The sequence below is a fragment of the Dipteris shenzhenensis genome, chromosome 21, assembly GCF_047967505.1.
Source record: "Dipteris shenzhenensis isolate YYH24624 ecotype China chromosome 21, Dip_SZ_1.0, whole genome shotgun sequence".
Classification (NCBI taxonomy): domain Eukaryota; kingdom Viridiplantae; phylum Streptophyta; class Polypodiopsida; order Gleicheniales; family Dipteridaceae; genus Dipteris; species Dipteris shenzhenensis.
The window spans coordinates 41763389-41835477 of record NC_141616.1 but is presented as its reverse complement, the minus strand read 5'-3'; the positions used below and the strand labels follow the sequence as shown (position 1 = coordinate 41835477).

General features: G+C 40.2%; 3 protein-coding genes across 4 annotated transcripts; 1 reads left to right on the top strand and 2 right to left on the bottom strand.

Annotated features, from left to right (window-relative positions):
- Window positions 1–36700: 36700 nt before the first annotated feature.
- On the bottom strand, window positions 36701–37888 carry LOC147888867 (uncharacterized). Its single transcript, XM_087392182.1, has 3 exons — window positions 37487–37888; window positions 36921–37381; window positions 36701–36827 (listed from the first exon to the last, which is right to left on the bottom strand). The coding sequence occupies exons 1-3, from the start codon at window positions 37841–37843 to the stop codon at window positions 36701–36703; spliced, it is 945 nt and encodes a 314-aa protein (XP_087248308.1). The 5' UTR covers window positions 37844–37888.
- Window positions 37889–38657: 769 nt separating this feature from the next.
- Window positions 38658–39221, bottom strand: LOC147888866 (uncharacterized). The gene is made up of 2 exons (XM_087392382.1): window positions 39213–39221; window positions 38658–39137 (listed from the first exon to the last, which is right to left on the bottom strand). The coding sequence occupies exons 1-2, from the start codon at window positions 39219–39221 to the stop codon at window positions 38658–38660; spliced, it is 489 nt and encodes a 162-aa protein (XP_087248508.1).
- A 21018-nt stretch (window positions 39222–60239) lies between these two features.
- Window positions 60240–63169, top strand: LOC147888865 (tubulin beta chain-like). 2 transcript variants are annotated; one of them, XM_087392893.1, is made up of 4 exons: window positions 60240–60325; window positions 61211–61625; window positions 61715–61984; window positions 62082–63169. In XM_087392893.1, the coding sequence occupies exons 2-4, from the start codon at window positions 61232–61234 to the stop codon at window positions 62747–62749; spliced, it is 1332 nt and encodes a 443-aa protein (XP_087249019.1). In that variant the 5' UTR covers window positions 60240–60325; window positions 61211–61231; the 3' UTR covers window positions 62750–63169. The 2 variants fall into 2 exon arrangements, with proteins under 2 accessions (XP_087249019.1, XP_087249020.1); XM_087392894.1 differs by lacking the exon at window positions 60240–60325 and adding an exon at window positions 60357–60603.
- The last annotated feature ends 8920 nt before the right edge of the window (window positions 63170–72089 follow it).

Genomic DNA, 72089 nt, shown 5'->3' with positions numbered 1-72089 from the left:
CTAATATTTTAGAGTTTGTGCAGATTCACTCAGATTTGCCCGATTGTAGATCATACGACAAAGAATGGCATCCGCGGATGAGGTATATCTCATATCATCATTAAAAAAGTCGGGGTCTCATTCACACAAATGTTAATTCACTATTATATTCATTGCTACATATAATTCTTCTTCCTTCATTCTACCTTAAATTCTTTGTGTGCAGATTTTCAATCAATTTAAAAACAAAGCTCAATTGGCTCAACAAGATCACAAGAAATCAGCAAAAAGAAGAAAGGGGCAAAGTTACTTCTTGTATACAGCTCAGATGCGACTCGCAAACATGGTAGGAAAAGAGCCACATGAGTACATTTACGGATGGAGCACACTACAAGAGCTCAGGGATTTCATGGACGACAACCAACAGGACATACAGCAACAACATGTACCAAAGTGATCAAGCAGAGAAGGGAAAGGAGTTGCCGATTACAATAGAACGTGTGACTGCCGTTGTAGATTTCAATTTCGCAAACCAAGCATACAGCAAAAATTTTGAATTCTTCTCGAGTCCACCAAAGGCCGACGTAACACCACCGCGTATAAGTACATTCTTCACTACAAATCTTACGACACACGCTATCTTCATTCTCATGTAATCATAAAGTAACTCATAGCTCTTGAATGTTGTATTACACATAGGAAAGCACGATGAAGACAAAGAAGAAGGCAAAGAGGGCACTTATTACGTATACTGTATTCAATGTATTCTTACAACAAAATGATATAATAGACAAACTAGTGATCTTTACAAACGGCTTGCACGACACAAAACTAACCCTCCTTTGAAAATGAAACCTGATGTCAATAGGTACAAACCGTTCCACAAGAATTTCAAAGCAAAAGTCCTAGTGACAACGGACAAAAAAAGCAAGGCAGATACACTGGAAGAAAAATTCATAAAAGATTTCAACACAACTGACTCGACAAGTGGCTACAACAATCTCTGTGGAAATCCGTCATCTACAAAGAAATACTACTTCCCCAAAAATAGGGGCATAGTCTAGAGTACTTGCATGGAAGTCCATTTTTGATACATGGACAAGACTTCAGATTTTGAACTACTATTAAGTCATACTCTTGCAAGAGTGTTGAATTTTGTGTTCATTAAAGCAAGAACTCTTCTTTTTGCATATCCATGAAACTTTTAACAAATTTTGATGCGTTATAATATTATTACTATTAAACTCCACTTCAAAGTGCATTAAGTATTTTTGCTACTATTGTTAGCCTGAGGCGAATGAAAGGCTTCATGTCCATTTTTGGAATATCAAACCAAGAACCCTTCAAATCCATAACAGCTGCCTGCCCGGATCTAGTTCTACTTGTCATGACATTGTTGTCTCTCAATGTGTCTGAAGTAGCATTCTCTGCAACGACTTGGACTCAAGGATACACACCCGCAACTGTTTCCACAAATTTGCAAAATGGACCGGGCATGCGAACGTGAAAGGAGGCAAACTTATGGCCAGAAGCTGAAGACGTTAACTCCTTGGAGTCGAAGAGCCAAGGATTGGACATTGCAGGATTTCCTCAAGTTGCTTCGACAAGGCGATCAGTTCGAAACTCAAGGCGACAAGGCTTCGACAGTCGGACTTCTTGTGTGGTTGATTTGAGAAGAACAAAAGATTTGATTGGAGCTCAACCAATTTATGCCTCGTTTCCTAGTACGGCATCGCAGAGAGAGCTATTGCCACTTTGCTACCTTTGGCAACCGAGGCCCACGCTGCAGCCTGGGTGTGCACTCTAGGTTGCTCAGACTTGGATTCCTTGTGGAATTTTGGCATGGGGCTGGATGAATTGAGTGGCGGGGGAGCAATGCGGGTGTTTTACTTGATTGAAAAAGCAGGGCTCGATGCCCTAATTTTTGAGTGAGCCTCAGTAATGGATTCGAGGACCTTATCCCCAGACGGAGTCAAGCTCATGGAGCCGTGACTTGCCCGAAATTGCAGGAGAGAAGAGGTGCTCTGCCTAGACGAGGTGCAGGAGAGAAGTGGTTATCTTTGACCTCAATCCAGCGGAGAGTGACGGTGATGTTATCCTTGCTAGCAAGCAATGTTGAAATCCCTCGAGGACGGAGCTTTCACTCTGAACTAGCTTAGCTGCGAGTATGCTAAGGGGAGGGTAGTAGAATCAAGGCAATGTTTCGTTGTGTCTGCGAGAAACGAAAGCAAAGGATCAGACTAAGCGACATTGTGAGGCAGTCCCGAAGCAAAAGCCAGAAATGGGACAAGGACATGGATATGCTAAGCAGAGGGGAAGAAGAAAGCAAAAGCAAAGAATGGACAAACCAGCTTAGAGCGTGTTCTTGGGGTATGCAGTCACACAGTGTGGAGCAGCTATGGCGAAAGAACATTTAGATAGGAAGGAAACCCCAATGCAAGGTAGCTTGTGAGACGTAGCTTTGACGTCCCCGTTCAGAAAAGTTACCGTTTCCTGCCTTTATTCTCCTTTTCTTTCACTCTGCCTACTGCTTCCATCCCGTAGCTTGCTCAGCAGGAGAGACGGCACTCTCTCTCAGCGTCCTGCATTTTTTTTTTTGCTGGTGTCTTGCTCCTTTTCTTTAATCCCTAAACTTTTGTATCAATCGTTGGTTTCCTTCAATCCCCTGGATACTCTTTGCAATCGTCCCGCTTTGTGATGCCTCAGTAGGACATTCCAAAAAAGGTATGTAGCCATACATTCCTGGAAAGATCTGTAGCCATACACTCCTAAATAGAGGGCTCGGCACCAAACCCTGGTTTTTTGAACAGCCCTTACTCCAATTGCAAACTAACTAGTTGTTTGCAGAAGGATATCCAAGCTCTCCTCGGCATTCACGTTGCTTCGAGATGTTAGGCACAGGAATGGCCTATCTGAAGAGTCATCAATAACAGAGTTGAAGCGCAGCACACATAGCCGCGGCCTCGCCACTCTCTTTGTTATTTAACAGTCCACCATGTGCTCAACACGTGAATATAGACTCAGAGAATTGGATGCTAAGATTCTATGTTTTACCTCGTTATATCTATGTTTTCAGTTCATCCTTTGTTATATAGTTTCTTCGAGCAATGCAGGTTCTTTTGGGACTACTAGTTGCACAACTTCAATTGCATGTATCGAGCTAATCTATATATCTTTGTTTTATGCAACTACATGGTTGTAGAAGAAGCTACATGCTTGTGGAATCTTCTACCAATGGTGATACATTTTTAGGTATTTTAATGTTTTCATTACCATTCACTTTACATGACAGTTTTTAATTATAGTGAGAAGGCTGATTGTTATCTATTTTATATTTATCAGATAATGGTATTGGCAAGATCCAGTGCAAAAAACACATCAATTGAGCTATGTGGGTTATATTATAAGCCTTGTTCATCAACTAACAAAGGGGTGCAAATGATTGAAAAAGAGATGACGACTAAGATAAGTCATGATGATTGTGAATCAAGTGAGGATATAGATGTTGGTGATCACTCTAAAGAAACATCTTTGAAAACAAAGGTGAAGGCAAATTCGAATCAAATTGAGGAACAAGAGAAAGGTGATGGACTTATTGTTCCATAAGAGATTCTTTAGAGCACATTGGGGAGAATTAGACTTGTTAGGAGAACTCTTCCTCTTAAGATTCCCTTGTGTCGTATTAAATTAAATCAAAAATTAAGAACTGTGGTGAGTAAACAATCAAAGGAGATGGGGTTCACATTGAGAAAGGATGGATAATAGAATTGTTGCATTTCACGATAGCTTTGTGGCAATTGGTGTAACAACAAGTCCATGTGGAATTTATTTAAGACTTTCATCAAGGGTTTTTACAATTTACGCATGCTAATGCAAATATGCAAATTGCCATCATTTATTGCAGTAAAGTGGTGAAAAGTATTTCAATGATGCAACACTTAAATTTCAAAACGTGATTATATTTAACAGATGCAGTTAAAATGTTAAACCTTAGTTTTATTTTTAGCACATGCACCATGGTAAACACAGAAAAAAACTTGTTAAGTCTCTATAAAAAAACTCATTGTTTATAGCAACACTCTAGCAACATATAGTTGAGTATTTGAAGCTATTGGTAGATATCTCATATAGGGAGGACATGCAAAAATGACAAGGAAGCTAAACACCAATAATGTCCCTAATCCTTAAGAGAGAGGGAGAGAATATCAGACTCATCATTCATAACATCTTCTGTTTAGAGTAGAGACTCACTTATGTGAGTGTAAAGTCTATGTAGGTAGCATTTTTCATTGAGTGATAATGGAACCCATTGAAGTTGCCTTCACCACAGCAAAAAGTGTTGCATAGACCTGCATGCCCTTAAGTTTGGTAAGGTAAAGAATCCATGTCTATCTATAGATCCTTGCAAACAATAGAACCAATCCTCTATTTAAGGGACTCTAAAGAGAAAGTCGAAGCACATAAAGAGAAGTGCTAAAAAGATGATAGAGAAGTGGGAAAAAGTGTTGACTAGTGGAAGAAAGTGCTAAAAACTATTAATATCTGGCAAATTTTCTAAGTTCTAAGGAGAAGACCATTTTCTAGGATTCCAATACTTGAAATTACCAAAAAGTCGTAGGCAAGGCAATCATATTTACATTATCAATCCTTAGATGTTAGCATCCTCAATACACACCACTATAAGATAGACTATATAACCTTATTCTCTTTGAAATATTGTCGATATCATGAGATAATACCAAACTAGCGAAATAAGGGTGTATGTGATTGGAATGCATCTATAGTTTTGTCCAACTAAAAATAAGACATCATAATTATATAAACACAATCTCAAAAGTGAATATTCTTAACTTGAGACATAAATTTTAGATCTCATCATTCTTGTTATACAATGCTATTGATAGAATGTATTATGTCATTCTCCATGAATGTTTCTTGTAGAGAGATGAGATGCTCTATGATATTTTGTATAGTACCAAACTAGGGACATCACTCAAAAGGTGATGAAATATTGTTCTTTGTTAAGAGAGGGTTGAAAGAAGGATAGACTTTCATGCATTAGCATGTGCGATGCTTAATCCATTATCATTTTTTATTTTCTAAAGAGGTCTCGTCCAACTAGTCCTTCCAAGCTACAGGCATTGTACATCATTTTTTACAACAAACAAAGATGAAAATCCTCAAAGAACTTTGCCAACATTTCAAAATGGAGAGGGAATTTAGAAGAAAAAGGTCCAAATATGGGTTTTTCTAGATTGACCCACTTGGACATGTTCTTAAGAGAGGATGACTCGAGATAGCACACTATAGTATGGTGTAGGGGTGTGGCTTAGTAAGCTCATAATTGAGTTAGGAAAAGCATTTGAATGCTTGTTTAGACCATTGAGTGCCAAATTTATTTGTACAATTTGTAAAACTAACATTGGGTGAACTCATTAATCTGCATAAGGCTCTCCCACATAATAGATTCTATCAATCCTAGGCTTTCTAATGTGCTAGCAAGATGTAACATATGGTTAGCCTACTCACGAGCTTTTTTTAAAAACAAAACAATGTAATTTGAGTACAATGGACTCTTGAAGCAAACCTAGAAAGAGAAACACTTCTTTAACCACAATTGAATTGTCATTGTTTCAAAGGAAAATAGAAGAAAAATGGAAATTTTCATAATTGAAAGGCCTTTTCAAAGAGGATAAGAGAATGAGATGTAACAACAAGGGGACAAGGTATAGTGTGACAAGGTAAAGGTATGAAACAAGAAGGCAACACGGTATAGTGCTTGGGATGTGGGGGACTGGGGTGGGGGGTGGAGGGCATTAAAATATTAAATTTGTATATACCCTACTCATCTCTTATATTTGCATGATTTTGCCATTATGTTACAATTGGATGCTCTAATAAATATGTGAGTACTGCAAGGGACCCATTTCTTGGAAAAGAATGGTCTTGCATGACTTTAACGTTACTTCTCATTTTCATATCCATTGCTATAAACATCAGTGCATTGTTTGTATATGCAACTTTAGGTACACTTTGTATGTATACATTGTTTGTATATGCAACTTTAAGTACACTTTGTAGGTATACACGTAGGCCCCATCAGACATTGGGGCCTAAAGAGAGGAGAATAAAGCAATTAGTGCTAGGTTTGTATATGAAACTTTAAGTACACTTTAAAGAGGAGAATAAAGGAATTATTCCTATTGGGGTAATAAAGAAATGTTTGAGCTGTCACCTTGGCCTCATGAGAAGGTGCTTAACTCTTTCAATGGCTAGAAGTGAAAGTAGCTTCCTTTGGGGACTCGTTTTTCCTTCATTGTTTTTCTCGTTGTTACTCATCACCTACGCCTCCACTTCGACTTCTCACGTTTCTTCCTCTCAAGGTACCTGCACTTTTCATCACTGCAAGCCATCTTCGTTGATTTCGATCCACAGATTCATGTTTTTCCCACACCCTTGTAGCTAGCCTCTCAATTGCTCTTCCATACTTGTGCTATTATGTTGTTGTATCTATGAAATATCCCAGGAAGTCGGGATGAGCACAACATGTCCTTGTCATCGGCAGTAGGCAAGTCCAAGAGTTGGGAATTCGTGTCTAGATAATTCTAACAATAACTTCAATAATTCCAGCAAGAACTTCACTTCGAAAGCTAGTGTAGATCGAAAGTGGGATTTTGGCATGACACTGGCGATACTAGTCCTTGAAACGTTGCTGTGCTCGTGAATCATCCGGAGACTTGAGCTCAGATTGCACTAGGAAGTTTGGTTGTAATGTTGCAGCAATTTTGTTTTTGTTGTGTATGTTGTAGCTGATGGTATGTACAAAGCTGTTGTGTGAAAGGTGTGCCAGTGTTCGCACATCTCAATTTCCACACTCTCCTTCCTTGTGCTCTCTTGACATTTCTCTCCCTTCTCATCCTGACAAATTTCCTATTGGAAGGCAAGATTGTAAACTTTAAACCATCTTGCTCCTTCTACGCTCACTGTGGTTTCCCTGCATTTCATTTTGTTTTTCCACTTTCATCCATCAAGCACAATAGTTCTTAGGACCTTTTCCCACTAGTAGGTTATGTTAGTGAGCTTAACATAACTAGTTCTGTTTAAGTTAAAGATAACCTTAAAATCAAAATTACATTCCCATTCGTAACCCATTATGTTATGCACTAAGTGGTCTTAAATAAAACTTTTGGGGTATTTTTTATACAAAATGCTTTATCTCATCGATCCAAAGTTAGTTCTTTAAAGTTAAGGTCGCAATGGATTCTTCTTTTCAAACCCCTGGAGAAGATATAGCAAATAGATACAACACACCTACGTGGAAATCCGACAATACCATACCGTAAGGTGGTAATCGAAAGGTGTAACAGCCCAAGCAACCAAACTTCACATAGATGTGATTACCAGAACCATTATAAAAAGAAAGAAATTAGCACTTGAAGGTGAAATGGGTTCCTTTAGAATTAATTTCAAACCATCCGCTAAAGGTTGTAACAACCCAAATAATCCCACTACATTAGGACCCCTTGGCGCGAACGAATAGGGCTGGCGTGTGCTTTCCAAGATGGGATGGTGGAGTGAGGAATTATGGTGGGATGCTGAGGTCTACTGCCGGTTTTTCCACTGAGCCCACAGGAAAACAGCACCCAACCCGTAAGCACAATGACCCACTTGCAAGGGCGGCGCTCTACCAACTAAGCTATATCCCCTGTTCCCGGGCCTGCTTGTAGGCCCTTGTTAGCCAACATAGTAACTTTCACCACCACGATGAAGGCCATGGACCGATACGAACCGAAAACCTATCAACGAGTGAGAGCACATCCCTACTAATTCCCAAAAAACATGAATTTGTATTGGATTGGGACTGAAGACTAATCCTGACATGGAGGCGATGGAGAAGCTTAAATAGACGAGAAACCTTAGGTATCCCTAGTCGTGACGCATATTACTATCACTATAAATCATAACCAAGACACCTATGGTGGTGACTGACATCGACGTAATGGAAATACGAGTACCCATGTTGTATAGTTCTGAGTTGATCTTGACCATGAAATTTTCTTAACAAGAATCTTGCTTTAAGTATCATTCTCACTACTCACCCTTAAGTTAACCATATTAAAATTTCACATTCCAACTTCTTTCTCTTCTTAAAATTCCTTAAAGTACCTATTTTGAAGGGGTTAAATTTAAAAACATTTTTAACCGACAGTTAGGAGATTTAACTTTACATTCTAAAAATGCTAATGGGAATGCACACTAATGTGGACACTCTGTTAAGAGCCTTAACTAGTGCTCCCTAACTACTAGTAATGGGACTAGGCCCTTAGAAACTCCCATACCCAGCACGGATCGGCTATTTAATAACAAGAATGGGAGGTTCATCTTTATATCTATTGAGTGACATAATGTGCTTTCAAAACTCCAAACTTGATCATTATTAAAAATTGATGGCGCAAAAAAATATTCCCAAACATATTTGGTTTAGCAAGACCAAAAGGGACAGAAAAAAAATAAGAAAGAATAAATCACGTTTCTTTTTTCCCATCCTTGGATGTTGACATTTTCAAAGCTAGTGTATTTTCAAGGATTCTAGCCTCCAAAGCTCTGAGTACCTTAAATACGCTCTCCTATTCTTTTCCTCTTTTCCCCTATGTCATTAAACCCTACAATCGAGAAGTAAAAAAGGCATGAAATGCTTTTTTAACATGGTAATAGCTTCATATACAAAAAGAGAAGGCAATGGCAGAAATAGTTATCTTGCTTTTGGTTGTTTATTTGTGCTAGGATCATCTTCGTTCATTGTCTCTACACATTTGGAATGATAAAAGGTGTACAGAATCCCATCCCAACCCATCTAATCAAAGGAAGGAGAGTAAAAGACTAGCTCTACCTCATCGTTGCTAGTTACATGGTTATTGTCAAAGAAGAGTTATAAAGGATGATCTTCATTATCTTGGGTCCTTGTTTTAACATTGCTTTCTATTAGTTTTGTTTTATTTGTTAAAATTGATATGCGACATGATGAAAACAAGATTTGTCTATTGAGTGAATTTAAAAATTAAAATCTTTATATCATTAACTAAGATGGGCTAAGAATATTTATGGAGACGTGTAACAAATGTTCTACCACTCTTTGTTAGTGTTTTGTTTTTTGTTTCAACTATTTTTCTTGTGTTCTATTTTTCCCTTCTGCTTTCACTTTGCTACTACTGCATTTTGTTGACTTATATCTTCGGTTGGAAATTTTATTGAATAATAAAGGCATATATTTAGACAAGTAGGTTGAATTGAGGCAACCATGGCTATGCTCTGTACCCACTGATAATTCCATGGTGGGGTGTTGCTCCTGAATTATGTCGTTCCCAACAAGAGAAGGACAAAAACAAGGGCTAAAGGAAAAAGGACAGGGAAAGACATGGAACAAAATTCACAACAAAGTTCTAGATTCAACACCCCTATCTCATCTCAATACATTGATCATTCCTGCTATATAGTTCTCAACCATTGCTTCAAATTTTTCTAACTTTATCAAATGCTTTAAGCTTCTCTTTGATAAAATAGAGGTTACAATATTAACGAGTAAACCGTTAATACTTTTGGTCTAAATATAGTATAGAGTAAACCATTAATACTTTTGGTATAAATATAATATAGTGTAAACCATTAATATTTTTGGGCTGAATGTGAACTATAGAGATTAAACCATTTATACTTTTGGTCTCAAAATAACCCCAAGCATTAGTGTAATACTCAGAGGAACTCCTTTTGATCTTGTTGTACTTATTCGGCTTGGGTACCTTTGCTTTAAAAAAATGTTTCACATACATTTCCAAGAGTTCTAAGTCTTGGAATACCACATGCCATATTTTGATTTTTGAACTATGTCAAATTCTTGAAGTTCACAAGACCTAAGCTATCATTGTATGTATATTAAACTTGGTGCTTTCTTTTTGAAAAGTTTTTCCTTCTCCATTAGTTGACACATCCTATTGAAAGTATCTAATCTTGCATTCATCTCCATCAAAGATGACACTGTAGTCCTTCTCTATCATTGGTTGAGATAATAGGTGTTCTTTGTTGGCTATCAATTTTGCCCAACGTTTTGTTTCCTTTCCATAAAAAATGCATTCTGATTATCTATGTTTTGCCTATGAAGAAAGTATACCTATTTCATAATAGCCTAACAAAAATGATTGCTCATCTTAGGATGGATTCAGTGTGCCCTCAAACCCCTTTGAAGATTGCATGTTTGCAAAGAAGATACGAAAATGATGTGTGCAAATTTATACATTATTGCACAGTGCATACATTGCAAATCAGCTTATTTGGAATTAGAGAAGAAAAGTACTTCTTTAATTGTTCATTCATTTTGTGGGATGTGGCATAAGTTGCATTATCACAATCAATACACCCATTCATTTCGACTCTCCTTACACACACATCTATATTATTTCCACACTTCCTCATGAAAACACATTATGATCCATATGAATACTACTTGGGGTGGTCAATCTATAAACATGGACCATTTATGGATAGGAGAGGGGTTTTTTTAAATAGTGATCTAATACAACTATAATATGTACATGTAGATTTGGTACTTTCAAATTCACAATTACAACATCTATAGGTCCAAAAGAGAGGTAAAAAATTATGAAAAAAATAAAAATTTTAAATATAAGGGTATTTCAAATGTGTGCTTGGTGGCATGTGTTGAAGGTTTTTAAAATAGGGACTACCTTGGGGAATGCCATTAATATTGTAAACACTCTCACACTGATTTGCAACAACTATTGGTGCTACATAACTAACATGCCTATCCTTTGTAATTTCATTTTGCCTCTCCTTTCTACTGACTATGGACTCCTTAAGTACTCTCCCTTTATCACACTTTGTGTATTCTCCACACCTGGTATATTGTCACTAATGTAGACAACATTACTGGTAGAAGATTCCACCAAGACTAGTAGCAAATCTCTTCATGACGTTTGACCACCCACCTCTATGGTTTCTTTGTGCACCTATATCATCAACTCTCTCAATCTAGAGGCTTATTGTAGCTTGGTCAATTTAGCTCAAACTTTGTTCGACATTTCATTTAATCCTTCATTGCATGCTTTGCCTTGGCATGCACTTTTTGCAATTAAAGTTCATTTGGAAACACAACATTAGGTTGCTTCTACCTAATACATCTTGAAGTACTAGTCTTTTGCCACTTTGTAGTATGTGGTGCATCCATTCTCAGTCTATGGCTTCCCCATCAATGTTAAGTTCATTAAGGAACTCAACATTAGGTTGCTTCTACCTGGTACATCTTGAAGTACTGGTCTTTTGGCACTTGGTAGTATGTGGCCCACTCCCTCTTAGTCTATGGCATCCCCATCTTTGTGATTGTATGTAGGAGTATCATTTGATGCTCTGTTTATAGTTGCATCATGTGCTTGCATATAGGAGTCTCATTTGATTCTCTATTTCATATATCATATTTCCTTCACCTTTTGGATTCATATCTTTACGACTTTGTACCATGATTGCTCACTAAATACAGGCACATTAAAGGTGATGGGACACACCAACTTGCTTTATTGCATCTATGTCTTTTCTAATTAATGGGCAGCCCCAGTAGAGTCTGTTGCCTTTTGTGAGGCACGATGTTGGAATAGTAGCGTGGCCCTTTTTCTTCTATCTCATCTTTTGAGAGGTCAACTATGTAGGTCACCTTCTTTGCCTTTTGTTTGGCCACTCTTATTTACTCCATTCAAACTTTGTTGGGGTGAAGGTTAACCCCAGTCAAAGGTGTTAGAGGTAGGTTTGAGGAAGGCTAGTGAGAAGAAGAGCAAGAAGGTGGAGGGGGCAACTAGGAGGAGGAGAGGGGCCAGAGGAGATAGGGGTGGTGATGGCTTATCCTCAAGATATTGTCTATCGATGTGCTTTGCCCATTTTAGCCACCTTCACCTCGTGGGACTGATATGCAGCAAATTAGCCACTTAGTATTTGATACAACCACAACTGAGTCTTTGTTGGTCTAGTAGCAAGCAAGAAGGGGAGGGGTAGCTAGTTGCTTTGGAAGGCCGGGGTAGGCATAGGAGAGGCAAAGGGGCAAGGAAGGTCAGCAAGGCAAGGCAAAGGGATAGTGCAAGGCAACGAGGCATAAGAGAACAGGATTAATTTTCTAGGGGGAGGTCAATTAATGTAGGTTAATTCTAATTTAATGATTTGGGGACCCTTATAACTTAGCTCAATGGATTAATCTCTAAAGGCTAGGGACTAATTAATGGGATTTTTAAATAAAGTTGTGTAGGGGGACATATTAAGCGACTCGGAAGAAAAGATCAAACAAGCAACCTTAATTTTCAAGAGAATTACTATAGGTCCTACATTTCTCTCCCTTCAAACAAATATAAATGTTGTGATTGTGAATAAAAAACCCCCCTTCTACATGTATTTTGGTGAATTTATTATAATTAAAAACCCCTTATATTGATGCTTACATATATATAGCTACACCATTGGTTTTAAATTTTTAATATCAGCACTCTTCTTATGCTAGATGCAAGCATGCAAACACTTAGGGGACCCTAAGTTCAAGGTCTCAGCCACATTAGAGATGGGAATCAAGCACCAAGGGTGTTAATAGGTGCTCTAATTGAAAATAATTCAAATATTTATTAATTAGTGGGAATATTCTATGTTGAAAACTAGTGGAAATGTGCTCAAGTCTCAATTGAAAAGAATTCAAAAATGTTTTAAGTGGAAATGTGCTCAAGCCTCAATGTTGAAATTTTGAGATGATTTGTAGTGTTGAGGATGGTAAGCAAAGCGAGGATGTGCTTTTGGCGAGGACTAATAAAGCATGACTTTAAACTTCAAAACTGTCATGCCTTTCATGATGGTAAGCAAGGCTAGTAGGTACCTTTGACCATTAAATTTTTGGCATTCATGACACTAGTCAGGACTCTTGAAAAAAATAACATGAATTACATTCATGAGGCCTGCACTGGAGGTATGTTCAATGTTGTGTAAATAAGGGAATGATCAGACCATTAAATGAAATTAGTTCCTACTAGTTGTTGCTCATTGAAGTGGTTTGTCCAAATATGCTCTATATTTGAACCATTCATGGTAGTTGGTTGGTCAATTAATTGATTCATGTTGTGCTTCTGCATGAATTCACATAGTTGTTTCTTGGCTAGGTTGGTGTTGCCATAATTGATGTTGAAGTTCCCTATTATTGTTATTGTTGCAATGCGATCAATGACTTGCAGAAGAGTTTCCAATGAATGAATAAGTGTTTTAGTTGGTGTAGCTAGTGATTTGTAGACGTTGATGGTTGCTATTTTGGTTAATGATTGAAATGAGCGAAGTGTTAGTAATTATTCACATCCTTTGTCGTGGATGTACCTCTCTTCTTGCAATTGTAGCTCTTCTTTGAAGCATGTTGTAATTCCTACTCCATTATTTTTTTTCAAGCATGTGAAATTTGGTAAGGAAAGTGTGTTCAATGTGTTGTCATGGAGTTCTTGTAGACACAAGATTGTTGCACTTAGTAGACTCTTATCTTGGAGTATGTCATGTTGATGTGCTATTGCACATGTGTTGAGGGATAACAATGTTCTTAGATTAATATATTTGGTTGAGAAGTTAATTTGTTGTAGGAGCCACTATTGTTTAGTCTTCAGTCATTCAGTTTCTTTGAGAATGTTGTTGTTGACTTTGATGTGCTTCTTCTTGAGGGGATTGATGAGGAACAGGTTTTGTGGGCTATGTATTTTTGAGGGCGTCGTGTATGCTAGGCCATGTGATTTGATGGATGTTGGGTCAAAGGCAAGGCAATCCATATAGAGAACTTGTGATCGATGGATTGCTCTCGACACTGTTGGTTGTATAGGAATAGGTTGAGGCAAAGTGGGTTCAAGGTCCGAATGCTCCAACAATAGAAATGTTCAATAGGCCATTCATTCAATTGGGCCATTAGCTATGTAAGTTTGGTCCCCCACCTTCCAAAAAAGGTTAATAGAGATTTATTTACCTTTGCTCTTCATAAGGCTGTTAATTCAGAATCGAGAGGATTGTGTGTGATGTATATGAGAGGATATGGGTCATTCAGTAGTCGTGGACTTAATGGTACCATCTCCAGCCTTAATGGCAAGAAGATTAGGTTCAGGTGCATGGCGAGGAAGGAGGGGGCCACCATGGCCAGTAGAGGACGATGGCTGACATGGCGGGCTGGCCGTGTACTTGGGAGGGGCTATGTATTTGGGAGACCTAAACTTGTCAAGCTGATAGGATTTGCAAATATTTTTGTAGTTCTATACATGACCACTGCGGCAAGAGCTCTGTGCTTGACCAACAATGAAAACAAGTTGCCGATGATGGTCTTAGAGCTTTCAAACTATAATTAAGGTAACTTGGGAGGCATGTCTAGTTGCAAGTTGGCACCATTGCTTTGGTGCCTTGACGCTCTTCACCAATAGTAGCCGAGTTCACTCGTTAGCATCGAGTTCACTCTTTAACATCTCGGTTCCTCCTTTTGAAGGACCATATACCAATATGGAGCAGCTTGTGCACTCATGAATTCATGGATGTGAATTCGGGAGGAGTAGGTGGACATTTCTCATGTAGATTATCACTGGTGACATTTTCAAGCTACAGCATGCACTGACCTCGTCTCAAGCACCAACAACAAAGAATTGCAGAGATGAGGTTGCGGTGACGATTGCTCGTAAAATGGATGGGCGATGCACACAGAATCGTGGCGGATGTGGAGTAGCAGCTCCCACACAATCTACTGGTGAGATTTGCCATGAACTCAAAGCATGCAAAATGTTGGTTAAAGGATTACCACTAGGATCTCTCTCTGTGGTGAATATTGAGACATCCTTGGATGATTGAATAGTAACTTGGCATCTTGCAAGCTATGAAAATGAGAGCCCGATTGCCTCTTGCTCTATATTGATGGTAGTATGGGTCTCCAGTCATAAAAATGGGGATCGACAACACCACTACTGCGCTAGAAATCTAGAAGCCCAACGCCCATGCCCCTCAATTTTCAATGTACATGAGTATTTTGAGCACCGACACTTACCAAAGACAAATGTCCATTTGAAGTAAGTGGCTTTCTCCCTAAGTGTGTTGAATTAATAGAGATGACCTCCTTTGAGGCTTTTGTTGATTCTCACCATGGGTCTCGATTTCTCCTACTCGGATGGCTTCAACAGCTTGAAAGCTATTTCTCTCGCATTCAAGCTTTTAACAAGCCCAAACTGCCCCCTCTCAAATTTTTATACATGCAGACCTTGCTAGACCTTACTCACTTGACCTTTTCTTCATGTCAACCTTCCCCTTTCATTACCAGGGATGAGCTTATGAAGATTATGGAATGGAAGTTGACGCAAGGCAAGTGGAGTTAAGCTGACTCTGTTTGCCCATAAATTTAGAGATTTTCTTTGTAGATTATTTGTTTCATTTTTGGTTTAGAGACATAGACACTATTCATCCTCCCATGGATGAGGTATGTAGTGGAGATTTGCTTCATAGATTATCTTTCTCAATTTTGGTTTGGAAGGAACCTAAATAACAAAGAGATGGAGCAAAATTCAGGAAGAGGTGGAGCAAATTTAGGGGGCTAAGAGAGCAGGTGCACAAGGAGGGGTGGTGATGGGTTGAGGTAAGAGAGGATGTGAGTGAGTAGCCACAAGGAGAGGGGAGGTGGGGGTTGACAGATTAATTACCACGAGGGGAGGGGAGGTGTGGGAGAAGCCACAAGGAGAGTGGAGGCAAGGGGGTTAAGCAAGTAGCTTCAAGGAGAGGGGAGGGTGAGGTGGAGCAAAGGTGAGGGGGGAAAGAGAGCAACTGTTGCACAAGGAGGGAGTGAAGGACATGAAGGAGAAAGACTAGAGGGAGGGTATGAGGATGTGAAGCTATAAGGGGAATTGAGAGAGAGGTAGAGACAAGGAAATGGTGAGATAGCAAGAAAGAGATGAGAGAAAGTAGAGAGGGGGAGAGAGGAGCTTTTACAGGTGGTGATGAGCCTTAAGGTCATTAGGGATAGATACAAAGTGTATACTTGTATCATCTTTCATGAAACTAGTATCTGCGCTTTGTTGCAAAAGTAAACGACTTGGCCCACGTACTACTCCCACAATGAATTTGCAAAAAAAAAGGGATCCTCATGTGCAAAATGGACCATTCTCTCCCCTCACCACTCCCTTCCTCCCTGCCTCTCTTGCTTCCTCCTCCCCTTTCTCTGCCCTGCCTTCCTTGCTGCTTGCAATCCCTCCTCCACTAGATTGCACCCCCTCGGCTCTTCAATGGCATCATCATGGACTGGGCTCTTGGCTTTCTACCTCCTCCCCTAGCAAGGTCTTCACCCCGAATAGTCCCTCTTGTCTTCAATATCATTTTCCCCCTCCTATCCCAAGCTAATAGGTAATATAGATAGATGAAAGAATACTAGGAAAGATTATGCATGAGCCCATAGCTTTCAATTATTTTTATTAAGGAAGCATTTCCATGTGGCAAGAGGAGCTGGAGTGCATGGGGAGCTGGGAGATGTGCCACGTGTCACTAACCGGAGCAAAGAGGGTGCCCCGTGGAAGGCGAGGAGTCATCCTTCTTGTGAGTGAGTATTGAGGAGTGAATCATGGATTTTTGAAATTTTAGAGTGGTATTGATGTCCCACATGCAAGTCTTCTCCCACCTCTCTCAGCCCCTGCCTCCCTCGTTAGTCTCTCTCAGTCCCTACTTTCCTCATGAGCCTTGCCCAACATGCCCTCCCACCAACCACGATACTTTCCCAACACATCTTTTGGCCACCCATATCCAATCAAAATAAGTGAAGCACTATGAAGGATGCGTGGCAGGGATGGAAGGTGTCATAGTCAGAGCTCTGAAGCTCAAGTGAGAGAAGATGTCATAGTCAGGGAGGAAGAAAGACATGTGTTCTTAGTATGCACAATGTAGAACACTTAGTAAATTCATGTACAAAAATCCATAAGATCCTGATAACTAAAAGAACAATCAGAATAGAATCAAAGAAGAAATTGCAATGAAAGAACAACTGTACACATAATTCTTGGAGTCAAAACTATAGCTACTACTACATACAAAACTCTCTATTCAAGTTCTATAAAAAAAACTACATGAAGATCCTTCTTGAACTCTGCATGAGTCATTACAACAGTTCGATAATGGTCCGACCTGACAGTATCATTGTTGGGAGTTCCAACGTAGTGCCTTTGCTAAACTGTTATAACCGATTACTACAACAGATAATGTATCCTGATAATATATTATATCTTAGTCTTATCTCAGGATGATGACCTGGTAGAGTGGTGAAGCTACCCCTCAACAGTTGGCACTCTCGGTGGATAGAATTTTTAGAACAAAAAGATGAAGACACATGCCCTTCTATTGAAAGTATTCCTTGCTGTATTGCAAGGTGATTGTCTGGGTGCACTTAATGCCAATGTGTTCTCTGGTGCGCTCAGCAGGGTGGCATCCTCCCATTGAGAGACACCTTCATCAATGGGCCAATCTTCCATTGTCTGTGACTCCTTGGCCTCAGGGTCTATAACAATTTGCTCATCATCCTCTATTTTTTCTTTAGTATCAGTGATGGGCTTGGTAGATACATCAGGCGGCACATCTTGGATAGTAATGTCTTCTCCCGTAGCTACCTTAGCCAAAATATGGACATCAAAGTTAAAAAACTATGTTTTAGAATCAAAAAATAATTTAGGTGGTTGACCGGCTACTTCATGTCTAGGGGCCTTGTTCAAATGGGCCTGCATCTTCTCTATCTACTGGGACATGATATCGTATGCATATGCAGTCGAGGCAAAGGCTTCACAAGGTCGCTTTGCAATAGCATGAGCCAATTCTTCAAATTTGCCCAAAGACTTTGTGAGGTTTCAATTAACTACATTTTGAGTTCATCAATCTCAGTGGATGACATGAAAGTGCCATCAACTTCCTCAGTCATTTCTTTTAATGACTATTCTATAACTTTGAGTGCTTGGATCCTCTCCTTGAGGATTGTGTTTTCAATTTGCATGTCTGTGTGCTCTACTACTAGCCTCTGGAGTTACAAGAAGAATTCAAACTTCATTTCCTCCAGCCACTTGTTCACTATGGTATGCATTCCTTCTAGTTGTCCAAGAAATTTGGACACATGTTGCTCTTCTAAGTCTCTGTATAGTACTAGTACTCCTCCTATAGGTTTTTCAATTTCTATTTGCAATGTGGCAATTCTTGTTACTGCTAGTGCTGCATGTCTAGCTTTTGCTTAAAGGCATCGTTCTCTTTTTGTAGCTCTTGAATCTGCTTGGTGAGCTGGTTGAATCCTTGTTTCTCATGAAAGGATTTCAAAACATCCATAGCATAGTGAACTTCAACGACATACATGTTACCCACAATCTTTGTAGTCAAAGCTAGTTGTGGCTCTAAATTGTTTATCAAGGTTACTGATTGGCATCTTCTTCTAGATGAGCTTTGTATTTTTTGCTTTCTTTGAGTCAGATGTACTAGCCAACGAGTATCCTAGAGACTATCAGCTAAAGACTGTAAGAAAATAATATGTCTGCGCTCAACAGATAACAGTACCTCGTACGCAAGAGAGAAAACAAGATAGTATGGAGAATCAAAATTTTGATTACTGTAGAACTGATACAATAGATGGCGCTGCCTCCCAACCATGCGCTCCTATGAAAGAAGCTTCGATGGCATGTTGGAAACAATAGAAGACGGAGGTTGGATGCTAAGGAATCAGGGTTGCTGTAGCCAGTGATGAAATGGGCTTCATGGGCTTGCTCTTATATAGCCACCAGTCGTAGTCAGTTAGGCTCAATTGGGTGGCCGACCCTGTCCACCCAAAACAGTCGACTGGGGGTCAGTCCCGAAATAGGCCACCGACCATACGATAGAATCGGTGCGCAAAACAGAGCAACACCTACGGTTTTGCCCACAGCCATCCGGGATCATCTGAGGCTCGAGGCAGTCGATAGAGTGAGCGAGGAAAAGCGAGCGGGCCCAAAAAAGCGAGCGAGCTTTTCCACAATTTCCTTATCGCGGTACTCAACATAGCTTTGTGAAAACCACTATTTGGTAAGATTCTTGAAAATAAAACTTATGTTACTATGTGTAACTATACCAACATTGTGAATTATAGTCTACCTTAACTTCCAATTGGAGCCATACTCACATTATGCAACAATAGTATGTGGGTTTGAAAGAAACCCAATTTCCACTCCAAAGCGGATTCCATTATTGATACAACAATTCTTTTGCATTTGAAATAGGTCTTATTATCACAAGTCCTTCAATAATCAAAACAAATGCGTTGCTTGATATGTTGAACTTAGTAATGTAAACATCACTTCACCCATATGCGGGGAAAAAAAACTATCTGTAGGCTTCATAGCATGGGATTGCATCAACACTTATGACATTCAAAATGGTTCTTCTTATTAAAAGTGTTATCAACCATGAAAGAAGTGAATGTTTAAAAATAGTTCACCCGTATGTTGAAAAAACCCAAATGTCATTTATGACATTCAAAATTGCAACCATCTTGTAGTTCCTAGAGATTTTGCCCATACTTCCAACCCCTTCCCTTCAACCACTAAGAGGTATCTAATAGTTTTGTAGAACACTTGAGATATCATCACCTCCTAATACAAAACCATTATTACTATTTGTAGAACACTTCAGATATCATCACCTCTTAATACAAGACCATTCTTACTATTCGTAGAACACTTGAGATATCATCACTCCTTCCCTTTAGCCACTAAGAGGTACCTAATACTTTTATAGAACACTTGAACCATTCTTACTATTTGTAGAACACTTGAGATATCATCACCTCTTAATACAAGACCATTCTTACAATTTGTATAACACTTGAGATATCATCACCTCTTAATATAAGACCATTCTTAGTATATCAACCAAAAAAGGCAAAGGCATGATCAATGTATGGACATTGAATGTTCTTTAATAAGAATATTTTTTTATCAAATGAATTTATGTCTATTATGCCAAAGTAGATGAAACAAATAACAAGAAGTCTATTCATTTTGTAACGCAAGAAATCTCTTGCTAGACTATATATATTGAGTGCAATGTTTTATGCATATCCTATCAAAGATATATGCAAAACAAAAATCACTACAAACTATCAACCACATTTAAAAATGCAAGGAGTGTCCTCAAATCATATTAGATCATATTATTAAGAACACCATGATCTATACCTATCTTCTTAAACAATGTGTATCATAATTGAATTTCACATAAGAAGCTACTGAATACTATTCATCCTAAAGCATGGCAAGTGACTTCGACATAAATAATAGTAGAATTTTTATTTTATATTATAATAGATATCGCTTTAATTTGGGAAATATCACATGAGTGCATATATACATGAATCATATGGGTGTTTGAAAGACTTAATAGTAAACTCATTATCATCCTAATCAACAAGATCCAATCGAGCTCTCTTGGCACTAGCAACCTACACAAGGGGCTCCCAACACTACCCTCAATCAAAGTATTATTATCAAAAGAGAAGCATGCATCCCATTTGTCAAGCATTCTCTGATGAGAGGTACAATACCACATCCCATCTCCATTCATAGTATTATTATCAAAAGAGAAGCATGCATGCCCATTTGTCAAGAATTCTATGATGAGAGGTGCAATAACACATCCCATCTCCATTCATAGGCCACCTAGAGGATACAAAAGGATCAAATTACATTCAATGAAACTAGTGGATCCCTTGCTTTTTATTGAAAATGCATGGTGGATGATGCTACAGGTTCCTTCTATACCTCAAGCCTGATAATGAGTCCACTAGTTACTCATTTGTTGTATATTTAGCTTCTCAAAGATAAGTTCAATATATACAGTAAATATTGGAGGTGTATGGCCTAAATGCATCATAAAACCAAGTATATTTGATCTCTTGCATCATATAATGATTCAAAGGAGCTTTCTAAACAACATATCTTCTCCTTCTTATTTAGGTAAACATGTAGACTTTTATCTAGAACAACACACAATGATCCACTCCAATAATTGCATGCAAACGAAGATTCCATGTATTTTGGGACCATTTTGCACTGCATATTAATACTTGGTCTCTACCACCCCTCAATATTTATGATGAGATATGGATATGACCTTGGAATAGTGTAGATGAGCTTGAGTACCACAATTTTGGTTCTTACATCATCTCGATCAGAGGTCCGTAGAAAAAGTTATGGCTTCTACAAGCAAGATTTTGGGCCCTCTAGGACCACCATTCCGAACTGCGTATTAATATGCGGTCTCTACCAACCCTCAAGCTTAATGTTGAAATCTGAACTTCTAGAGGCGTAGATGAGCTTGATTACTACAATTTTGGTTTTTAAATCATCTCGATCGGAGGCCTGTAGCAAGAGTTATGGCCTCTGTAAGTAGACATTCCGAGCCTTGTAGGACCATCTTTGCACAATAGATTAATATGCTATCTCTACCACCCATCAAGTTCCATGTTGAAATTTGACCTTGAAGTGGTGTAGAGGATAAGGTGTACATGACTATGGATTCTAAGTAAATTTTTAAGAAATTGGATATCCTTAAAATAATACAAAATAATTCCCTTTAGTTTTTAATTTTATTTATGATGCAAAAGGCAAAGGAAAAATGTATTTTCAGAGTCATGCAAAGTGGGGTAAAAAGAGAAGAGGTTATGAGAAAAACATAAAGAATTGAGGTCTTTTGGTGCCGCTACCATTTGTTCCAAATGAGGAATAGGTGTAAAGAAATAGAGATTCCACTCCTAGAGGCAAGAGGTAATAAAGAAAGGTAGCTACAATAGGCAATAGAAGGCCAGGAGGCAAGAGAGGCGCCAACAACTTTCAATAAAGATTTTATATGTTTGAGCAAAGGAGGAGGAAAGTTAGACTTTGGTTATATTGATTGAGCTTCAATTAAATTTATGAATTGATAATGTCTCATATAATGGATGGTTTGCTCGTTTTTCATCGCTCGGTTCAATTACTTTGCTCGATTATTTCCGCTCGCTTTTTGGTAATCCTCCTGAGGCTCCAAACGGGCCCCGCAACCCGAGAGTGGGCTGCCTCGGGAAATGCTCCATCTACCCTCAGTGCGGTCAGTCAAGGGATGCCTTCCCACACTTGTGTGTAGCCTAGTTGGCAGTGTGCCAACTCTATCTGAAGCCGTCTAGCCATCAGGCCACACATGGCCCCCATCTGGTGTCCAAACCAGGACCTACCGAATAACTGAGCTACTCAAATGCCTTCTCCTCATATGGGGGGCTTACAAGTAGAGTTAGCTGGTTCCCGCATAGTTACATGAGAGTGGAGCATTGATATCTAACACCCCCCCTCAATGTCCACCCACAAGTGAACTTACTTTTTCGACCCAATGCCAAGTCGATGAAGATGCCTCTCTAGCAAGTCTCTTCCAAGAGCCTTCTTGAAGATGTCCACAGCATTCTCTGTAGTCGGACAGTACACCAAGTCGACCTCTTCCATGATGAGCTCGCGTACAAAGTGATATTGAATCTCAATGTGTTTTGTGTGAGCGTGGAACACTGGGTTCTTTGCAATCGCCATGCAACTCTAATTGTCACATGATAACTGTGTAGGCTTGTTCTGCACTGCACCCATGTCCCCCAAAATCCTCCTCAACCACACTGCCTCACAAGAAGCAAAGCATGCAGATTTGTACTCGGCCTCGGTAGAAGAAAGAGTAACTGTGGGTTGCTTCTTGCTGACCCATGACACAACTCCAGATCCAAGTGAGAAACAGTACCCTGTCACTGATCTCCTGCTGTCCACATCTCCTACCCAATCCGAGTCACAGAATTCGATCAGGATGTTGCCCTTGGTATAGGTGATGCCATAATCAAGTGTGCCTTTGATGTATTTCAGCACCTGCATCCCTGCCCTCCAATGGTTCTCCCGGGGCTTATTGGAAAACCTGCTTCGTACACCAGTCGCAAAACTGATGTCCGGCCGTGTGTTGCACAGGTAGATCAAGCTGCCCACAAGCCTTCTGTACTTCGCTTCGTCCACCAGTGGTGATGAATCCTCGTTTGAGAGCTTCGCGTCAACCTCCATAGGGGTACCAACTGTCTTGCACTCAGTCATGCCAAATGCCTTCAGTATCTCTCTAGCATACTTCAACTGTGAAATGAAGATCTGTTTAAGCTCCTGCCAAACTTCAATCCCCAAACAAAAATGCATCAGTCTGAGGTCTGTCATTTCAAACTCTCTTCCTAGCAAATGCTTCGTTTGTGAGATCTTCTCTTCATGGTTCCCTGTTATGGCAAGGTCGTCCACATAAAGAACCACGATCATACATCTACCTCCTTCTCTGAAGATATACAAATTCGCATCAGATGGGCCCTCCTGAACCCATTTTGCAAAAAGTAGGCATCAATTTGCTGGTACCACGCTCGTGGGGCCTGTTTCAGCCCGTAAAGTGCCTTCTTCAGTTTGCGGACTTTACCTTCTAAATCGGGGATCTCAAAACCTGGTGGTTGTTCCACGTATAGCTCCTCCTTGAGATCTCCATTTAGAAAGGCAGATTTCACATCCATCTGAAACACGGGCCAACTTCCCTGGGCAGCTAAAGCCAAAACACTACAAATTGTGGTTAGTCGAGCTGTGGGAGCAAAAGTATCTTGATAATTAAAACCATGTACCTGTGCAAATCCTTTTGCCATGAGCCGAGTCTTGTACTTATCCAACGTGCCGTCGAACTTGTACTTGGTCTTGTACACCCACTTGGTTCCGATTACCTTGCGTTTTGGTGGTCGATCCACAAGGTCCCAAGTGTTGTTCTTCATTATGGAGCCATACTCCAACTGCATAGCTTCCATCCACCTATCATCGCCCTATGCCTCTTCAAGACACTTGGGTTCATCAGCACGGATCACTTCTGTCATCAAAGCATAGTTGACCAAGTGTTCTTGCGCCCTTCTTTGCTCCTCTAATCTCTTGGACCGGCGGTGTTCAGATGGTTCCTCCTCAATGGTTGGAGGTTCTCTACCATCCAAAAGCTGCTTTACCCACTTTGGGAATGGCCATTGCCATTGTGGTTCTGCAGGCTCTTCTTCATCTTCTTTGTCTTGAATCCTCCCAACAACCTCCCAAGCACCGTTGGGGGAGTTTGGTCTCTTTCCGCAGAGGTCCGTGTGAATGAGCTCTAGAGGAGGCTTTGCCCTACTGGCCTCTTTAGGAAAGGGCTGTCGATGCTGCTTGCCCATCATGCAAGCTTCACATACATCGGGCAGATCTTAAATTTTTGGTAGGTCTGCAATCATTCCACTTTTATGCATCTCCTTCAAAGAACTAAGGTTTAGATGACCAAACCTCTCATGCCATAGCTTAGTGTTCTTCACATCCGTTCGAGCATTGAAAGCTGAGAGTTCGTAAATGTTGTTGCGCTGTGTACCTTTACCAATGACCTTCCCTTGAAGATTCAGGATCTGTGCACCATTCTTATCGAATTGAACTTTGAGGTCCCGATCCATGATCGCAGAAACGGACAACAAGTTCCTCTTGATATCTGGCACATAAAGAAATTGGACAACTATTTTACAACTCCATCTGACTTGAGAGAAATCGTACCTTTTCCTTTTGCTGGACATTTTGCATCATTGCCGACTGCTACCATGATGTCATTCCCTACCGGCTGTAGAGAGGTATACCAATCCTTCCGACTGGTCATGTGGCGCGATGCACCACTGTCAATGATCCAAGTTTCATCTGCAGGTACATGAACTTCCTCCGTGCAAATCTCCTCAATTGTGACAAACAGCTCTATTGGTACTGCCTGTGCGCTGTTGCTGGACTCTTTGTTCACTCTGTTCTTCTCATCTGCAATCTTCTTTCGGCACTCATTCTGCTTGTTCCCTGCCTTGTTGCAATAGAGGCACTTGATCTTCTTCTTTCTCTTTTTATCATCAGAAGAAGATGGGTTACCAGAGTCCTTACCCTTACCTTTCTTTGATCCAGTCCAGAAAGCTGAATCTTCTCCAGTCCTCATCTTTTGACGCATCTCCTCCTCTAAAAGCATCATACTGAAATCCTCAAAGTTGAGGGGCGGATTTTGGTTCTGCGTATTCAGCGCCATAAGAAGACCGTCGTACTTTGGTGGGAGAATCTGTATGCACCTTCGTGCTAGATTCTCACTGGTGATGGTGATGCTAATCGTAGTCATCTAATCGCGCAGATTCTCCACCCTGGTGATGAACTTCTCTGCCGCTTCAGACTCAGACAAATTCTCATTCACGAGTTGAGTCTCCAGATTCTGAACTCGCGTCTGATTCGTGGTCTCGTACTGATTTTTCAAGACCGTCCATGCCTCCTCCCTTGTGGTGACATGTTGAATTAATGCCATGATGGAATCACTAACACTGCAGACAATAGAACACAACGCATCTGCATTTCTTCTTGTCCACGTGAGAATCTCATCCGCAATGGTACTATCTATTGTCCTGCATTGGCTGGATCCGGTCTCGGAACCGGCCTCACGTCCACCCCAGTAGTAGTGTCCCAAAGCTCATATGCGCTTAGGATGGTCTTCATCTTGAACTTCCAGAGAGGATAGTTAGAGCCGTCCAACTTTTCGCTTTCGCCGAACGGTGGGATTCGCAGTCTTGCGGGCTGGGCCATCTCTCACAATCTGCTCGCAAACAGAAACACACTACCAAATCTTCTTGCTAGAGTCCAGGCTCTGATACCGTGTAAGAAAATAATACAACGTCTATGCTCAACAGATAACAGGATCTCGTACACAAGAGAGAAAACAAGATAGTATGGAGAATCAAAAATTTGATTACTGTAGAATTGATACAATAGATGGCGCTGCCTCCCAACCGTGTGCTCCTGTGAAAGAAGCTTCGATGGCATGCTGGAAACAGTAGAAGACGGATGCTGGATGCTAAGGAATCAGGGTTGCTGTAGCTAGTGATGAAATGGGCTTCACGGGCTTGCTCTTATATAGCCACCAGTCATAGTCAGTTAGGTTCAATTGGGTAGCCGACCTAGTCCGCCCAAAACGATCGACTGGGGGTCGGTCCCGAAATAGGCCACCGACCATATGATAGAACCGGTGCGCAAAACAGAGCAAGTGACCTACAGTTTGCGTTCGGCCCACAGCCATCCGGGATCATCTAAGGCTCCAAACGGACCCCGCAACCCGAGAGTGGGATGCCTCGAGAAATGCTCCATCTACCCTCAGTGTAGTCAGTCAAGGGATGCCTTCCCGCACTTGCATGTAGCCTAGTTGGCAGTGTGCCAACTCTATCTGTAGCCGTCTAGCCATCAGGCCACACATGGCCCCCATCTGGTGTCCAAACTAGGACCTACCAGATAACCAAGCTACTCAAATGCCTTCTCCTCATATGGGGGGCTTACAAGTAGAGTTAGCTGGTTCCCGCATAGTTACATGAGAGTGGAGCATTGATATCTAACAAATACTTGCCATAAACTAACACATTGGCCTCCTCAATGCCATAGCTGGAAGTCTTTAATGCTTCCACTTCTTGCATTTGGCTCTTTCTTCTTGTTTACCCTACTTATCCTTTGTTTGTTGTTCCATTTGTTGCAGAGTCATATCCTGAAATCTGACATTAGATTTTTTAGGAAAATCATATAATGCAAAGATGAAAGGTGCTAGCTTTGAATTTTTGTTGGTGTTGTTCAATAAGTCATTCCTTGTTACCTCACTCATTAGCTGCCGTGAGTGTAACACGTTTGCCCATGAAATTATGTTATCTTTCTCTTAGCAGCTCTGAGGATAGCATAGCTTTCCCTACTCATAGTGTTGGTCTTCACGAGGAGTGGATCCTCTCTAAATGCCACTCAAATTGCTGCCTCCGATAAGGATCTTGCATCTTGTGGATGAAGAAGTAATTCTTTGATGTCTCTGCATGTCCAAACTCCTTGTTCATATTGGCCTCGACATCTTTGTTGTGGGAGAGCTCTTCTTCTATCAATGGGAGGTTGAAGACCTAGGAAATTACTACTGGATTGACCATGTGGCCTAGTCTGATCATGCCCTCGGCTCATTGGAAGCTCTCGTACTACTACAGCGCATCCAACTAAGACTTCTAAATATTCCATGGCAGGCTAGCATAGCTGAGCAAGTCGACTTTTTTTAGCGAGTTTGTGTGTCAATTGAGATCCAATGAGAGGCGAAATTGCTTGAAGCTCATCTGAAGCATCTGTTTCTTGGCTGGGGGCATAAATCCCTCCTCATCTGATTCTTGGTCGCTCAGTAGGGCAATTGCAATTGGCTCCACATTAGTTGATGTCCTTCTTGTGTGGGCTCTTACGGAGTGGTGTATGCCCTTTCTTCTTCGCCATGGTGGCTTCATTAATGGCGGTATCATTGAGGAGGGCTAATTGCAAATTATCATCTCCCATAGTAGTCTGTGAAGGGGTGAGTGGAAGGGAGCACTTAGGTGTCATCTAGCTGTGCATGAAGATCTTGAGAGCGGAGTTTGATGTCGATGAAAAATGCAAACCACCTTGTGTGACCTGAAGTGTAGTGCACATTGGAGTTGTAGTTGGTGCTTCCCACAGGAGAACGTTGCATGCAGCTCGAAGTGGGGAATGGGGAGTGGTGCTTCCCATAGGAGAACGTTGCATGCAGCTCAGAGTGGGGAATGGGGAGTGGCAAAGTGGCGTGATGTGTGTTCCCAAGTTGCATGAGACATCTTGTTGTTCTAAAGTTTGACTTGACACTATATGATTAGTGGTGTGTGTGATGATATTGGCAATGTGTCAGCGTCCATTGAAGCCATTTGTAGAAGTCGGGTGATGTTGTTGTAGATTCCAGTCAGATGCAACGTGAATTCATTGGCGATGGGTAGATGGTGGTCAGACTCTCTTAGTCTTTTCTTGCCTAGTGAAGTTGGATCTTGGTCGGACTCCCTCTTGGCAGAATGTAGATGGATGGTGGGCCTAGTCAAAGTCGCATTGGCAGGTTGAATTGCATGTTATGGTCTGACCGTCGGCCCACTCACCTCCATTGCGGTTTTACTCACTGCAAGAGGATTACTTGATGAGTGGATCTCAACTATTGTTGCCCATTGATGTCATTCCTCCATTCTCCCTATGGACCGGTATGGTTGTGGACAGCCATTCACCCCATCTTTGCCGTGTTGTTGTGAGTCAAAATATGTTATCGAGTCTATGTTTGTGTAGCGACTATGTCATTGACTCCTTCATGCATTGTCCTTGGCGCTCCATGCACTCGATATGCTTTTCTCGGTGTGGGGTGTGTTGGAGTCCTTGGTGACGATCTTCTGTTATTGGCTTATTTCCTGTTGTAGTCAGAATGCAGCTCATCTTCGATCTCCTGAATTCAGAGTGGGATGGACCAGTGAATCTATTCATGGAGCCTATCTCGGTGTTGTTGCGCCATTCTGTGAAGCTTTGGTTGGTAGTATGTTAGAGTATGTTGGATTTTTTCATCATCCCTGAGCTCATTGACAGTGTCGATTGATTGGCAAATGTAGTTTCCACTTCCGGGTGGCAATTGGTGTCTGTATCACAGAGATTAGAATTGCATTTTGATGGCAATCAGTATAAGTTTCTACACTTACAAGATTGATCTTTAGTACTGAGGGGTCTAGCCCCACATAGGGCTTTAGTCGTTTTGCCACCCTGAGCTCTTCAACGGTGGTCTTTGCTATCTTTGTATTGGCGATGTTTTGCTTTGCCTCGTTATGTTGGGCTTTGCATCGAAAAGGCATTGTATTATGTCCAGTCACCTTCCAGCCTCAGTTTGCCATCTTTCTAAGTTTGAACATGTAGCAAGATTACCAAATGTGTTCTTAGTATGCAGAATGCAAAACACTTAGTAAATTCATGTACATAAATCCATAAGATCCTGAGAATTGAAAGAACAGTTGGAACAAAATCGAAAAAGAAATGGCAATAAAAGAACAAGTATACACATAATTCTTGGAGTCAAAACTATAGCTACTGCTACATACAAACCTCTCTATTCATGTTTTGTCTTGAAAACTACATGAAGATCCTTCTTGAACACTACACGAGTCATTAAACAATCCAATATAATAGTCTGACCTTACAGTATCATTGTTGGGACAAACTCCAATGTAGTGACTTTGTTAACTGTTATAACCGATTACTACAAAGGACAACTATCAACATAATATATATATTCTATCTTAGTCTTATCTCGAGATGATGACTTGGTAGGGTGGTGAAACTACCCCTCAACAACAAGGATGCTTTAAGGAAAGGGGATTCCACAATCAAAACAACCTATAGTGAAAGAAAGCTTTTCTACCACAGTCAAAGTTTTGGACTTTGCAAGAGGAGAGCAATATGTATTGTATAAACACAATCCAAAAAGTTTGTATTCACACATCGATGTATAAATTCAACCCAAAGCCACAACACTGTATAGATTTTATAGAAGGCTTGGTGACTAAAAATTTTGCAGCTCATCATTTTGTCAGAATCGATCCCTTCCTAATTTTTTGCTTTGGTCTCACACCTGATTCGCACTCATGTGCACAAGTGCACATATTCCACCCATGTGCATTTAGAGGTGCACATGCATATGATGCATGAACATTCATATGCATCGAGACACACACACACACACTTGCAAGGACACATGCACACACATGTAACACAAGTACACAATCATATTCAACTTCACATAAACACACATATGCATACAAGCACTTACACTTGCCCACACACAAACACACATACACTCATCCATAGTACACATACGAAGACCACACACTCCTAAGCGCTTGTACAAACATTATCATCACATACACACATTTTCAACAGACACACATTGAGCACAATAATACTGTGATCCATCTTTATTAAGACTTTAATACATGATGTTGCATGCATTCACACACAACTTCAAATTGTATTTCTTCAATTTTAGAAGTTCGCTTAAATTAAAAACTTTAATTATTGTCCAAATGTAAAAATACACACACACACGCACGCGCGCGCACACACACACACATATCAGTAAGCCCTTCCTAATTTTTTGCTTTCTGATTCTCACACTTATATGAATGGGTGCACGTGGAAGTTTAGATCTAGTGAGAGAAAGTCACTCACTATGAGTTGATGAAAAATTAATGAGAACTCTCTAACTAGGACTCCATATGAAGGTAATTTTACAAAAAGACCTTGGATTCTAACATCAAGTGCATTTTGAAGTTAAAGTGAAAATACTAGATTTAATGAGAGACTAGAGCTAGAGTGCATGGTATATCTAGCTTAAGAACTATGTAACCAAGATTCCATTTTGAAACCCTTCTGCTAGATGGAGGAGCCTTTTACATCAAGACATTGGATTTGAAGGCCAATTGTATTTTAAGGTTAGAGAGAGAAAGACTAGTTCTAATGAGAGGCGATTAGTGACTAAATATTTGTTCGAATTCATTCTACACATGAATAGACACAATGCAAACATTATTTATTTGCACATTCTAAATTTTTATCACATTAAAATTTAAGAATTATGGACAATTTTTACTAGTATTGATTAGGCTTAGTGTTAGGCTAGCTCTACGTCAGTTTGGAGATAAAAGTCCACAAAATCCAATTACATAGGTTGACAAAGACACATATGTCACAATGGTTTTCCAATGTGACAAAAGTGGTGCATCCACCTAAAATATACCATGGTTTCACATACACTCAAAGTGTTAGTTGTTTGACATCTCATTTGGGCCCCGTTTAAATCCATTTAAGACAATTTTTGACATCATTATTCATGGTGTTCATGTCAATTTAAATTCATTGTACACAATTTTTGGCATTATTATTCATGGCTATCAATGCATCTACCACTCTATTTTTAGTAGATTAGGCCATATCTTGTCATCTTGTACCATGTTTTAGTGCAAGCTTTACAACATCTTTAAGGGAAGTAGAACATCAGCCTTTTCTAGCTTTATGGTTTAAATACTTGGGGTTTTGCTTAAACTTTATCGTTAAACCAAGTCTTTTATTTGATCACTTACTTGATGATTACTCTAGAAATACTTGGATCAAGTTTCTAATGCAAAAATCAAATCTATTAGTGCATTTGAAAAGTTCAAGGATTTCTGTAGAATAACAAACTCAATGTTTAGTAGAATGGAAATATAGAGAGAAAAAATAGAGTCATGGGCAAATTTAGCTAGATGGATGCTAAGTTAGTAGTCTTATTTGCTTTTGCCCAAGACGGATGAGAAGGATGTTCCCCATATTTCTAAGTAGAAAAATTCAAATTCGTGATTTGAACATTTTGGGAAATTCGGACGAATAATTCTTTTGGGGAAAAAAAGCGAGCAAAAATTCACTGTCATGTCATGCTTTTTTCACAATTCGCCACATCATCCATCAATATTCGTACGAATAAAAAGTATTCGTCTGAATAGGTATTAGTATGAATAGCTTATTTGTACGAATAAAGCTAATAGTACAAATAATTTCTTCTATATAGGCTAAGAGTTGTTTGTACTTTGCTCATCTCACGCTTAGTTCTCTAGCTGAGCAATAGAGATCAAAGAAGGAAAAGAAAACAAGGAAGGCCTCTTAGATTGCTCAAGCAATCTCTAAGGTCTAAAATAAGAACGAATTTTTGTTTTTGTATGTGTGAGTTCTTAGGAGCTTTTATAAAGCTCTTAAGATCTCTTGTGTGAATTGTCTTTGTGTTTTTGTTTGTTGTTAGAGTTCATAGGATCTCTTCTATGATATTTTTTTGTATTTTTGTTTGTTAGAGTTTTTAGGATCTCTTTTTTGAGCTCTTAAGATCTCTTGTGTAAATTGTTTTTATGTTTTTGTTTATTAGAGTTCTTAAGATCACTTGTGTAAATTGTTTTTGTGCTTTTGTTTGTTAGAGTCCTTAGGATCTCTTGTTTTTTATTTCTTAAGATCTCTTATGTAAATTGCTTTTGTGTTTTTGTTTGTTAAATTTCTTAGAAGCTCTTGTGTAAATTTTTTTTTTGGTTTTTATTTGTTAGAGTTCTTAGGATCTCTTGTTTGAGATCTTCATCTCTTGTGTAAATTGTAAATTGTGTATTTATTTATATTAGTATAAGTTATTTGTGTGAAATGTGATTATTTATGTTCTTTCCTTTGTGAGAAAATATATAAGGAAATTGTTTGGGTTGTAATTGTAATTCTCTTATGTGAATAAATACTAGTTTATTTCTTATGTGAAAAAAGTTTACGTGTTTGTGAAATAAAGTTATTTCTTATGTGAGTAAATTAAAATTTATTCGTACGTACATAATTTTTTTATGAACAAATTCTATGAAATAAAGTTATAAACCATTAATGTCGATAACTTGGTAGTGCATCATTTGTATAAGTATATAGTAAATGGCTTAGTAAATATATTACTAAATAAATACCACAGTAATTATAATATAAAATATATTAATATAAATTCAAATATTTTGTTAAAGTAAAATAACCTCATTGAATAGATCATAAAAAGCTACACTTTTGCAGCTCCTTGATCCGAGTTGTAGATCACACGTTATGTCCATGGAGATCCCCATGGCCATAACTTGAGATCCGTAGCTTCGAATTGAGGAGCTCTAAAAAGGGAAAGTGTGGTTTTCTATTATCTATTCAATGGCCCAATATATGCTTTAAGAAAAATTACTTAATGTATTCATACGAATAAGTTATTCGTAACTTATTCGTACGAATAAATTAGGAAAAATCATTGGACTCGTTTTAAATGAGAAATTCACGTTTTTTCGAATTGAAAAAAAAAATCGAGCAAATTAATGCAAAGTAGCCATATTTTAGTGCAATCTTTACTAACATCTTTAAGGGAAGCAATAAAATCAGCCTTTTCCAACTTTGTGGTTTAGAATCACTCATATATTTGGGGTTATGCTTAAACTTTATCATTAAGCCAAGCCTTCTATTTGATCACTTCATTTAAGCTATGACTACTTAAAGGTCCTCCTATGTTTAGCAGAATGGAATTACAAAGAGGAAGAATAGAGTCATGGAAAAGTTAGCTAGATGCATGTTAAGTTAGCAGTTTTATGTGCAACTATACAATATAGATGAGAAGGATGTTCCCCATTTGTATTGAAGAGAAGTAAATAAAACTATAGATTACTTAATGAATAAAAGTTCATTTGTTGATTACACCAAAATAAGTTTTCAAAAAAGTAAAGCCTTTAGTTAGTCATTTGATTTTTGTTTGCTCTCTTCCATATGGACATATTCTAAATGAACTCCTAACAAGTCCGATATGAAATCCATCAAATCTCTCTTCACATGCTCAATGTGAAGAATCAAAGGCATATGGCCTCTTTGATTTAGTCAAAAGAAGGCTTATCGTCTGAGGAGATGTTGTTATTGATTCTCACATCATCATATTTTGATTATCCTATAATATTCTCGATATGCATCTCTAACTCAAACTTTTCAACACAATACCTTTACTTTCTGTTTAGCTCACTCAAAAAGTGTTTAGTCCACCCGCCATGATAGCTTAGAGAAAAGGCAAAATTAAAGGTCCTAGGAGTTGATATTGTAACCACCATGGTCATCATTGATATACTAGAAAGTTCCATCACCAATGCCATTAGAGCTTTTCATGATCAAATGGAATAGAAAAGATGGACCTACAAAAGCAAAATTTCATTGATGCCCTGGCCACATCCTTTCAAGAAATAGTTGAAGTTCCAAGATAGAAACAAGCAATGTTTGAAAAGTGTGATGCTCTTATTTGAGAACCAACCATCAAAAGAGAAAATTCTCATAGGTTACAAATGGATTTATAGTTTTAGCTCAAATTAGATGGACCATTGACAAGTAGAAAGACAAATTAGTTGCCAACGGACATTCTCAAGAATATGGAGTACTTTATGAAATGACCTTTGCAATGGTTGCAAAGATAACCATTGTCAGAATAGTGATTACCCTTACTTCCCTTTGATTGGACTATCCACCCATTAGATGGATGTGATATGACACAATCTATAAAGTATATTGTGAAAGGAATGGAAAAGAAAGTTTGAAAGCTACAAAAATCACTTTATGGGTTGAAACAAGCACCACATGCATGAATGCAAGAATTTCAATCATTTTCTTGCAATAGGATACAACCATTAGACTTAGATTTGAGCCTCATGTAAAAATATGACTCAAGAAAATACTCTAGTGGTTCTTTAGTTGATGATTGATCATCATGGGTTTCAATAGGCACCACCTCATTTCATAAGTTCAAGGTCAACTCACATCAAAGTTTGACATGAAGGACCTGGGACAACTTCTTTATTTTCTTAGGATAGAAATTTGGAGAGATGATATAAGTACCATGATCACATATGAAAAATATACTCAAACGTTCTTAAGTAGTTTCATATACTATTGTAAGCCACTCATAACGATGCTCATGATAGAAATCCTTATCACTATAGATAGGTTCTTGAAATATCGATTTATTTGATAATCACAAGGCTAGACATGTCCTACTTAGTTGGTGCTCTTAATTAATTTATGCATAATCCCAAAAAATCTCATCTCCTTGTAGCTAAAAGATTCCTTAGATACTTGATAGGTACATGGGGTTATGGGTTACTTTATGACAAGTTTACAGCTTTCAACTTTCTTAGAGTGTAATAGAAGATCCACTAGTGGATATAAATTCAATATTGGATTAAAACCTTTGCCTTGGCAAAAGAAGAAACAACCAACTATGACCTTATCATAATAAAAGTAGAGGATCCACCAATTCTAACTTTTATCCAAAATTGAATTCTTTCAAGAGAACCTATAGTACTCTATATAAACAATGTGAGCATCATTAAACTAGCGAATAACCTAGTGTTTCGTGCTAGGTAAATGCACATTGAAGTTCATAATCATTGTATCTGAGCCTCAATAAGGAAATACACCTTGCTCACCATCCCCAACATAAGGATGGGTAGTAGGTACATTCACAAACTTCTCATACTTTTGAGAGTAGCTTAGTCTTATCCAACTATAACTTAAGAGGTGGAAGTGTAGGCTAAATTGTGTTGATGTATAGAGTTCTGCATGGATGTAGAGAGTGGTGTATAAGAGATGATGTGGCATCTTGAAAGTATAGGTGTGAATATGCTTAAGGACATATAAAGGAGAGGTGAATGTAACCTTTTGAGGGTAGCTTGTGATGAAACCTCTCTCCCAAGTAATGAGAAAAAAGTTTTCATGAGCATTGTGGTTTTTTTGTTATCTTCCCTCTTTGCATCTTCAGTGTGGTATCAGAGCTTGGAAGTGATCTAGATTTGTGATCCATATCTTCTTGGTGGTTGTTGATGGTTTGCATTAAGGTGAGTGAGGGAATAGAGAGAGCATCAAATCTATAGGTGAAGGTATCCAACTCTTTTTGTGCAACAGTCAGATCATGGTGTTGGTATAGTATCTTCTTTTTGCTTCCAATTGACATTTGCAATAATCTTTTGGTCATGGTCTTTGAGTTGAAGAGTGTAGCATAGTAGCTTTTGAGGCAACAATGTGGAGAAGCAAAGCTTGAAGCATTTGAGAAACAATTGTAGTGGTAGAAGATTTTAAATCATTGGTGGAGCAGAAGTTTTGAAGATGCAAATATTCAATGTGTTGTGAGATTAAGGTTGTAGTGGAATTTGAAGCTCGGCTCCTATGAGTACAGTCAAGGAAAGTGTTGATAGTTTGCACATGCAATTGTGGAGAGAATGGCTGCAAACTTGGGTTTTTTAACTCTTGTTGCCAGGAATTATAAGAAGCAAGCACGAGAAGTGAGTTGCAGATTCTAGGGATCTAGATATGGTGCAAAAGTGATCCCAAGCTATCTTGAGCCATTGGAGCACTTGTATCTAGGCATTAATAAACGAGCTACGTAGCTTCGTCTTCCACTACACCGGGTACGTCTTTTCTCTAAGCGTCTTGGTCTGAGCATATTTTTCTGAGCATGGCCTATATTGTGATTTCATAGACAATTTTATCATAACATCACACACCATTTAGTCATAAAACTACCCCAAGAAGTTACTATATACATTTCTACCCCACAAAGATGCCGCTAACACACACACCCTTTAGTCATAAAACTACCCCACAAAGATGCTATATACTTTAATTACATTTATTTCCAATAGTATTTAGGGCTTATAAGATCCATTTATTCACAAAACTACTTTTCATGTCTACTTCATTTCAACACCCTCCACCTATATCATCCATCATTCATACTATCATGATAGATAGTGATTTATTGATGAAATGATTTGCAAGTCACATGGTGAAGAATTTAGGGTGCAAATTTGCATGCCTCTATGCCAAAACATTTATTAGTTGCATCAAGGATATACTTTAAGATTCAATTCACCATGATGATCATTTGTACACAACTCATAGTTTTGACATGCAAACCTTAACTAAGATATGACATGATTGTCACATCTCTAGCAAATAGAAATTTTTTTATGAAATCAACATGCTCAAAATTGAATATGCGATATTAAGATTAATATTCATGGTGGGTACTCACATGATGTACTAATAGTTCTTCAATACGATTACTACATCTCTAGCAAATGAAATAGGTGCAAGATACCACAAAAGTTATGCATGTTCAATACTAGGGCATCACAAGAAAAATGAATTGCTTGAAGGGAAAAACTCATGTCAAATCACTAGACTCAATCTTCTCTACTGATGTCATCCACATAGATATTGCGATGATGCCTTCTCTCTTTGATGGCGGCATTGAATGCAATGTCATTACACATCATCTCAGCCATAGCACCTGCATAAGAAGGTAAAAAGCTAAAATAGATCAATCAATATCAATGCCTCATTGATAATAATGTTCTCCAACAAATAGGTTTAAAAAATAAAACATGAGAGTAACATACTTACTAGTCGTCTGGAAGATTAACAACCATTTCCACATCTTTGGAATCATTTAGAGTCCCACAGTTGCTTAACACATTTCCCTTTCCTTTTTGTCCATCCAAAAATGGTTGCAATATAGAATTGCAAATGTCAGGATCATTCTCAATAGATAAGCATGCTCTCCCAGAATGCATGCATGCTTTTTGCATAGAACCAGTCCCAGCACCTAAGTCCACCAGATGTCCAGAAATTGGACACAAGAACTCCAAGAAGTACCACATCATGCATGGAGCCTTCTCTAATGCACCTCTCCATGGAATACTCTCTCCATGTTTTATAGTCTGCTCACTTGTTGGTAAATAATGATGAAACAAACTACTTCCAAAAGCAATGCCCAATTTGGTACCAACCACGGAAGCTTTTCCAAGATTACAAACACAAGACATACCAACCCGATGAAGAAGGCATAAAACCTCAACATCCACCTAAAGACAAGAAAAGAATTAAACTTATACTTAGTACAAGCCATTTCATTATACAAGAGCATAAATTCTTTCAACAGGTCATTGTAAGACAATTGTCTGAGTCACCTTATGATCAATACCACCAACTTTGATTGTACAATATGCATCCAAGCATTGCATGTACATTCGACATGCAAACTCCAATCTACTGATCCTAGCATAATGCTCAACCAAATGAAGAACATGAGGAGCACATATAACTAGGATCCAGCCAGAATCTAAAACAACCGTGGCCGCTACTAGCAAGGAGTAGCGTACATGGTCCTTTGTTAATAAATTCCAAGATGGAGATGTGGAGTCCTCTACTCCAAGAGCTTCTAGCTGTGTAGGTAGATCAAGAATGACAAAATCTGCAGCCCAAGCAACACTCTTACCATTTCTTGTTTTTCTTTCACCTCCAAGACCCACAAAGTATTTCTTCATGTCTATATAGGCTTGTGTGAGGTTTGAGATAGACAATTACTTCCCAAACTCGACATAATCATAGCACCAATCCTTGCAATGTGAAGCATCACATGTGACACTCCGATTCAAAGTTAGAGAGGTCAATGGAATGTACAAAAAGCGGACAGACCTATCTTTCCATTTACATCCTTTCAAAATGGGTGTAGACTGTAGTACCTGCACATCTGTACCCACACCACATATATAAAGACACAAAGCGATAACAACATATGTTACACAAACAAATAATAGCTTGAAAAAAGATCAAGAGAACTTACCATTATAAGTATCAGGATTTTTTGGTGGCCTACCACCCTTCTTTAGTTCCATACTTGAATCCTTGTCCTTTTTAGTCATCTTCTCAAGTCTTTTTTGAACCTCAATGATTGCATCATCCTCGTGGACTGAATTTGAGCTTGATGAACCCATCTCTCCCTTTTTATGCTGTGTGTATAGCTCTACCTCCTCCTCGATGCAACATCCTTTTTTCATATCGAGCCACCAGGGGCAGTTCTTTCTCTCCCACTCAGAGAGCACTTGCTTCCCTTCTTTTTCTATCATGTTTGGAGAGTGCATACAGAATTTTAAGTCCTGAATTTTTGTCCATACTCAACATATGGGCAACAATTTTAAGTCCTAAATTTTTGTCCATACTCGACATATGGGCAACAATTTTTCAATCTTACCAACAGCTTTTAAGGATTGCAAGAATCTACATACAATAAGAGTCTTAGTACAAAAGCGAAATACTTAAGGATGGATTTTTAATTGAAAAGGAAAAAACATGTATTGCTTACCTAAATACCAATCGTCGAGATGCCCTCGTCATCTCCATTTGTCCTGTTGCAACTGTAGCAACAGTCATTGAATCCTTTAAATCTTCATAAAGTTCAAGTCTGTTCATTGCTTGTATTTCCCCAAAATACTCTCTCAACGTAGGATCTTGAGGAAGCACAAAGCTAGCTTGTTGACTAGCAACCAAGACCTGAGAGAGTAACCTCTCAGATTCACAAAGCAACTGATCCATCCATGCCTCTTTCGCCATCCACTTTATGAATTCTCTATCAGCTTTTGGCATCCCATAACTTGTTCTCAAATTTGAATCTGACCCTAAGATTCTGAGGGTTGCTAATTGTGTCTCCTTTGAGACTTTTGCAATGGAGATGTTATACAACTTTTCCAATGTGACAATGGATGATTTATCATCAAATGGGAGGCTCCACAAGATATTAAACCAATCTTCACCATTTGTTGGTTTGACAATAGACAAAATCTACAGATAAATAATACATGCAATCGTCACACTCAACTGTATTTTTTAATCATACAATACATGCATATCCTATACCTTGATCATTTTCTAAACAAACATCATATGATCAATCTCAAAAAACACTTGAACTTTTTAAAAAATCAACTTTAGGTTAAGAATCATTTAATTAACCATACCTTGATCATTGTTCGACCATACTTGAGATTCACATCCTTTTGAATCCTTTTAAGTGCTTTCTCCATATCAGCAACACTCAAATTTGGCTGAAGTTCCTTTAGCTTTGCCTCATAATCTTGCTTGTATAATGGCTAAAATATATTCCAAAGAAATGAATGAGTACAATGAATTAGTTAGTTCTAATTCAAAAGACATCCATGACAAATGGTATGAAACTTACTGCAAATACCATTCTCCCTAGCATCAGAGATGTCAAAGGATACCAAGTACTTGATCCTTTACTGCTTTCATTTGCCCTATGCTTTTCAAGTGTCTTTTTTTCTTCCTCAGAAAAAAGTGATAAGTACTCATTCTCATCACACGAACACATTGTCTTCGTGTTGTATAAATAATCCTTGATATTTGTTTTAATAATTGATGTTTCATTAAGGCTGAAAAATAAAAAATATATAGCTTCAAACATATTAAGAATTGTTCACAAAACCCTTAAAAGCTCAAAAAAAGGTAACACATATAAGCAAGTACTCGCACTTACAGAGTGAACCTTTGAAGAGTAGCTATTAGCTTCATTTCTGTTTCTTTCTCTGGAGTAATAAAACTTGCTAAAACTCGAATATGCCATGCCTTTGATGTCTTGAATTTCTCTTCAATTAGAGACATCCATGCAATAGTACGGTGATCCCCTCCCACACAAAAAACATATTTTGAGACAAAAATGACCAATCAGCATCATCAATAATCTGTGCCTCAAATTTTGCATTTATATCCCTCCAACAAGAATCCCATGATTGTTCAATTTCATATGTCACCTCTTGTGAAACACCATCCGGAAGTGTTGTAGATAAAATAAACATTCCTGTCTGTTGAATATATTTTTCTGCCTCTAGAGCTTGCTTTAGGCTATCCATATCAGTTCGTAGGCCTCTCACTCTTGTGTTTACAACACAACCACATAATGGGATTAAGGGAGCAATCTTTCGAGGATTGATTGCAATAGATTCAATAGCATCCTTCCCCTGGCCAATATCAAGTGTAGCAGGAAACTCTTGCTCAAATTCCTCATCCAGTTGTTTATCCTCTTTCTTTCTCTTCTTAGAAGATTCCTACTTCTCTTTCTACTTGTCCTTCCACCTCTCCTGCCTCCTCATTCTCCTCTTCTACCTCTCGCCCTCCTCTCAGAAGTTCTTATTTTTACCATCCTGCCAATGTGACAAAAATGCATTTAAAAAAAGAAGTCATCACATGGCATAGAATAGACTTACAAGGTCAATTAAGTCCCAGCATTACTTCAATAGCATATAAAGAAAGCCCAAGAGGCTTCAAAATAGAAAATACATGAAGCTTGATCGTGATGTTGCTAATTGAAGCTGCACTTGACGAGATGATGGGGCTTGAGGAGACTAGCTGGACAACAAAAGCATACAAGGAAAAGTTATTAAGCATACAAGAACAAGTTATTAACCACAAAAGCGTACAATATCTCGAATATACTGTGTTGTGTCTCCTAAGGCCTCCTCATCTCCTTGCCTCCCCCTCCTTGCCTTATTTTTGGGCTCTCATGAAAATTAAAGGCAAAGCACACCAGACTCATTTCGAGCATAACATATGGCTGCAACAGACAAGCTGCATAGCAAATGGATAGAAAACTAAAAATCAAGCTACAACATCGAGCAAGCGAGCGAGAGTATAGTGAAGGCTCTCAGAGGCTCATCATGCACCAACTTGATTGATCCTCATGAGTAGCTACAATATGAACATGCAATGTGGGGGACTAGTCAGGGAATGCTTTTGTGGTGGTCTTGGACTAGTCAGGGAATGCTTTCGGTGGTGGTCTTCCTCGCACACTTGGAGATTGTTCCAATTTGGCTGTTCTCAACCTAGCCAGCAACACCCTATCAGGGACGTTGCCAGCGGTCCTCAGTAAACTGCCATCCCTCTGTGTCCTCATGATGCAAAACAACTCCCTAACTGGACATATAGCTTTCAAATTTTCTCCGCTGCTCCAAGTGCTTCATCTTTCCGACAATCAATTCTCAAGAAGTCTTCTGTAGAGAATTAACCTACCGGCCTTCCAGAATCCTAACCTTGCCTTGCACTTGAATGGTTTCGAAGTTCTCTACCTGGACAATTTGACAATTTTTGGAAAAGGCAATTTTTTATAGCACTTGTATATCTCTGGAACCATGGCATCCCTGGATTTGTCACGGAATCTTCTAGACGGTGACATCCCTTTTGATTTAGGTTCTTTAATTGGCATCACCTACTTGAATCTGTCTAGAAACATTTTTCGTGGTCCGATTCCTGTAAGCCTCGGTAAATTGTCAAATTTATAGACTTTGGGTTTGTCCAATAATGCCTTGGATGGTGAGATCCCATGGAGTTTGGCTGCAATACACAGACTATCCAGTTTCGATATCAGCAACAACCATCTTTCTGGACCAATCAGTTCAACACCTTTACCAATGCTTCCTATAAGGGCAACCTTGACTTGTGCGGGTTTCCGTTGCCATCTTGTAAGAAAAGTGGGGATGCTAACACTACAATAACAAAGAGAATATTAATCAGCTAGAAATTTCTGGTTTCGCTTGTAGCCTGCTTGGTGGGTGTAACTTCACTTGTAGTAGTCTCAATCACAGTTTGCTCCGGTGCATCCCCACAAGAGCTAGGATGGAGATTACCTGTCTTGTGTAGTAAGCTCTTGAATTTAACAGGAGCACATCTTCGAGCTGCAACAAATGGCTTCTGTGACAACAGTATTATTGGAGAAGGAGGTTCCAGCATTGTATACAAGGGCATTTTTCCCGATGGTAAAGCTATTGCCGTAAAGACACCAAGAGCGCTGGAGCATGAACCCAAAATGTATAGAATCTTCATGGCAGAATGCCAAACCTTGGGTCAGGTCCGGCACAGAAATTTGGTAAGGATACTTGGCAGTGTTGCGAATTCTACCACAAAGGCATTGATCTTAGAATTCATACCTAATGGGAAGCCGGATAAGCACTTGCATGACAAGGCGACATGTGAGCTAGCTTTCTTTACGATCAAGACTTCTTCCCCAATTGATGTACATGGGAAGGACACTGAGAGGGTACAGAGGGAGGGAGGCAAGGCAGAGGGAGGGAGGGAGGCGAATGGCAGAGCCTAAGGTCCAGCAATTCGTTGGTCCTAAAATCTCGTGGATAATGATTTCTTATTATAGTAGCAGTGCCATTGAGCGATTGTAAAAGATACTACAAAGATAGTCCCAAATCATTCAAGTTAGCAACAACATGAAATCTAGACTAGTATTTGTCGAAGCCTCTCATTGGAGGATCATGGTTTTTCATGAGGAAAGTGAGCAGCTGAGTATAGTTCTCCGAGTGGAGGACATTTCACGAGACAAAGGTTGTCTTCATCTTGCTACAAGCGGTCTTCAATAGTACCATGAAAAGATAATAGTGCCATGAAAAACTTAGGCTAGAAAACTTTCAACCATAACATTCACAAATCTGTATACTCCATCAACGAGCTACATCTTCGATGACCTCTTATCATCCTAACGTAGAGTGACACATGGTTGTGGATTATTACATAGCCCTTGGAGTGTAGCTGAGTGGATACTTATTCACTCTGCAATGTATATATGCTTGTGCACTTTAGTGGTTTTGCAACACAAGCAATGGCTTCTCGTGAGTGACCAGAAACTTAAAGTAGAAAATCATAGACCTGTCTGATCTGTGTATTTATCGAAGCTCCATTGCTTCCTTGCCAGCCATCTGTGTATTTATCGAGGGAGGGACGCGAATGGCACACAAGCAATATCCAAACCGGCTTGAAGAGAAATGAACAATCCAAGACCGTACAAGCAGACTCGAACATTAACATCTCTCATTCTTCTTTCAATAAAAATCTCTCATTCTTCCACAACTTGGCGGGATGCATCATCACTAGCTGGGATTGGTGCTCTAGCTAGAAGCACTACTTTGCGCAGGAATGGCACGCTGAATTTTGAAATGATGGTGAAGAATACAGAATGGCATTGAAACTACCCTTCAGAAGATCTCCCAATTCCTCTGTCCAAGAAAATAGCATATTTAGAGGAGGAGGTTGAGGTGCGATCTAACATGTGGAGATGATGAAGGCAATTGGAAACATCAAGACGAGGTGGAAGATCCTACCTTCAAGAGCGCAGTCATGATGTCCTGTGCAGTGACAGCTCGGGCAGGGTTGGCGGTGGTCAAAAGCGTACCAAGAGCAAGCACTCAACCCGCTCGCTCTACTTCCTTGCGAGCCTCGTCTCTACCAGCTTCGACAACAACTGTCAGTGTGAGAGGACTCTGATGCGATGGGTTTGTGGATTGAACTTTGAACAAAGACAACTTCTCTGCTGCTGCCTGAGGTCTGGCCGAAGGCAATCGGATTGAAGAAGCCGATCCGATGCTACCGGAACTGAGGCAAGGAGGGAGGGAGGGAGGGAGGTTGGCAGAGTGAGGGAGCGAGGGAAGGAGGGAGGCCTAGCGAGGGAGGCGAGGGAGGGAGGCGAGCGAGGGAGGGAGGGAGGGAGAGAGGTAGAGCGAGGGAGGGATGGAGGGAGGGAGGGAGGGAGGGAGGGAGGGAGAGAGGGGGAGAGGCAAAGCGAGGGAGCGAGGGAGGGAGGGAGAGAGGCAGAGCAAAGGAGCGAGGGAGGGAGGGAGGGAGGGATGGAAGGAGGGAGGGAGGGAGGGAGGCAGAGCAAGGGAGCGAGGGAGGGAGGGACCTTAAGAAAATGAAAGCCCTTAAGAAAATGAAAGGCCAATAGACCCCTTTCATCGACAAAAGGGGTCTATTGGCCTTTCATTTTCATGAGAGCTTGAGAAAATTAAAGGCCAATAGACCCCTTTCGTCGACGAAAGGGGTCTATTGGCCTTTCATTTTCTTAAGGGCTTAAGGGCTCTCATGAAAATGAAAGGCCAATAGACCCCTTTCATCGACGAAAGGGGTCTATTGGCCTTTCATTTTCTTAAGGGCTCTCATGAAAATTAAAGGCCAATAGACCCCTTTCGTCGATGAAAGGGGTCTATTGGCCTTTAATTTTCTTAAGGGCTCTCATAAAAATTGAAGTTCACATTGATATTTGTAGAAATATGCATCCCTCTTCCATGATAAAGAACACCTTTGCTAGCAAGGGACCACCACATGTCCTCGACCGACCCAAGTACTTAACCTTGCCTCTTTATTAGCTAGCACTCTTTACCACACAAAAATTCATTTATTTTGTCGTTTTTATTATTTCAAATCATTACAATCAATGCGTTTATTTTATTCACCATGACGGGACGAAATACTGGCTATAGAAATGCTACCAAACTATGATGTTAATAGGAACCATGACTTATAATGATTATCATGCGAATTCGATTGCTAATGAGAATGCAGCAATGATGAGTGATCATTTAATTAAACATCATTACTCTGTGAGGCTGATAATTTTTCATAATTGTTTTTTAAAATTAAAAAAAATAGAGCCCAATAGATCCCTTTTATCGACATACAATTAAATATCTTTTTGATTAATATTCAATTAATGATAGAGGCCAATAGACCCCTTTTGGAGAAAATAATTTTTATTTATTGTTAAGGGAAGATAGAGGCCAATAGACCCCTTTTGGAGAAAATAATTAAATATAGAGGCCAATAGACCCCTTTTGTCAACGAAAGGGGTCTATTAGCCTCTATATTTAATTACTGGTTCATGAAAGATAGAGGCCCATAGATCCCTTTCGTCGATGAAAGGGGTCTATTGGCCTCTACCTTTCATTAATAATTGATGAAAGATAGAGTCCAATAGACCCCTTTCATTGACGAAACAGTCTTTTGATGAAAGGGGTCTATGGGCCTCTATCTTTCATAAATAATTGATGAAAGATAGAGTCCAATAGACCCCTTTCATCGATGAAACAGTCTTTTGACATATTTTTAACATCATAATTTATATTCAAAAGGTTAGAGATGTGCTGACCAACCATTTCTTGTTCACCACAATTATAATTTATATCTATCTATCAACTTTAAAATGATGGCCATGGTATTATAGTATTGTTGTTAACAAATGATGGCTAAAATTTACATCATGGTTCAGTACCATTGTCACACTTGTGTCGACTTTCACAAGACCTATCTTACAAAGTTGTGAGTATAAACAATGGGCAGTGTGTGCAAAGCATTTGTGAGCAACTTTTCTTGCGGTAGACTCTTGTTTCAAATGAGTTCTTGAAACGAACACTCTACTCTTGATCTCACCCTTTGGACTTCATCTCATTGAGTTGCACAGTGTTGAGAGATATGGTGCCATGAGCACATATAGAGCAAAGGTATGAGCAAAGGGAAAGCTGCCACATGGCATGGAGGAGATATCCCACATGTGAGCAAGCAAAATGGATGTAAGTACCCTCACCTATAAAAGGGAGGTTCATTTGAAGTAATATCAATCAAGCACTTTGCACTATCTCAAGATTCTCTTTATGAGTCCAAGTTAATCTATCTTGGAACCTAATTGACTTGAGATACATGTCATGAGCACTCTCTTCATCATGCTTGCACTTAGGTTGCATCCTCCTTAGATTAGTGTTGTATTAGGATGTTGTCTTAGTGACTAGGAGAGTAGGATCCTCACTTTGTCATGGTATCAGAGCTTAGGTCTAACTCTCCTAGATTAGTTATAGGCACACCTTAGGTGCTCATATTTTTTCTCTTAGATGTAGATTTTAGATTGAGAAAGAGTGACCTTCACTTGAGCTCTTCATTCCATTCATGCTGTCTTGTGAAAGTATTCTTTGAGAGAGAAAGAGGTAGATTATCTTAAAAGGCCTATCCTTATTACAAGCCCACGGACCTCTACAGCAGCTACCTATGCCCACCTTCAACTTAGCTGCAATTCCACACAAGCTTTGACCTTTGCTTCACAACCTTCAGATGCAAAGACGACCTAACCAACAGACTATGCATTGAAGCCGAAAACAGGAATCTATCCCTCTTGCATTTTTTAAGCTTAGGCTTTAGAAGGCTGTAGAAGCTAGTTGAAGGTGGTGATGGCAGCGCAATACGCTATAGCACTACAGCCGTCTCCAATGAACGCAAGCTCCAGCGACACTAAGGCCCACAAGCAGCAACCGAAGCTGCAGTCCCCATCCCTCCACAGCTTCCTTCAAGAGACGACGAACCTCTAGTGACCTCCAGCAACCTCCAGCATCGACTCACCAGCCAAAGCAGCGCATGTAGCCTCGAAATCTGCAACAAATATTGCCCGTGACCCGTCGAACACTAGCTCATTCAGCAACCATCCTCTGCATCAACGTTTGGCCAGCCTCTCCAGAGCCGACCTTTGCCAGCAACGACTAGCTTCAACAAGAAGAGAGTGCCGAAACTGTTGGGTTGCCTTCTATGCTCTTTGTAGCTCTACTTAGCTCCTCTGCCATCTACGTGCATCAATGGCGCTCCCCACAATGCTCACGACAGACTCTAGCCTCAACGACCTGCTTGTAAGCCTCTCAGGCCGTGGTCTTTGCTCGTGATGGAATCGCCACCCTCAGTCATGGATTCCGATTTGCCTTCCTCTCCTCCACGCTCTCGGAAACTCAAATCCTCTGCATCGCCTCCAACCTTTCTTCTCTAAGTCTTCCCAAAAATGCCACGTGGCAGATAAGAAGTGACTAAGGTTATTGAAAGCAGCCAAGGTTAGTTTATGGTTAGGTTGAATTGCATGATTTAGTTGGACCATGGTAAAGTTACTGTAACCTTGGGTTCACCTAGTTGGGTCAAAAGATTGCCACATCAGCATGCACAAGCACAGTCCCTTTGTAAGCACAATTTGAATTCTGCATATGACCTCTTGTGCCACATCATCAAAGGCCCCTCTTCTTCACAAAAGCTTCAACAAGCCATAACTTGCAATCCAGGAAGAATTTGCACACGCTCCAAAAAGGAAAAGTGATCGTCTTTTCAAGCTCTACGCACCTGTCAACTCAGATTTTCTGTATGCAATTAGACACTGCCAGATTTGAAAGTATCATCAAACTGGTAAGACCTTTGCAATGGCAATCCGCACTCCAACTGTTGAGAAGTTCACCGGGGATGGATTTCACACATGGTCTACACAAATGAGATATCTTCTGATGCACCAAAAGCTTTGGAAGATTGTAAAAGAAGATATACCCACTGCACAAAATGATGCTTGGAAGGAAAAAGATGAAGCAGCACTATCACTCATTGGATTGCACTTGGGTCCAAACATAATTCATCATATAGACTCTAAGGATCATGCCAAGGATGGATGGGATGAGTTGAACACAGTGTTTGGTGCAAAAGCCAAAAACCAAGAAATCCATCTTAAGATTGAATTCTATGGTATGCACATGGGCTTCAATGAATCCATGGCACAATTTGTCAACAAAATCAAAAGCATTATGACTCAACTAGAGGGCATAAATGCAAAAGTAGGAGAGAAAGATGCACTTGCAATTCTCCTTAAAAGCATGCCTGCAGAGTATAGTGCATTGACAACCACTTTGAAGAATTTGCCAGATCCAAAGTTTGAAGAATGTGTATCCTCTCTTCTCGAAAAAGAAAGAGAGTTGAAGGCATCGACATCAACATCGACATCAACACACAACAGCTATAATGAAGAACAAGCACTATTCAGTAAAACATCAGTGAAATGCTACCATTGCGGAAGGATGGGTCACTATCAAAGTGACTGCAGATTGAAGAACAAACCAAAGTGTCACCATTGCAAGAAGCTGGGACACAAGGAAGAAGATTGCAGATTGAAGAACCAACAAGTCAACTACGTGGAGTCGTCATCAAGCCATGAGCCAAAAGGTGACATCAATGGAATGTATTGAGAAACAAAAAAAAAACCTTGCCAACCTTGCCTATGTTTTGTAATCAAACCTGACCACCTGAGAGTAGCTATGAAAGCACCCAGGGGAGGTATTGACATGTAAAAGCCACACTTGACCACCTTAAGTAGCAATGCATGCACTAAGGGGAGGTGATGGATTTGTAACTCACATCTGACCACCTTGCAGTAGCCAAAGGATTATGGCACCAAGGGGAGGTGTTGAGAGATATGGTGCCATGAGCACATATAGAGCAAAGGTATGAGCAAAGGGAAAGCTGCCACATGGCATGGAGGAGATATCCCACATGTGAGCAAGCAAAATGGATGTAAGTACCCTCACCTATAAAAGGGAGGTTCATTTGAAGTAATATCAATCAAGCACTTTGCACTATCTCAAGATTCTCTTTATGAGTCCAAGTTAATCTATCTTGGAACCTAATTGACTTGAGATACATGTCATGAGCACTCTCTTCATCATGCTTGCACTTAGGTTGCATCCTCCTTAGATTAGTGTTGTATTAGGATGTTGTCTTAGTGACTAGGAGAGTAGGATCCTCACTTTGTCACACAGCTCAACCATTCCATTCTTATGGAATCTGTCACAATTCAGAATGAGGATAGATATTTGCATATGCTTGTTCGCACTTCCGTAGGTTGAGGAGTGTTGTCAGAGATGGTGCATGCTAGCCATTTTCAATTCACACTTGGGTCCATATCTGTCCATCAGCACTTTGGTGATAATGGGTCTGATTTGATAATGGAGCTGCAATACAAAGTCCATGATGATGGATACAAAATGTTTCACCTTGATGCGTAGTTTGGTGATCTTTTCACCATGAAGGGAGAAAGATTCAAGCTTGATGACAATGAACTTCAGAAGACTCTAGTGCACGAAAACAAAAAAGATTTCTACTCTGTTTGCAACAAAAATGATGAGGCCAGGAAACATGATTCAGCTAGCAACATTGAGAATGACAAACAACATAGTGTCATTGAGATTATTATGCAACTAGCTATAAAGAGCAGATTGCGTGAGGCCTATGAGAAGGTTGAAATGCACGTCACTGTGGATGAATTGCCTTCTCCTTATGATGGTGATTTTTTCTTTGAGCTACCAGCTACTTCAGTGAAACATCGCACAAAAGGTACAGAGTCAAAATTTGATGGTCATGTTTGGAGTGATCCTATTATAACAAATATAGTATTTCCTAGTGTGGTTCATAGAAAGGAATGTGGAGGTCACCTCCATTGTATAAATGCAACTTGTGGTTATAAAAAAAGAATTGGGATAGAGAATGAGACACAATGGGATGGGAGATTGATTAGAGTGGCCCCAGCAAATGTGTCAATTGAATCATATGGCTCCTTATCATGTATACATTGTGGTCATCCACCAATTTGCTTGGAGAGATGTTACTGTGAAATGTTACTCTGCATGCCAGAATGTAGAGATGGTGTGAATCTTACTCGTGTAGTCATACACCATGGCCATCATAATCATCCCGTTGGAGATGGTTTGACTAGAAGAACAAAGGATGCCATTAAAACCAAAGTTTCTGAAATGGTGAGGGCTGGTGGTGCTGTATGCCCTAAAGGGATACAAAATATAATTGTCCAAGACATTATTATGGAAACTTTATTGTCTAAAAAAGTGCAAGATGGGGTTAAGATGTCGGATATTGAGCTACAAGATTTGCTAAAACAATGTGAACCTTTGCTCGACAAGAGAAGGTAATTACCATAATATTTGTTATTGCATTGGTTTATTAAATTATGTTATTGACAATGAATATTGACCTTTATGTCTGTGTATAGATTATCAAGATGGATTGAGGAGGGTCGACGTGACTCTTGACCTGTGTCAGATGGGCTAGATAGAATTTTATACTTGAAAAGACATTGTAGATATAATTATTTCCAAAGTGTAGTGTTTCCTAGACAATTGCAACATAGTTCATTCAGCAGGTGTCATGTATTTAAAATGTCTACCCAAGCTTCTGGTTCAGGGGTTGATTTGGTAAATAAAATGAGACCTGGAGGAGAATTGGGTCATTGTTGGGTAATTCAAAGGGTTCATGACAGATGAGGCCCAGGCCAACTGGAGAGCTGTACGTGCCACTTTCAATGGTGGCCCTGACAATATAATGGAAGGGAAAGAGTGTTCTTGCCTTTTCCATTGGGAGCAAAGTCTTCATTCCCATGCAAAGGCATGTATAAAAGTTGGCAGCCAAGAGGAATTTAAAATCCGATGTAAACGCTAGAAGGATGCCTCTACAGAGCAAGCTGCAGAAGTCAAAATGAGAACCCTAAGGGCATGGTGGAATGCAGGCCATGCAAGTGATTCAGACTTGCCATGGCTTGAAACTTGGTTTGCATGGTGGCATGCTAGGATTTCCCATTGGGGCCACTACATTATAGAGGTTGGTTTTGTATTTCTCTTGAATTTTTTTTTATCATGTTAATAATGTAATTTTGCCATTACAATATCTCTGCAATGCTTGGTTTGTAGAGTATGTTAGATAACGAGAAGTACTTGATACCTTAAACAAATCTAGCAGAGTCTATTCATGGTAGTTGGAGGGCTGGATTGAACCATGTCAAATACGTTGGTCTCTACAATGCCTCTATTACTGACCTCTCAAATGCAATTTTACAAAGCTCTACATACACATCTTTTTTGAAGGGCCAGTTTATCAGAAGTGGGCCGAGTCTAGAGACCTTAAAAAAAAGATCTTCAAAATCTCGGATTGACATTAGTGCCAAAACAGTTGTTGATCTAACAACTAATGTTGCAAAGGAAATGGGTGTTGTATCTGAAGTATGTTTTAATGATGGAGATGACAAGACTATGCGAAGGAAAAGGCCAAAGTCAATGCCTTCAAATATATGTGAGGATGATAGTCACCACCCTGAGTACAGTTATGCAAATAAGAAAAGATACTCCATGTCTCCAAAATCTAGTACTAAATTTGCAACAGAGAGTTTTGAGGATGATGATTCCAAGAGTGTACAAGAATATAAAGTGCATAATGCAAATTGGGCATTACGAAGAGTTCCTATAACAAGCCAAGTCTGTTGCCAGGCTTGGACAAGGAGGAAAATGTAACAAAGGCGACTCCAAGGACCTTTGTTGGATTTGAAGGAAGCAACACTAGACAAGCTATGAGGGGGCCTCCCAATGTGAAGGGAAGTCAAAGTCTAAGCTCTTATAAAAGGGATCCCAACAATTAAGCATGTGTGATGAGGCTTCAAAGTTGAATTGAGTTGAATTCGAGACTATGTGCTCCCAGAATACAGTTTGCAGGAGGCTAACTTTAAAGGCCTTGGATGTAAAAGTGGGTGTAAATATACCCTTAAAAAACCTTTGAGTATATACCCACCCCTTTCTTTACATCAAGGGGTTTCTTTCACACTGAAAGTTGTAGAGTTTTTTCTCAAAGTGAATACAAGGATATCCACTTTATCTTCAATAGAGGGCAAGGAAGGATGCTTGATGCTCGAAAGGGAATTTGAAGTCATTTTCAAGGTAGATGGCCATTCCATTGGAGATCAAGTAACTGTTCATTATTCCTCCTCTTGACATTTATTGCCATCTCGCTTTACAGTGGAAGAATTTGCCTTGGAAGTAGCTCCTAAAAATCAGGAAATTACACAGTGGGCCAAAAAGGGTACATGATACTAGAAGCTTGAATGCTCAATTAGTTTGTGGATATTGCCTAAACAACAAATGCATGTTGGAGGATGCATATGAGCTGTGAATTGTTGAGATATCAAGCTCCACCACTCGTGATATGCCAGGGTGACCGTTGTGCATTTATGTCACCAACTTGTTAGCTGCAGATGCGGTTGGTACGCCACCCATGAATAATAGTTGGATGACAGCTATCTTTATGTACTCTAGTTAGTGGCTCAGTTAGTATGCCACCTAGGTTAGCTGAGTTTGGTTTGAGACCCACATATAGGGTTCATCTATTCCTTTTGTACTTAGAGAGAGTTCTTTCGGCTTTCACAACTAAGAAGAGGAAAACTGTTTTCAACCTCCACCTTTGTGTATTCCCCCATTGTGTATGTGAGAAAGCTGCATGTGAGACTCCTTACTTCTCTCCCACTCTCTTCACATGGTATCAGAGCTCGGTTCGTGGTAAAGAGCTCAAGAAATCAAACCAAGTTTGTGGTGTCTTGGTAAGAGGATCAATGTTGCTTTCCTTTTTCGAGTTTGGGAGCAAATCTCTACAGGTAGCACAACTGAAAAGTGCAAGAGTGCACTGTCTCAGATTGGGACGCCCTTTGCGGTGTGGCGAGAGGGTAGTATATGCTACGGGGCCATTTTGGGGCCCATTTTGGTGGCGAAAGTTTTTCGTAGACACTCAGAAAGGTGCCCTGTTCTTGCTGTGTGCAACCACTGTTCTGCAGATCGGTGAAAAGTTGCCATAGAAATTGCATTGTATGCCTATGCATAGAGATATTGGGAGTGACAAAATCATTCTTATTGCCTGTTGATGCAAAATCGTCACTAGGAAGTGACTGTGTGGTCAGTTTTGCAGATTTGACCTTGTGAGGCAAAAGTTATGTTTTTTGCAGTGACATAATATTTTTGTAGTGTTCTGTAATGGCATTTGATGCTCTTTCACAGATAGTCACTGAAAAGCTTGACAAGAACAACTTTTCAGCATGGAAGTTTAGAATGACGAATTTCCTTAAGGGAAAAGGCTATTGGCAGTTCATTACTAGAGTTGAACAAGAACCAGTTATTCTTAATGTTCCCAATCAATAGGAGTTGCAGGCATTTAAAGGCTGGCATGAGAGAGCCAGGAAAGTTATGTACTGATTGTCTATCAGTATTTCAAATTCTATGATTGTGCATATTCAAGATGCAAGCATGCCGAAGGAGGCATGGGATACTTTGACAAAAATGTATAGCACAAATACGCAAGCCAGGAAAATACAGCTCAAGCAGGAGTTGCATAATGTGCAGAGAGAAAATATGAGCATCAATGACTACCACATGAAGGTGAAGAAGATTGCAAATGCACTTGCTTCCATTGGGTTGCCAGTGGAAGATGATGATTTAGTTTCTGTGACCTTGAATGGTCTAGGAAAGGATTATGCACAGTTTCGGACATCCATTGCCGTTTGTGAGAATTTTCCTGATTTTGGGGAGTTGATTGCTCTTCTAATTTCCAAAGAGTAGAGAAATGGTGGCGCATCTTCTTCAGGAGGAACTTTGAAAGAAGCTGTCTTCTACTCAAATGCTGGAAGAGGTAGAGGCAGAGGTAGAGCAGGCCGATCTGAAGGCCGTGGTAGAAATCAAAATATGCAACAAATTCAAGAAAACCAGTCCTATGGAGGAGGACGTGGTAACCTTAGAGGCAAGGGGAGCCAAAGAGGTCGTGGTGGATGGGAGAGAGGCCAAAATGCAAATAGCAATGTTGAATGCTACTACTGTGGTAAAATGGGTCATATGGCTAAAGACTACCACAAAAAGCAGAATGACATCATGAATGGAAAATTACAGCAAGGCAATTATGCATCCTCTAGTAGACAGGGTGATGACAGAAATGAGCATTTGTTTATGGTGCAGCACATGATCAATTCTATGACAAGTGCAGAAGAAAGCAATGATGTGTGGTATGTTGACTCAAGTGCATCAAACCACATGACAGGTCATGCAGAATGGATGCAGCATGCAAGGAAAATGGAAAGACCAGGATTTGTGGAGACTGGTGATGATACTACACATCCTATTGTGTAGATTGGTAAAATTCCTTTGTCTATGCAGGATGGGAAAAAGAAATACCTATCTGATGTATTTCATGTCCCGAATATCACCAAGAACCTGGTTTCTGTTGGTCAAATGGTTAAGTAGGGCTTCCAGGTCAGATTTAATCCTCATGGATGCTTTCTTGAGGATATGAAAAATGAAGGTCGCTTGACAGCAAAAGGGAAGAAGAAGGGTAGGATGTTTACGTTGGATGCGGACATGCCTGAATTGAGTGCAGCAATGTTTGCACATGGGACCGATGTAGTTGCAGATATTGATATCTGGCATAAACGCATTGGTCATGTTAATGTACAGCGACTTAAATTAATGCAAGCCCAAAATATTGTTGCAGGATTGCCTAAGTTCAAGGTTGCAGAAATGCATAAGGTATGTGAAGCCTGTCAATTTGGAAAACAGGCAAGGAAACCATTTCCTAGACATGCTCAAGAGAATAAGAGGCCATTGGAATTAATCCACTCTAATGTGTGGACTACTAAAGCTGCATCTATTGGAGGCTGTCATTATTTTGTCACTTTTATTGATGACTACAGCGGAAAAGTTTGGGTGTATTTTATGAAAAAGAAAAGTGAAGTGTTTGTGCATTTCAAAGCCTTTAAAGCTATGGTTGAGAAAGAAACAGGCGTACAAATAAAATGCCTAAGGTCGAATGGAGGGGGAGAGTACCTCTCAAATGAGTTTGCAAGGTTCCTGCAGGAGCATGGCGTAAAGCAACAATATTCATGTAGTCATAACCCACAGCAAAATGGACTTGCAGAAAGGAAAAACAAGCATATTGGAGAGGTATCTCGTGCCATGCTCAAAGAAAAAGACCTGCTAGATTATTATTGGGCTGAAGCAGTTGCTACAGCAGTCTACATAATGAACAGGACTCCCACTGCAGCAATACATGGTATGATGCCAGAGGAGAGGTATACTAGTAGGAAACCAAATATTTCTCATTTGAAAGTTTTTGGTTGTATTGCCTATGTTCATGTGCCAAATGAGTTGAGATCCAAGTTGGATCCAAAAGCTGAGAAGTGCATCTTTATTGGTTGTTCTCTGCAGCAGAAATGGTATAGATGCTATAACCCTTCTACTCGTAAGTTTACAGTGAGCAGAGATGTTTTTTATGAGATGAGCAGCTGGTATAAACCAGTAAATGTGATTGATGATGTAGATGCACAAAATGGTAATGCTGCATAGAATTCACAGCAGCAATCACAAAATATTAGTGGACCTGTAGTGTCCTCTAGCAGTGTTTCATATACTTTGCCATGGACAGGTAGATTGAGATCAGGAGAATCTCCTCAAAGCAATGTAGATAGTGGTACGCAAGTATCACAAAAGGGAAAAGAGAAATTAGATCAACCCATGGTTGATGTGAATGCAGGTCACTCTTATGTGGATGGTGAATCTAGTGGCTCAAAACAAAGCCTTGATGATGAGTTGGGTATTCCTTCTGTTGTTACACCTGGAGTAAGGAACACAAGGGATGTTTTGAGAGCACCTAGTAGTGAGCCTATTTTGCGCAAGTCTACCAGAGTTAAGTATCCTATGGATAGGCTGAAATGTGATGGATTTACAGCCATTCACTATGCCTATATGGTCAAAGTGATACATGAACCAGAACCCACTTCTTTTGAGCAAGCCATGGGAAAAGAAAAATGGGAGAAAGCCATGGATGAAGAAATGGATGCCTTGGAAGCAAATGCTACATGGGAATTGGTGCCTTTGCCTAAAGACAAGAATGCAATTGGTTGCAAGTGGGCCTATAAGGTGGAGCACAATGCAGATGGTTCTGTGAGCAGATACAAGACAAGATTAGTTGTCAAGGGGTATGCACAGACATATGGCATTGATTATGGAGAAACATTCAGTCCAGTTGCAAGGATGGCAATTGTAAGAGCAGTCATTGCTATGGCTGCCTATGGCTGCATCAAAGGGATGGTTTTTACATCAGATGGATGTAAAGAATGCCTGCAAGAAGAGGTCTATATGGAGCAGCCATCAGATTATGTGCATGCTATTCATCCTGAGTTTGTTTGTAGGTTGAAGAAAGCCTTGTATGGCTTGAAGCAAGCACCCAGAGCATGGTCTGACAAGATAGGACAGTATCTTGTCATTATTGGCTTTCAGATTTCCACAGCAGATTTCTCACTTTATGTAAGAAAAACAGAGAAAGGTATTACGCTGCTTGTCATTTATGTTGATGATTTGATCATCACAGGTGATAGTGATGAAGATATCCTTCATGTGAAAATGCTATTGAAGTAGAAGTTTGAGATGAAGGATTTGGGAGAGCTACGTTACTTCTTGGGCATTGAGGTGATTAGATCCACAAGTGGGACATGGCTCTTGCAAAGGCAGTATGGATTGGACATGTTGTCCAAATACGGGATGACAGGCTGTAAGCCTATTTCAGTTCCTTTGGAGCAGAATGTGAAGTTGAGCGCAGATGCAGGTGAGCTTCTGGAAGACCCTACTATGTACAGATGCATAGTAGGAAGTTTGATTTATATGACTATTACCAAGCCAAATTTGAGCTATGCTTGTTGGGTTGGTAAGTCAGTTTATGCAGGCTCCAAGAAAACCGCATTTGGATGCAGCTAGACGCATACTGAGGTATGTGAAGTCCATATTGCAGTATGGACTATTTTATGAGACTGGGGTTCAGATACAGTTGCATGGATACACTTATGCTGATTGGGCTAGTAGTATTTCTGATAGACGATCTACCAGTGGATATGTGTTCTCTTTTGGGAGTGTTGCAGTCACTTGGAGCAGCAAGAAACAGCCTACAGTTGCCTTGTCAAGCACAGAGGCTGAGTACAGGGGTGCAGCAATGGCTGCATGTGAGGTAGCTTGGTTGCGTAAGCTACTTTATGATAGGCATTAGTCTACATATGGGTTTATTGTGACAACATGAGCAGTATACACTTGGCAAATAACCCAGTCTATCATGCTAGAACAAAGCACATTGAGGTGCATTATCACTATGTGCGGGAGAAGTTTCTAGTAGGTTTTATTGATCTGGTTTATGTCAGCACAGAGGATCAGGTAGCTGACATATTCACGAAGGCATTGGGTGCAGAGAAGCTGCACAAGTTCAAAGACCTGCTTGGTGTGCAAGAATTGGGATTGAGCTCAAGGGGGAGTGTTGAGATATCGAGCTCCACTCGTGATATGCCAAGGTGACCGTTGTGCATTTATGTCACCGACTTGTTAGCTGCAAATGTGGTTGGTACACCACCCATGAATTATTAATAGCTGGATGATAGCTATCTTTATGTACTCTAGTTAGTGGCTCAGTTAGTATGCCGCCTAGGTTAGCTGAGTTTGGTTTGAGACCCACATATAGGGTTCATCTATTCCTTTTGTACTTACAGAGAGTTCTTTCGGCTTTCACAACTAAGAAGAGGAAAACTGTTTTCATAGATTCCCCCATTGTGTATGTGAGAAAGCTGCAAGTGAGACTCCTTACTTCTCTCCCACTCTCTTCACGTGAATGCCCACTATTGGAAGTGTCTGATGCCCAAAATAGTGAAATAAATTTCAGATTTGAAAGCCATTACAAGTGCAAGTTGGAGATGCATTTGAGGGGTGTTTGATGCCATGGCATACACATTTATAGAAAGTGAAAATTGCTACTATTGCATTGCTAAATGCAGTGGCTAGCAAGAATGGAAGTTGAAAGCCAGAGGCATGGAGTGCAAGTTTGCATACAATAGTAGGGAGGTCATCATAGGGCTTTAGGAGGTCAAGGCCTAGCATACAAGGAGCTCCAAAGCTTTTAATGTGGTCAAGCTTGGCTCATGATGGTTGTATAACAAAGAGCTCTAAATACGCCTCACCATAATCGCACCAGTCGATTATGGCTGATGTAACAGCAAAGGGCTCAAGATTTTGGAAGGGTGATCGATCGATGGTGGGGGTGATGGACAATATACCATGCCATGGGAGAGAAGCTTGGAGAATTTGATTACCTGGGATTTTTTAGTGCCACATTGCAAATCACTAGGCGCTCCTCTAACCAAACCTCGTGACTGAGTTGGGTTTTGGTTAAAATTCCTTTATTGCCCCTTTTTATTACCAATCATCAAGTTGCTCTTTATCTCTTAATCCCTGCATACATCTCTTTGCAAATTGAACTCAATTCAATACCTCTTTACCTTGTAAAGATATAAGTCATCAAATTGAGCTTAGTGTGGTTTTGATTGTGTCTCTCCAAGGATTCAAAACTTAGAAGTCCAAAGTCATTTAGGGAATTTTGGAACTTGTTCATGTAGTGCTCAATTGAGATTGAGCTGAGATGAACTTCAAATACTCAGTCTTATAGTCTCATGTGTGATATATAATAGGTTATGCATGGGTGAGTTAATTTTAAATGAGTTAATCATACATGAGGGTGTGAGGTTACGTGTGGGTTGAGTTATCATACATGAGGTTATGGGGATCAACCATGACAACACTAACATATAAGATTTTCTTTGCAATGTAGATGTACATTCGCAGGTTAGACCTCTTGTGGTCACCACTCTTTGTAATGTTAGATTTTTACATTTGCATATTAGTTTTCTTGTGATGTTCTCTCTTCCGACCATGTTCCCCTTGCTGAAAAGCTTGACCTTGCTCGATAATGATTGTTGCTTAGTCTTCAAGCAATGTTTAAAACACTAACCCAAACTCACCAAGGGATGCTCATTGACAGCCTTGCTCCATGGCTTTGAGCTTACACATGTATGGTTGGGGAATCGAAGGGGATTTATAGATCATGTGAGCTTAGGCATGTGAAGTTGGGGAATTGTAGAGGCTTAAGAGATCATAGCAAATCATTGATAGGACACACACATGATGGCTAGACAGTTGTGGATTTGTAACTTTTTTGACTTGATAGCCTCTCCTACCATTTTGGCATGTGAAGTTGGGGAATTGTAGGGGCTTTAGAGATCATAGCAAATCATTGATAGGACACACATGTGATGGCTAGATAGTTGTGGATTTGTAACTTTTTTGACTTGATAGCCTCTCCCACCATTTTGGCAGTTCAACTTCAAACAATATGCAACTCTCCAATAATTTCTAAATCCAACATTTCTTAGACATGTGCATGCAAGGCCTCTTTCCATCCTTTGTTAGAGTTTTAAATATGGGGTTGCTTAAGGGATGGGATATGCTATTGTTTTGAAGCTTTGAGCTAGGAAGATGCATTGTGAGAACTTGAGAGAGTGTGAGTCATTAAGTAGCTAGAGCAACGTGACATGTCCCACCTACCAATCACAAAACTTGGAGGCCAAGATTGTCACAAACTTGCACCTCAAATCATGTGTGCAAATGCGGTCATGTGATAGCCTAGAGGATACTTAGGTTAATGTATGTGAATTTGGAGAGGCAATTTTTGCTGTTTCTTTGATTGTGAGTTGCAGTTTCTCTTGTTTGCAAGCAGGTACCCATGATTGCTTGCTATATATGTAGCTTAGAATTGTGATCTATTTCATTTTGTGAATAAGAGGTGCTCTTCTCATGGAAGATCTTTTTGAGACGTTCTCTTTTGTAGGGCAGTGTATTCATACATTTAATTCGTCCCATATGAGCACCCCATTGTAGGCAATTTAAGGAGCTAGTAGATAGTGCTTCGGATCACTCTATGAAAAATTAAGGTTTAAAGCTAGGTGAATTGCATAATTTCTCTTTTGACTTAATAATAAGAACTTGGAGGTTACAAAAACTCTAAAATTTAGTTACATTTTGTAAAAAACACCTATAAATTTATTTGGAAAAACCTTCGAATATGTGCATTTGAATTTTTGAATTTTGGGAAAGAAGGTTTTTGTGAAACAACACTATCAATGTTGTTGAAGGCCGACCAAAAATCAATTGCAAATCTTGAAGTCTGACGAGGAGCCTAGTGCAAAAGCGTGTGTTAGCACCAGCACCTGTAAGCTGATGGTGATTTGTCAGGTTGCTTTCGTCGCCTTCTCGTGCCCCTGTGTGGACGCGTGCCTCCGTTTGCTTGCAAACCATCCCTTGTGCAAGATCAAACCATCCCTTGTGCGAGATCGCAATGATGGAGACTGATTTTTGGATGACTCTGGTGGGAACCTGGATGGCGAACAGGCTCTAAAAGAAGAGGTGTGAAACCCGGGGAGGTGATATGACCGTTGATAAGCTAGGGAATCTGGGCGAAGGAGAAGAGCCGTTGGATGAAGGATGAGGTGGTGACCGTTGGATGAGGCGGGATTTCGAAAATGAAAGAGAGATTAGAGGAGGGGGGTAAACGGTAATTACGTGTTGTATAAAGGGCCTGTGCCGCCTCTACAGTTGTGGAGCTCATTTTTCACACCCAAGCTTGCTGTTCGTCCTCGTCTCCGACGCTCGCCAACTCCTTTGCTCTCGGTAAGCTCCCTTCCCTGCAGGCCCTTTCGCTTCTAATTTCTGCTCCATTTCTTTGGAAGCAGAAATTGTGCGTCAGAAGCTCGCGATTGAAGCATTCCGAGGGGGAGAGGGTAGAAACGGAAGGACGGACAGGGAGTAGTGTAACAGAGATCGCTTGCTAAACGAATGGAGCGAAGAACGATTGGGGATAAAAAAGGGTTGGAGATGAAGAATTTGCGAGTATTTCCTGTTCCGTTTCTGTCCTCTGCTTCGCACTTGCTTTATCTGTCGCTTGTTGTGTAAGTAGTTTTTGCGTCTGCTCCTTTTTTTGGCTCTATCTCTTTTCGCTGAAGTTTGCAATGGTTTCTCTCCGTTGCCTGCTTCGGAGGAGTTTTCTGCTTCCGTTCCTTTCCTGTACTCCATTTCTGTCCGACTTGCTTCGTCTGCCTAGGAAAGTTTTCTCTGCAGCTGGTCTTGTTGGCATTTTATGCGGTCGCCCTTCACCTTTCCTCCTCCTGTTCAGTTTCCATGATTTGAGGAGTAAATTCTGCTCAGCTATTATTCTTTTATCCTTGCCATCGGGTTTAAAAATGTCAAGTCAGTGTGTCATTCGCATGTTTCTTGTTCCGGCTTTTGTTTGCCGGGATCTGTCTGTTACTCGTACTTAATGTCAAGTCAGTGTGTCATTCGCATGTTTCTTGTTCCGGCTTTTGTTTGCCGGGATCTGTCTGTTACTCGTACTTTTCTCAATTAACCGAGTCCTTTTGTTCTATTTTGCTTCGACGTTTTCTGAGTTCATTTTGAGCAGGACGCGGCTCTCTAAGAAACCAGCAATATTGCGTATACCTTCCTCTTGTTCGATTTCAGATGCTTAACTGACTTCTACCTAGCCTGTATTTTGTGCAGCTTTCTACAACGCCTGTCAAGATGAGAGAAATTCTTCATATTCAGGGTGGCCAATGTGGCAACCAGATTGGGGCCAAGTTTTGGGAAGTTGTCTGCGCTGAGCACGGAATTGATCCAACTGGATCTTACCAAGGTGACTCGGATACGCAACTGGAACGCGTCAATGTTTATTACAACGAAGCGAGCGGTGGAAGATATGTGCCTCGAGCAGTTCTTATGGATCTAGAACCAGGAACTATGGATAGTGTCCGATCTGGTCCCTATGGTCAGATTTTCAGACCTGACAACTTCGTTTTCGGCCAGACCGGAGCTGGTAACAATTGGGCCAAAGGGCACTACACGGAAGGCGCTGAGCTCATCGACTCTGTTCTTGACGTAGTCCGCAAGGAGGCTGAGAACTGCGATTGCCTTCAAGGTAACGAATGAGATTTCTTGACACAATATTGTGTCAATTGAGCTCTTTAGAACTGGCGCGGAATCCATCTGACGTTTGTTTAATTGCAGGATTTCAGGTGTGTCACTCCCTTGGAGGTGGCACAGGTTCCGGTATGGGAACTCTTCTCATTTCGAAAATCAGAGAGGAGTACCCTGACAGAATGATGATGACGTTCTCTGTCTTTCCGTCTCCGAAGGTGTCTGATACGGTGGTAGAGCCTTACAACGCAACTCTATCGGTCCATCAACTGGTCGAAAACGCTGATGAGTGCATGGTGCTCGACAATGAGGCTCTTTACGACATCTGCTTCAGGACATTGAAGCTAGTTACTCCAACTTGTTAAGTCTTCTTGCGCCTATTTTATACAGCTACTTCTGTTCTGGTCCATGGCACTTGTCAAAATGCCAGCTGCTCTGATGTCTCATTTTCTTGCAGTTGGCGACTTGAATCACCTCATCTCTGCAACCATGAGCGGTGTGACGTGCTGCCTCCGGTTTCCTGGCCAGCTTAATTCGGACCTTCGTAAGCTGGCCGTCAATCTGATTCCCTTCCCTCGTCTGCATTTTTTTATGGTTGGATTTGCACCGTTGACGTCTCGAGGCTCGCAGCTGTACCGAGCTCTGACAGTTCCCGAGCTTACTCAACAAATGTGGGATGCAAAGAACATGATGTGTGCCGCCGATCCCAGACACGGGAGGTATTTAACGGCATCTGCCATGTTTCGAGGCAGAATGAGTACTAAAGAAGTTGATGAGCAGATGATTAATGTTCAAAACAAGAATTCTTCATATTTTGTTGAGTGGATTCCCAATAATGTCAAGTCCAGCGTCTGCGACATTCCTCCCACGGGTCTCAACCTCGCTTCTACTTTCATCGGCAATTCTACATCGATCCAGGAGATGTTCCGCAGAGTAAGTGATCAGTTTACTGCCATGTTCAGGCGGAAAGCCTTTCTTCATTGGTATACTGGAGAAGGTATGGACGAGATGGAGTTTACTGAAGCCGAGAGCAATATGAACGACTTGGTATCGGAATATCAACAATACCAGGATGCCACTGCTGAGGCTGAAGGAGATTACGAGGACGAATATGAGGAGGCGTAATTGCTTGCAATACCTAGTTGCAACGCTCAAAGGACATTGCTGTAGCTAGGTGCCTTGCTTTGCACTGCTGGATAGGTACTTTGCAATATGTACTGCTAGATATCAAGAACGAAGTTGCTCTAGACAGAGCAACACAGAGCAACATTTGTTTGCCTTCTTGCCAAGTTTACATCAGTGAAAGACACTCCCAAGTGCTTTAGGTTGCTTGTTACAATTATGAAAGACGCATCAACAATGCTCCCTACCACTGCATTGTAAAGCCCTTTTCTCAACATCCTGGTTTTCCTTAAGGAGTGGTTTTAAGTAATTTGTTTATAAAAGGCGAAACAATGCTGCATTGTTAGAAGCCTCTTCTCAACTTCCTTGTTACTGTGAAAGGAGTGGCTTCTCGGATATGAAAAACTTCTTTGTTTTCCTTGTTACTGTGAAAGGAGTACTCCAGCTTTTCCTTAAGTCATGGCGTCTCGGATATAAGATACTTGAGAGTGGTACGGTCACCTTTGGTCGTGGTTGTGCATAATTCTAAGCCGCTTGAAAAGTTTTTCAAAAAGAGTCTTGCAAGAATCAAGAAGTACCAGCGTTTTTCATTGAATTGACTCCTGGCTCGTCCAATGCATTAAGGTTCCACTCCATTATGATGCTAGAAACTTGGGACCCTTGTTTGTTCAATATAAGTGCTATTGAATTTTTGAGTGCCATTCTGAAGTTTATTCTGCGTGAAACTTACGTTTTCAGCAAGCATGTTAGTTAACGCTTAAAAACACACACAAAGAGACTGGTCCTTAACAGCGCCACAACAAGACGACAATAACAATATGGATTATGAAAAAGACTGGCCTAACTGGCAGTTAGCACCATGCATCAGCAATCCATTGTGATATCCGCGGACACTAAATCACAGTCGTCTGATAAGGTGGGTGCCTAGGCATACATCGATGAATGCCGGTTAACCCGAATCTATATACATTGCACACCGTTTTAGTAAGCACGTATCCATGAGTGGTCCAATATCCATGAGAACATCAACAACTATTGTCTAGGAGGAGGAGAAATCTCACTCTAATCTTGAAAAGACAATAGCAGCAGCGCAATCCTTGCAAGTCATTGACCTGAAGAGGGTGCTGAAGATCTAAAAACAAAATCCATATATGCTAGTCAGTCATGTATGGATTTAAGGGCAAAGTGGCAACTAGTTAAAGGTATAATTTCGAAGGCTTGAGAGTGGATAATGCATGTGGTTTTAAGCCATGCCAATAAAATGTTAAGCGTCTTCCAAGGCAACGCAAAACACATCGAATTAATTATCTTTGAGAATGCTAACCAAATACATAGAGGCATATGCGGCAATAGGACCCACATGCTTTATGCAGCCCATGCATGAATGGCTTGCCCCATTCGAAGAACTCCCACTGGGAAGTGGCTTGCCCCATTCGAAGAACTCCCACTGGGAAGTAGCCCTTCCCAACTTGCAATAAAATAAGAGATCCACGTGGAGCATTGTGGAGGTTTGTTTGGAGAGAGGAGGGGTGGGGAGGTTAGGAGGAGCTTCGAGAAGAGGTTGGAGCAAAACAGGGACAGACGTAACACATGCCATCTGTTCTCCCTTTTCTCTGCTCCTTTAAGGAGAGGTTTGAGAATTGCACGCAGAGGAGAAGCCACGTGGATATGTTCAGGGAGTTTTTGGAACTTTGGAGAAGATTTTGAAGCTTCGTGCACCGTTAGATCATTAGAACAGGGAAAGGGGGTTTGGAACTACTACCAACAGTGAAATACGGGGTTTGGAAACTACCTTTGGCGATGACGGGGTTTGGAACTACCAACAGTGAAATACGCGAGGGCAATAAATGTACACGGAGTCGCAGTATAGTCACGTGAGCATGCCACGTGTGATGCCTATTAATATAATTAATTAGCGTTGCAACTCATGGAAGCACAGGGAGTCTGTTGACACGCGCCAGAGAGTGCAGCAGACTGTAACACTGTAGACGATGGCGGGCAAACAGACTTGAGGGTTGGAAGGTGGACGGAGGAAGTAAATGTGCGTACCAATCTAACGCAGCAACCACGAGCACGATGAGTAGCCAAACATAAGCGATTTGCAGGGCTCGCCACATTGCATGACATTCTCCTTGGCCCGCCATCTCTCCGTCACGCTGCACGCACTCTGTAGTCTGCCGACCACACACATGGCGCTCTCCATCGCGCTGCACGAACTCTGTAGTCTCTGCCACATGGCACAGTGGCACATCAGACAAATGGATTAAAAGCTTGCAGAACGTCGTCTCTTTTTTTGCTTCCGTAGTAGCTGATGTGGTGCGACTTGAGATAGATCCCGTGCGAACCCCTTGTAAGCCGTAGCAGGCTGACCACAGTTTTAGCCAGACCACAGATTTTAAGAGATAGGGGGTGTAAGTTAGAAAATCCAACCTGTGTCTGAATACAGGGGTCCCAAGTCGAGAGAGAGATTGAGAGAGAGAGAGAGAGAGAGAGAGAGAGAGAGAGATTCTGAGAGAGATTTATCTATGTGTTGGAGAGGTGATGTTCTAGGGCGACTTTGCATGGCGTGTGTTTATTGGGTCGCCATGCTGGCTTATAGTCGACTTGATATGGCCATATGGGCATGTGCAGTAGCTCGGTTGGCGGACAGTTTGGAAAGTTATAGAGTGCATGCTGCTTTCTTTGTATCAAAGCTTTCACCAGTAGGTCATGCCACGCTCTGGCCATCAAAAGGAAAATTTTTATGGATTCATGGCCGATGAAGCACAGGCGAGGTGATTTAACAGAGGTCTTGAGATGGAAGGAAGGGAACGCTCATGCCTATTCTATTGGGAGCAAAGTTTGCATTGCCACCAAGCCTACGTGCTACTACCCATGTGCAAAGCATAAGGATTTGTGTGAGTGATGGCATATGAGCGAAACAAGGGCAGAGGCAGACCAAGTATTTGAAGAGATGCGGGTATTTTGGAGGTGAGGAAATGTTTTAAACAAAGAACTGCATTACATGGAGAGAGCTGGCTTAGTTGGTGGGGAGTTAGGATTCACAATTGGGGAAATTTTGAAGGAACGGTATGAGATGCTATGTTTGTACGATCTATTTGATAATTTTTAATTAAAGCTTATGCATACTACTGATCGTAGTTTACATTGTTTGCAGGTAATACAAAGCCCTGATGCAACCCAACACCAACAGTAAACCTATCAAAAACCAAACACCATAGTTGGCTAGTTGGAGAATGTTTCAAAACCAAGCTCTCACTATATGATGCTATTAATAGTCAATGATCAGTGCAATGCTGTCATCCAAAGTGCAAAGCAACATGACTATGACAAGGGACAACGCATAGGCCATGCATGGTTCATCTATTGTCACCTTGCTGTTAACAGAGAGCAAGAGCCCCACTTGACACGCAAGCCATTGGAGGTGGGTGGTACATGTTGTTAGGGATTGAATCCCAGTATAAAATGAGAGAACGCACTTGGAAGGTGATGGGAGACTATGAAGAAGTGGAGAAAACCAGTAAATGTAAACGGACCTTCAGAGCGTAGCAACCATAGGCCTGAATATGATTATGTCAACCAACTTAGGCAAGGTCTCTAGAGGACGTCCTCGAAGGATATTCACAAGTGAGGAACAGACTAGAATAAACACCAACTCGCAAGGCCAACAAGCACTTTTGGCTCACCAAAATGGAAAAAGGTTGGTGGAGTGAAAGGTGGTAGATGCATTTTCGGCAATTCGAAGAACCCATCAAGGGAGTTAGGTTAATTGTCTAGGGTGGACAATTGAGGAAAAAAAGTGTAATGCAATTATCTCCAAAAATGGCCTTGCAGTATTCCATATGGTCATCCAATAACTCAAATGTCGTGGTTCTGCAATACCACATGCACACATGCTTTGAATATTGAGTCCAACTTCAGTCTAGTACATGATACCATCCTGAATGTGTGGCCTATGTAAGAAGGGACCTCTCTTACACAAGAAGAGGTTGACTCTCTTATAGCAGTGGGATTCAAGATGGAGACTGCTTGGTCTGGAAGCAATGAACAAAGCTCTCTACATGTGCAGGTACCTGCAAATAGCAACATGGGCCAGGAAGCTGGTAGTCTTTTGCCACCCTATGCATACTATATATATTTAGGTCAAAAGTGTCAAAGGCAGCTTGGACAAAAATCGAGCTTGCAAAGACCCTCAATGCACGTATCGTGAAGGAAAAGGTTGTAAACTCGACTAAAGCTATAGTTTTTGTGTCACTAGGAGCTCCATAAGGAAGATAAGTAAATTACTAAGTAGAGATTTTTATCAAAACTAAGGAAGATAAGAAATTAGAAGATAGGGAAAAAAAACAGTAAAAATTTAAGGAACTAATGAGGAAATTTGGAAAAAAAAGGAAAAATGAAAAAAATAATAAAGGAAATTAAGGGGAAAAAAGAAAAAATATGAAAAAAGGAAAAACATTTATGGGAACAATTTAAGGAAATAAGGAGAAAATAAGGAAAATAAGAGGAAAAGAAAAAATTAAGTTAAAAAAAGGAGGGGGGTGGGGGGAATAGAGAAAAAAGAAAGAAGGGGTAGAAAGTGTGTGTGTGTGTGTGTGTGTGTGTGTGTGTGTGTGTGTGGGCCACCCCCAAACCAGAGGGTAAGACCACATGAAGAGGAGTAAGCCCACCATGTGGAGCTTACTCCCCACCTACTCATAATAATTGAATAAAGTGGATCTGTATGATAAGCGTCTAAATGAAAAAATGATGCCAATAGTAAATGCGTAAACCACTTATGCATAATAGATATAAAAGTTAGTAAAAAATAAGGCAGATCACAAAATGACTAGGGATTAGCCATGCTAAAGAATTATCCACTGGATATGAATTACCTGTATAGCACTAGTCTGAGCAAAGGCTAGTTGGTAAATCAAAGTGTGTGTTTGGATTTAAAAAGTCCCATCAATAATTGAGCCATACAATTAATTCCATCAATTGGATAAAAAGTTAAAAAGGGGAAATATAAGGAAAAAATGTTTGAGACATCTAAGTTGAAAAATGCTACAACTAGAGTTCGCAAAAAATTCCACCAAATTTAAGAATTTTTAATAATATTGAGTTTGAAAAACACAATATTGAAAAAAGTTGTCGAATCCTCACACAGTCCAGGTTTCAAGTTCAAGGTCCACTTACCTACCATCATCCAAACAAACTAGGTGTTAGAACATCATAGTCACATTTGGGTAGATAGGTAATGCCTATTTTCCCTGGCTTGTTAAATAGCTTTACCTAGGGATATAGACAACCATATGGATTCTTAGATAATTTTAAAAAACATTAAGTCACAAGTGGAGTAAGGAGTGAATGAGTGCATGGGTTGAGAATGGATTAGAGGAGGTATGGGGGGATTAGTGTGCTTGGTGTGTGGGGTGGTTAATAAGAGAGTGTAAAGGGGAGATTTCATAGGCGTTACATAAAAGAATAATTCATAGTTGGAAAAGTGTATATATATATGTGTGTGTGGTGTGTGAGCGCGCGCATGCATGCGTGCACGTGTGTGTGTGTGTGTTAAGAAATAAGTGTCTATGTGTGTGAGATACATTGTGTGTGTGTGCGTGTGTGTAAAGAAATAAGTGTCTGTGTGAGAGATAAATTTACTAATCAAAATGTGTGTGTGTGTTTAGATTTAATAGTCCCATCAATAAATGAATGAGCCATACAATTAATTCCATCATTTGGATAAAAAGTTATATATGCGACAAGTACAAAAATATTTACGACATCTAAGTTGGGACTTGCAAAAATTTGAGAGTTTGCAAAAACTCTAACAAAATAGTGAATTTATGATCATATTGAGTCTGAAATAGGAACACAAGATTGGAAAAGGGTGTCGAATCCATCAGGTAGTCCAGGTTCCAAGGTCAGGGTCCACTTACCTGAGCAGCGTATGTAGCCAAGGAGAGGAGTAGCAACGAGAACCAATGTAAGAGAAAGGCAACAGGAACCAATGTAAGAGAAAGGCTACGGGAGTTATAGAGGCGACAACAGAAGAGCAAAGCTTCATAAGGAGGATGTCCTCAAGAGAAAAAGGAAGCCAAGCGTTGAGTGTACATGGGAGGCTGCAAATGAAAAACGTAAAAGGTGACAAGCTAAAGAAAACCTGAGATAGAAGGCGAGCCATAAGGAGTACTGCTACAAGGAAAAAGGGCGGTTGGAAATAGTATCTCAGTCTGAGGAGCTTCCAATAAAATAAAGAAGACGCTTAAGTCAGGAAAACAAACACTACAATAGTATTTCAGATCATAAGTATGAAGCATAAATAAATGGGAGATGGATCCAAAGCTTCCTAGCCATTTTTGTTGAGACTTACAAGCTGCCACAGACATAAACACAGCTTAGTAAGAGAGTAACTATTTCCTAATCATACAAACCATAGAAATTATGTCAAAAAATTTACATAAGATCCCAAGTATCCTAGCTATATGCTGAGTGCATGAGTAGACATAGACATTTACAAAGTATCCCAAATATCCTAGCTATATGATGAGCCTATGAGTAGACAGACATTTACAAAGTCCGGAAGGTATGGAGCCATTTGTAATGATAGTTTTGAACTCGAAATACAAGCTGAAGAAAAATGAATAGATCATAACCTGAGGTTGTTTTTTACATGAAGCCATAGTTAGCTTATATAAGCACACAACTGTAAGCAATTTGCTCACCCATCAGAGTTGTTGTATCACAAATCTATTCTACCCTACAACTCAACGAATAACTGTACTTCCGTAAGAGAAGAAAAAATACCCATGAAAACTTTAAAGTAAATGAAGACATGAATGCCAAGGAAGTTAAAGAAATATTAGTGACATAGAGACATCCTCCAACCTTCATAACATGAGAAATAGAGCCAACATAGATCCCAAAAAATGCAAAGTTAGCTAATCTCTTAAGAATATATGGTCCAAACATACAAACGTTTCGAGGCAATGAAACAAAACCATAAGCCACTACACGATAACTTGGATGCATAGATAAGCAAGAAGCCAAAAGCCATCATAGAAAACCCATAGCAACTATTTAGAGCTGTGGCAACAAGGAACATCTTGGCAACAAGCTCAAAGAAAGTGAGAGTCATGCTCTACCAGAGCAGACAAATAAACTGAACGGAATCATCAACGCTCGTCTAGAACCAAGGGTAAATGCAACTCATAAGGTCTATTTGGGATTATCTCCTCCCATTTAGCATGTGTTTGCAAGGACAAGAAGTACTTAGTAGACAAAACCTCAGGGTCCCAAATTCCCAAATCGTTGTGAGTAGTTGACAATGGAATCGGGTGAGGCATGTGGCCTCAAGTGAAGGGGAGAGAAAGAAATCAAGCGCTTATCAAGAGGAAAAATGCTAGGTAGAATGGATATCTTCTTTTGTTTCAATCACCTTATCTTTCTCTCGACATCACTGGGGATTTTCTCCTTTTGAAACCTCTCAAAAAATTGTGTCTAAAGGTCGTACGATATATAGGTGGTGGAATTTCCTACTCCATATGGACTAAACCACCACACTTCTTTGCAAGTGTGTAGGCAAATTGTTGTAACTTTTTTGGGTCTCCAAACAAGGTGTCAAAACTACTAGCTCATCATTGGGTTTCAAATTGAGAAACATGGCTGTCTAGATCTTCTTTTTTCCTTATAATGGAACTAAAAAGTTTTGCATTTCAGACTCGCTTCCTTCAAATGCACCATTGGGTGAACTAGTGGCATTATAAGGTGTTCACCTGTGGACTTACCGGTGATGGCGGTGCTAAATTTGTACTCTCGCTCCTTGGACTATTTGGCAGAGTGTGAAAAGCTTGATTCTCTTTGTCTTGGTCAAACTCTACATATGAATTGGCTTTGTTCTCTTCCTCAGATCTTTTGTCATCATTTTTTCATTTTGACACTTATCATACAAATCCACTTTTATTCACTTATTATTTGTAGGTGGGGGAGTAAGTTCCACATGGTCCACTTATCATACAAATTCACTTTTTCATTTTGACACATACTACAGATCCACTTTTTTTCACTTATTATCTGTAGGTGGGGAGTAAGTTCCACATTGTGGGCTTACTCCCCACCATGTGGTCTTACCCTTTGGGTTGGGGTTGGGCCACTCTCTCTCTCTCTCTCCTACTTCTTAGCTATGATTTTATACATGATCAAGTTTAGAAGTGAGTTCTCCTCCTTGAATCATGCACATACTCACACACTCACAACTATAGGTCCCCTAGTTTACTTTGCAAGGGAATGTGGGTTAGGCATTTGCCACCCTTCACTCTAGGAACCTTGTGATTTCATCCATTGGCCACCATACCTTTTTAAGTCATAGCTTGTAAGAGACATCCTAATCATGATTGTCGTCATGATCACCATCTCTATTTCATTCTCAACTAGAGGACTATGATATGAGTATCTATGTGGGATAAATAATAATAAAAAGTATATTGATTTGGACACTCTTTCCCCTCCTTTATATTTTTAAATCACGTGGTGGTATGAGTCGCTACTTCCTCAAATATCTTAGGCCAGTGTGCTTAAGAAGAAAAAGCAAAAAGCTTTTAAGAATGGCTCCTTGGATTTCACCTTCTTCTTTAGATCAGCTGCCTTACTCCCAAATCCCATTAATTGTAATCAGAAAAGGAGGACATGAATCTGAATCCTTTATGTTCCACCCTAGCATGCAAAGAACTACTGCCTTGTGATTTTTGGATGGCCTCAAACCTCCTCGAGTCGTCTCCTACATCAATTTCTTTTTGATGCGGCTCTCTTGCTCCTTCCTTCATGCTCTCTCAATGTCCTTCACCTTCCCATCTTACTCTAGCCCACTTTATGAGGCTCTCGTATCTCAGCTCCGAAGAATCCCCTCCCTCACTGCTTCCTTGTTGTTGCTAATCCCATACATTTTGTACCCTGACTGTGAGTCCCTCTTCTCCTCCTCCATCCCCTGCTACTATGAATGCCTTTCCCTTTCTACCTTGGATGATTCCCTCCTTGAGGGTTTTATGGCTGCCTCAAACGTTGCAAAATCAAGTGAAATTGTGGAGTCTACATACGTAGGAGAAAAGACGTCCCCAACTTCCCAGGTATCGCCTAGGTGCCTTGTTATCTAACCCCTCAAGATTCAATGAAAGCCAACTGTGGCTCTTTAATCCCTCAGTTACTAAAAGGAAGCCAATTGATTTGCTCCGATTGATCTTCGCCGTAGATGCCTAGCAGTATACCTCAAGGGCACCTTTGACTCACTCAAGGCTCACTATTGTGCCCTCCACAAATGGCATCTACAAACTTTGTGTCTTGGTGGATTTATAAGTGGATCCTTGTGAGA

Coding starts and splice junctions, on each gene's coding strand:
- LOC147888867 (XM_087392182.1), bottom strand. CDS start 37,843: ATGAAGAAATACTTTGTGGGTCTTGGAGGTGAAAGAAAAACAAGAAAT. Junction 37,382..37,486: donor TTGGTGGTATTGATCATAAG/GTGACTCAGACA, acceptor TCTTGTCTTTAG/GTGGATGTTGAGGTTTTATG. Junction 36,828..36,920: donor GTTAATCTTCCAGACGACTA/GTAAGTATGTTA, acceptor GATCTATTTTAG/CTTTTTACCTTCTTATGCAG.
- LOC147888865 (XM_087392893.1), top strand. CDS start 61,232: ATGAGAGAAATTCTTCATATTCAGGGTGGCCAATGTGGCAACCAGATT. Junction 61,626..61,714: donor GAACTGCGATTGCCTTCAAG/GTAACGAATGAG, acceptor GTTTAATTGCAG/GATTTCAGGTGTGTCACTCC. Junction 61,985..62,081: donor GAAGCTAGTTACTCCAACTT/GTTAAGTCTTCT, acceptor ATTTTCTTGCAG/TTGGCGACTTGAATCACCTC.